The 72,089-nt window shown below is 42.5% G+C and overlaps 1 protein-coding gene across 1 annotated transcript; it reads left to right on the forward strand.

The window, feature by feature from the left end:
- Positions 1 to 3,525: 3,525 nt before the first annotated feature.
- Positions 3,526 to 55,191, forward strand: smad3a (SMAD family member 3a). The gene is made up of 7 exons (XM_055154806.1): positions 3,526 to 4,259; positions 35,409 to 35,602; positions 35,718 to 35,866; positions 48,516 to 48,789; positions 49,265 to 49,402; positions 49,800 to 49,944; positions 53,464 to 55,191. The coding sequence occupies exons 1-7, from the start codon at positions 4,057 to 4,059 to the stop codon at positions 53,585 to 53,587; spliced, it is 1,227 nt and encodes a 408-aa protein (XP_055010781.1). The 5' UTR covers positions 3,526 to 4,056; the 3' UTR covers positions 53,588 to 55,191.
- The last annotated feature ends 16,898 nt before the right edge of the window (positions 55,192 to 72,089 follow it).

Consider the following 72,089-nt stretch of genomic DNA (forward strand, 5'->3'; position numbering starts at 1 on the left):
AGTTATAAGTATTCAGTGTTGGGGAGTAACAGATTACATGTACCAGAGTTACGTAATCAGAGTACAAATTATGAGTAACTGTATTCAGTTACAGTTACTGTTTCAATGAGTGGTAATTGGATTACAGTTACTTTGTTGAAATAAATGGATTACCCAGGTCTAAACCAGGACTAAAACCAGGTCTAAACTAGATCTAAACTAGATCTATACTAGATCTATACTACATCTAAACCAGGTCTGAAACTGGTCTAAAACCAGGTCTAAACCAGGACTACACCAGGACTAAAACCAGGACTAAAACAGGACTAAAACCAGGTCTAAACTAGATCTAAACTAGATCTATACTAGATCTAAACCATGTCTAAAACAGGTCTAAAACCAGGTCTAAACCAGGTCTAAAACCATGTCTAAACCATGTCTAAACCAGGACTAAAACAGGACTAAAACCAGGTCTAAACTAGATCTATACTAGATCTAAACCAGGTCTAAAACCAGGTCTAAACCATGTCAAAACCAGGACTAAAACCAGGTCTAAGCTAGATCTAAACTAGACCTATACTAGATCTATACTACATCTAAACCAGGTCTGAAACTGGTCTAAAACCAGGTCTAAACCAGGACTAAAACCAGGACTAAACCAGGACTAAAACAGGACTAAAACCAGGTCTAAACTAGATCTATACTAGATCTAAACCAGGTCTGAAACAGGTCTAAAACCAGGTCTAAACCAGGTCTAAACTAGGACTAAACCAGGACTAAACCAGGACTAAAACCAGGTCTAAACTAGATCTAAACTAGATCTAAACCATGTCTAAAACTGGTCTAAAACCAGGTCTAAACCAGGTCTAAAACCATGTCTAAACCAGGACAAAACCAGGACTAAAACCAGGTCTAAACTAGATCTAAACTAGATCTAAACCATGTCTAAAACTGGTCTAAAACCAGGTCTAAACCAGGTCTAAAACCATGTCTAAACCAGGACTAAACCAGGACTAAACCAGGACTAAAACCAGGTCTAAACTAGATCAAAATCATGTCTAATACCAGGTTTAAAGCAGGACTAAAACAGGATTTAACAGGACTAAATCATGCTGTGTGGACGTGTTTCCTTGTCTTCTGTCAATAATATTTTTAATTTGGTTCAGTAAAGTCTGGGCTTTTCATTTTCTTGTAGCAAACAAAAGATCTTAAGTGAAGATTTCCGAGTCTTTGCTTCTCTACTGCAAATCAAGTAATCCAAAGTATTCAGATTACGTTACTCACTTTAAATAATTTAATGGATTACGTTACAAACTACATTTTGGTGTGTGTAATATGTAATCTGTAGGGGAATACATTTTAAAAGTAACCTTCCCAACATTGTAAGTATTTAGATCTACATCTCAACCACAGACTGGACTGGTCTGAGAACACAGACCTGTTCTACAGAAAGGCACAGACCAGGCTGTACTTTCTAAGTAAGCCAGGTGCTCCTGCTGATGTTCTACCAGACAGTCATCTCAGTGTCCTCTCCAACACTGTGGTCTGCTGAGGAGGAAGCCTCAAGAAGGACGCCGTGTGGTTGAATGAGCTGGTGAGGAAGACAGGATCTGGAGTGGAGCAGAGCTTGACTCATTCACATGTGTGACTGAGAAGAGGCTCCTAAACAAACTCCTGTCCATCCTGGAGAACCCCCAGCACTGGACTGTTATGTTACTATTATGTTTGTTCTTTGTTACTGCTGCTGAAAATGGAATCTCCTTTGGGATCATTAAAGTATTTATCTGTCTATTCTATCTATATATATTGTCCATTGTCCAGTCCAACAATAAGAAGACTATATAAAAAACAAAACAAAACATAGAATTATGTACTTCATTTAATTTATATTTGTGATATTTGTGGTTTATTTTCATTTATTATTATTACTTTTTCTTTTTACTTCTACATTTTAGTTTAACTTTTTCATTTTTTGTAAATCCCATGGCATTTATTTGTATCATTATTATTATTATTTTTAAGTCCAGTATAAAAAGACATTAAAAGAGGTGCGCTCGGAGGAGTCACTCTGGGCAGTTCTGTGAAGGCCTCACTCCTCCAGCTCACATTCTAAGTGAAACAGTTTGTTCCATTGTCTCGGCTGTGGCGTCGTTACACTAATAGAACCCACAGAGTGTTCCACGGCTTTGTTCAGGGCGGGTCTCCAGAACTTTACGAGTGCTTCAAGTGCGGCCATTAGAGCAGGAGAGCACGGCCATAAAGTTTAGTCTTTTGAAGCCGACAACAAAGGCCTAACCCCACACTCTCTCCTCTGCTCCTGTCAGCCCGGCCCTGCTCCTGTCAGCCTGCTCCTGTCAACCCACTCCTGTCAGCCCGGCCCTGCTCCTGTCAGGTTGGCCCTGCTCCTGTCAGCCAAGCCCTGCTCCTGTCAGTCCGGCCCTGCTCCTGTCAGCCAAGCCCTGCTCCTGTCAGTCCGGCCCTGCTCCTGTCAGCCAAGCCCTGCTCCTGTCAGTCCGGCCCTGCTCCTGTCAGCCTGCTCCTGTCAGCTTGACCATGCTCCTGTCAGCCTGGGCTTGCTCCTGTCAGCGAGCTCCTGTCAGCCATGCTCCTGTCAGCCATGCTCCTGTCAGCCATGCTCCTGGCCTGAGGACTTCTTGACTTTTGAATGGGGCGGCAGACAGGAGCAGACAGGAGCAGCGTGTGGGCGTCTTGTAGTGAGGGAGCGTGCGTGCGTGTGTATATGTGTGTGTGTGTGGGAGCAGGGCAGGTCTGGTCATGTCTGTGCTGTGTGTGAGTGTGTCCTGGGGCTGTGTTGTGTGACAGCTCCCTGCATGTTTTATGGACACAGATATGCAGCTCATCAGAACAGAGCACACAGAGATTTATGTCAGAGAACACACTGACTCCATGTTTCCAAGTGGCTCACAGTCAAAGTATTACGTTTCTTGGCAGCTTCACCCACATATAAATAGGTCTACACATAGTAGGCCTACAAATAAAAGAGATTTAAAAATAAAATCGAAGTGCTATAGTCATGCATTGTTTGAATGCAGAAGCCTCCTAAACTAATGTGCAAGTCCAAATATAACTGTTACTATTACTATACTCTGTTATGACAAGGGAGTATGAGGCCTTTGCAGCTGTAATAAACCTGCTCCTCTTTGGCACGCTGACAGTTGGCTTACACGTGCATCACACTGAGTGAGTTCTTCTCCCTCAGATGAACTATAAAGTAATAAATGTTCCCACCTGACCGGGCAGCCCAGAAGTTGTCTGCAAGATGCTAATAGTGTGAGTGTGTTTATTTCATCAACAATAGCGGCTGTTGCAGTGAAAAATGACCAGGTTGACTCAGTGCGCATATATTTACCATTGCACAATGTGTGCTCGGAGCATGATGGGGTCATGCGTAACCGCAGCAGTCCAGTTTATGAGCGCACTTGGAGCGGGGTGAGGAGAGCGGGGTGTGGAGAGCGAAGAGCGGGGTGTGGGTGTGGAGGGGGTGTTTGGGTGTGGAGGGGGTGTTTGGGCAGCTGCTGCGCCTGGCTCTGGCCTTTCACAGGTCCAGTCCGTCTCCGCTCAAAGGACTCTCAGCGGCAGACCCTCTATTTGCATTTGCTGCAGACTTCTGGCAGACTTCACTTGGCGGACTCGGCGGCGGAGGGCTGAGTGCAACTTTGGGACAACATATAGGTCCAGGCTTTCCGGAGGAAACGAGGATTAGGTCACACAAGTGTGCGCCGTATATATGTATTTTGTGGAGTTTCGTAACTTCGGTGTAACTTGGACGAGGTTCTGTTTATTAAAATCAGGCTTTAACGTTGCAGACGGATCTAGGTTTTCTCGCGGAGTGATACTGCGTCCTCAGCTCCCCAGCCCGTGGCGCACCGCACAGACAGTGCGCTCAAGTTGAGGTTTAACTTCGGGATGTGTCTGCGCCACTTTACGGAGGACTAAAGCATCTTTTGTGCGCGCGCCGTGTTTCTGGACGGAACCGGGACACTGGGACGTTTTCTGCACGGGCTCGGAACTAACTGTCCAACTTTGTGGCATCGGACGGACTTAGTAGAACTCAAGATGTCAATCCTGCCTTTCACTCCCCCCATCGTTAAAAGACTGTTGGGCTGGAAGAAGGGAGAGCAGAACGGTCAAGAGGAGAAGTGGTGTGAAAAGGCGGTCAAAAGTCTGGTCAAGAAACTCAAGAAGACGGGTCAACTGGACGAACTGGAACGAGCCATCACCACCCAAAACATCAACACGAAATGCATCACTATCCCGAGGTAAGAGCGCGGGGGCCGGCTGTGCCCGCGGCGCCCCCCGGACACTGGTCGGTACGGCGCTGCACAGAGCGCGGCCCGGGAGCCTAATACACCGGAGTTACACCGGAGTTACACCGGAGTTACATGACACGTTTAGTGAGTGCACTCTGTGCTGCCGCATGCCTACACTGCAGGACGCGCCGTGCGTGCCATCGGCCGTGGACTCCGGACTGTCAGGTCCCCGCAGCCTGTGTGTCGTGTTTGCGTTGTGTGCACGCCGCTGTGATTCCAGCGGGCTCCCTGCTCTCGTGTACGTGACTGAGTGGCTGGTAGTGGCGCTAGCGCGGGTCTGGAGGAGCGCTAGCCTCGCTCCGCTCTCGGAGTTGCTGACATGCCTGTGGTGTTGTCTTTACTTTGGGTGAACTCGTTGACTGGAACAGGTAGTGCCGTTTACACCCCATCCAAACAGGACGTGTTTATTTGTCAGAGCGCGCATATTACGCGTGGTGGAGTGCACATGCTTCGCAAAAGCTCAAATGGAGACACAGTTATATAAGTTGGCCTTAATCTGGGGCGCTTTGTCGGCGCGGTGTCAGTGCGGAGCGTAGTGCGTAGGCGAGCCGTGGCTCGGAGCTGTGCTGCCACTTTTCATCCACACTGCGTTACGCTGTTTCTGATCGAGACAGTCACAATGAACTGTCAATGTGGAGTTTGTCCTTCCTGTCCGCGGCACCCCGGGGGTCCTGTGTATTTATAGGTGCCTAAAAGCGCTTACATAATGCTCTGTGACCTTCGCTGTGACACGGTAGACCCGCAGTGGCCCGGGAGAGTGGTCAGGTTCGGTCAGCGCTGTGTCAGGTGTGTAATGTATTTACTTACAGCACGGTTCTGTCTGTGCTTAAGTGTGAGTGTTACTGGAGGACCAGAGTCGCTGCTGCTGCTGGCTCTGCTGCTGGGGCACTCCCACATTCTTGATTGCCACAAGTGGTACATCACAGCGGGCACAGCGTGCACGGGCCTGACGGGCAGCAGAGCTAAGCCCTCCGGAAAGTGAAATCATGCTTGTCATGAACCAGGTGTCCTCTTACCCAGAGCCAAGAGAGAGGAGCAGAGGAGAGAGGACAAGAGAGAGAGGAGCAGAGGAGAGAGGACAAGAGAGAGAGGACAAGAGAGAGAGGAGCAGAGGAGAGAGGGGAGAAGGGAGAGGAGGTGAGCAGGTGAGAGGAGAGAGGAGAAGGACAAAGAGAGGACAGAGGAGAGGCAGAGGGATCGGTGTGACCCCTGGTCTCTGGAGGATTGTGCTTCTCTTAATGATCTCAGTGGAGCCACTGTGGGCCCCTGCATGCAGCCACAGAGTCCGGTCCCTTCTCGTCCATAACTGTGATAAACCAGGGGCAGGGGAGGAGCCGGGGCAGAGGACATCATGATACACATGAGGCTCTTCGCTGTTGCACTTCTCTGATGGTTAGTTGTCAGTTTGAATTGTCGGACATGTTGTATTGCATCACACATCTCCATAACTCCATACTGGCTAACTGTGGTGCAAACACTCACTGAAAATAGCTGTCACCAGCGTTTGTGCAGTTGGCTCATGCTTAGCTGCTACAGCTGTCCGGATGGATTCTTATCAGATGTGTATGTGTGTGTGAGACATTTATAGGCCTACGTCCAGAACCATGCACAGGCCTACCGACTCTCACAGTAGTACTTATGTTATAAATGCATTGAAAGCCTGCTCTGTGGGTTTGCAGCTAAAAGAAGAGTCAAGTGTACTACATGCTCTCTCTCTGTGTGTGTGTGTGTGTGTGTGTGTAAAGCTCAGTGTCCCTGCTGCAGTCTGAGGGCTCAGGCCCCTCTGTCATGGAGGAGATGGATTATGTGGTGACCTCCTGCACATTCTCACACCTCCTCTCTCTCTTGCTCTCTGTCGCTCTTTCTTTCTCCCTCTGAGGGCACAAGTAACAGTATATTTGTCTGTAAACGCATGAGTCCTGTTAACAAGCCTAGCAACAGCAGCAGAGTGAGGCTGAACGCTGCTACCTTTAAGTCTAACGCCTGTAAACACATGTGTCAATGAGAAAGAGTTTAAGCTTTAAAGCTACACTGTGTAACTTTCTGGAGGTATCACATCACTTGTATGACTCCATGGAAACAGAAAGTTAAAACCATACTCCAGAACATTCTCCATGGAGAAGATGAGTTTTACACTACACTGTTGAATATTATAGCCAAAACATTTCTATGGAAACAAGCAGCAGAAGGCCCTAAACCAGGCCAAATAGAAGTCAGGTTTGTGGAGATGCAAGTCCACTCACAGTATGGACGCAGTTTTCAGTTCAATAAACACAACCACAAAAAGGAGGATGGAGGGTGGATGGTGGAGGGTGGATAGAGGATAGGATAGAGGAGGCCAGTGTCTGTGGTGTGATGAGGCTGTCCTGATGTCACTGCTCAGAACTGTGGGCTCCATTAGCTCTGACAAAAGCATTAAAGTCCAATAGCCTGAAAACCCCAGTGTTATTAGTGAAGTCCTTTTCCAGAACAAACCACTGAAAGCCCTCTTCCTTCTGCTGGAATGCTCTTCATGCTCAGGGAGATTCAGAGTGTTGCTCGGCTCTGTCCTTGAACCCCGAGCTTCTGGAAAAGTGTCTGTGTGTTCTGTCCTCCGCAGACCTCCACATGATAAGGCGACTGAATGAAAGATGGACTATGTCATTTTTCTGGCTCAAGATCCACCGCCTGCCTGTCACCATGGAGATGTTATTGCTTTGCCTGTAGTGTTTCACAGTGTAGTATCTGTCTCCATGAAGGCATGTTGATCTTGATGTGGACAGACTGATAATGTAGGATGACTCAAACATGTGTGAATGAAAGTAAACACAACTAAAGGTAGGTTTTTGAGGAGGGAACTGTAAGCTCACAAGAATCCATTTTTTATAATATAGGACCTTTAAAGCTTGTGTTGTATCCCTATTTAGAAGTCATCCATGCATGCTTGAGTATTTTAGCAATCTCTCCTGTGCCCTTTTCGAACACGTCTTATGGTTAGCTGTAAGATTCTGTCCAGTTCTCTGCCCACAAACCTACGTCATCCAGGCTCCCACACAACTCTCCATAAATATACAAAACAGGATACAAAACAACATACCACAACTTCACAAACTGATGTTATGTGCAGTAGTTTCATTAGCGGGCTGCTCATTGATGGTGTTGTGATAGCGCTCTGACCGGGGAGTGACTTTGCCGAGAGCAAAGGGAGGGGAGACTCAAAAACAAGTGCATCAAAAACAAAAGAGTAGCATGTGAGCAGATGGTTCCATGTTTATTTTCACTTATGGCCCACATCCTCAGCGTCACAGAGTCACAGTGTTGAGTTTACACACTGTCTCTTTGCTCTTATCTGGCCCTCACTGCGAGCCCTTTGGTGAGGTCGCTCCCAGAATAAGCCTCCTCTACCATTTCCAGGCCCTCGTCACTCACTGCCTTACAATTGTGGCTCTGCGGTCCTGCCTGGTCCCTCCCACTTTCTCTTTTTAAAGTGGCGGTGTCACGCTTAGTCAAACTCCCACTGCTCGGCTGCTCATGACTCAGGCTGCTGGGGCTGTGGGGGCGAGGAACACAACATGTGACTGTTTAGAAAATGTGGACACAGTGAGTTCTGTTCGATGAAAACAACAACAGAAACACTAAATGAAGCTAAATGAACAAGGACACATCCACTTTCTGAAGATCAAGAGTCACAGCTCACTTTTGGAATATAATCATTTACTAAATAGAATCTTAAAGAGTGGCTTTTACACTTCTGTATTAACACATACTTCTGTGTTAACACGTACTTCTACTGGTAACATGTATCATATTTAGAGTAAGTAAGTAAGAAAGTCTTCATTTATATAGCGCTTTTCACAGACATATGTCACAAAGACACTTTTATAGATTCATTATTCTTTTTCTCCACTCCCGGTGATGGTAAGATACTATTGTAGCCACAGCTGTCCTGGGGCAGACTGACAGAAGCACGGCTGCCATGCCAAGTGGCGCCATAGGTCTCTCCTACCACCACCATCACTCACTCACACACCACTTTCATATTATCAGTGCACAATCAGTGTGCATCCCACTAATGAAACTATTGCACATCGCAGGTTTGTCAAGTTTGTCATAGTTTTAATTTATTTATGGAGAACTGAAAATTTGTGTTTTCTTCTAATAAGACAAATTTATATAAAGCTAAGTAGCTTATTTACCTGACATGTTCCAGCTGTATCACTTTGGCCTTCGTGGAAAGCAGCAGAAAGTGCAGTCGCCTTGGAGATGCTGCTTAGATTGTAATATTCCACATTATAGCATTAAACTTGTCTTACATTTATGAAAGTACAGATGTTTTTGCTGCAGAAAAATATTATTCTTACTGTGAATGTACTTACCTATCCACAGATCTGACTTGTAACTTGGTATTACCTGCTTGTCCCCTCTGAGAGATACACTTAAGTGGGAGGACACATGTGCACCTAGTAAAATTCAAATCTTATAGTCTTATATGTGTGTGATCCTCAGTGGTGCAGTAGGTTCATAGTGTCCATGTGTGTATACTAGTCTGTGTGCTCTTATATTTGTTCTGATACAGATGAACATCATCAGAGGTTCATTTCTGTCCTGTGAATGAGACTTGTTTAGTATGAAGACCTGCACAAATGTGTATATAGTTTTGATCGATTACTGTCTATTTTCTGATACTTCTGACAACACTAGTCCTGTGCACGCTGGTGCCTGTAGCAGATATGAACACACTCTTAATAGCAGCCTAAAGTCACAGCTGTGGAACAAAAGTGCCCAGTGCCGCTCTCATGTGGTACACACACACACACACACACACACAGACAGACACACACTGTCACCTACGCAAGGGTTACTTCAACTGTAAACGTTTCACCCAGATTACAACACATGTGAGTAATGCTGTACTCCCACAGGTAACAGCCTGACACATCTGGAGGAAAGGATCAGACTCAATGCAACGAGAGAATCAGAAACATTTACCACGGCCGCCAGTCCAACTCTTTTATATATTTATTGAAAGGGCCAATATGGCGTTATTTTCTGATCTGTGTTCTAATGTCGTTTCCTCATCACAAACAGAGCTGGAGTTGTGTTTTTTTCATTCACACATGTTTAACACACAAGATTGTGATGTCATGTGGTAATGCAGGAAGTGCTCCACTGTGTTTTAAACTCCATACACCTTCACTGGATTCATTTGGATGATTTCAGCCTACGACTTACCGATCTCGACTAATCTCTACTAAAAGGTAGTTGTTAACTTCAAAACTACCACATGACATCACAAGGTGGAACAGAACATTTTTAGCTTTAGAGATGATTAAAGATGAATAATGCAGGATTACTCAACATGTGAATGAAACAAAACACAACACCATGTGTGTTTCTGAGGCGGTAACAATATTATAACATGTAAGAATAGGTAAAATAACAGGTAGGATGAATTAACAAATGAACCATCTCTTTCAAGGGGTCATACCACCATCCCACCTAAAAGTACATACTGTGATTCTGATAGCACACTGCATACCCACTTTTTATTTTTATTTAAAACAGGGGTGCCCAATATGTCAATCACAGTCTACCAGTCGATCGCCAGGGTAGTGTGGGTAGATCGTTTTGGACTCAACCGCGTTTAGACTCAGGTCTTGTCTTGGACTCAAGGTCTGACACTTGATGAGTGTGATCAAATTTCATTACAGCTGCTGCTTGTACTGGTGTGCAGGAGTGCGGGGCTCCTCTACAGCCTGTGCGCTCGTCTGGAGCCCGTGGACACTGCGCAGCAGCAGCATGCGCAACTGCGTGTGCCCTTGCATATCAGCATGTATCACAGTGCAGGTTAAACTTCTTAAAACATCCTACCTGTCCATCTGCCTCACGCCATCGCACTGCCCTGCTCGCCCTTTTGCTGTCTCTCCTGCCCACGTACAGCGCATGCAGGCTCCTGCTGATCAGAAGAGCAAGACAAAATGTGAAGCAAAAACTAATCTAAATTTATGTTACAATGTTGGCACAGAGCAGAGCTACAGTACAGAGCAGACCTACAGCACAGACCTACAGACCTACAGCACAGACCTACAGCACAGACCTACAGCACAGACCTACAGCACAGACCAGGTCTACCCCAACATATTAAGTGCACAATTGCATGTGTATTTGCCATGACATGTGTTTAGTAAATGTGCAGAGGTAAATCCCACTGCAAAACCAGTAAGAAAATGTAACTCCAGTTAGGAACTTGGAAAAAAAAAAACAGGTTTAAAAGTCCTACCCACTTTCTTCACTTTTTTCACAGTTTTGTGTAAAGTGCCAGTGGAAGTTTTTTTAAAGAAAAAATGTGGATGAGGGTCCAAAAAAGGGGTGCAGAGTGTTGAAGTGCAGTGTAATTTGCGTGGCTTATTTTAAGCTTAAATGAACATTTATCAGATAAAATGGGGATAGATTATAAAAACATATTTATGTGAGTCAGCCTTTTCCCACATGGAGATGATTAAGTCCAAGCACTGTTCCACCATGACTGATTCTCATTAGATTTATAAATAAATAAATGATTTGCATTTTTGTAGCGGCTAGATCATATTGACTTGGTCATTTTATAAGTAGCTTGCATGCTGAAAAAGTGTGCACACCCCTGATTTCAAACATTTGACTGTCTATTTAAAGTGTGTTAGGAGTGTGTACAGTCAGACCAAGCCACACCAGGTCAGTGTGAAATAGTGATGGATGGTGTGGCTATGAGCAGAAACACTTTTTTAAGTTGCATGTCTTCCGTAAGTGTGTGTGGTTAATGTATTTGAGCACACAGGCTTGCCTCAGTGCAGATATACTGTATACGCAGCTCTTGTGGTTAGAATAAGAAGTAATTATAGTGTTTTATTGACCGATAATGAGGAAGTGTGACTTAGAATGCTAGTTGTTGTTACATTTACTGTCACAGCTAAACTCCAGTGGCCTCAGAAAGTTGTGGAAAGTACTTCTAAACTCATGGTGGTGAATAATGAGGATGCTCTGAATGTATAAGGCAATAACTCTGGACCACTGCAAATGCTTTCAAAAGAACTGGCTCTGTTTTCCACAAATTTAAAACTGAAAAAAATCAAGTACAGTGCCTAGGTAAAGTACACTGAGCAGAATCTGGACTGGAACGTTTAGACCGACTCAAAGATGTGATTTGAGTCGAAGATGAGTTCATATTGGTCTGTCAGTCACTATCAGCGAGCACACTGGAAGAGTTTCCTTGTGTCTCAGATGAGTGTAAAAACAAAGATTAGAAGAGAGCCGGGATCCCAGTGTTGTGTCTGCTCCCTTGTGTGTGTGTGTGTGTGTGTGTGTGTGTGTGTGTATGCGTGATGTATGTGATAGGAGATGTAAACAGGGCGATATGAAGCCTTTGAAAGAGAAAGCAGCCCAGATACTGAATGTCTAAAGACCCAACATGTGGTAAGAAGAGAGGGCTGTGGTTACCGTGGGAACCAAATAACTGGCACAGAGCAACTGGAACATAAGGGTTACGATGATAGTGAGATCATGTTGTATTTCCATGGTTAGTGATACTAAAAAATATAAATCATGTAACCTTTCTGGTCCATCAGTATGTAATTACCTGGAATGTTACACAGTTTGGCATTACACTCTGCTGCATTCTTACTGCGGGCAAAAGTCACCTGCCCACAGACGAGACCTGGTAGTTTTACTTTTGTGGTTCCAGGGAATAGATTAAAGGTTAAATGCCGTACTATGAAACATTCTAATCAAAGCAAAACAGCTCCATAGACACAAGCAAGTGTAAATGATACACTTTCTTCACTTTTATTCTTACAACGCGAACATTTGTTTTTAAGGTTTTTGAACAAAATGACATTTCACAATTCATTCTGCTTTAAGACTTTACTTCTGTAATGTTTTCACTTCTAACACATAACGTGTTTAGATCAACATGAAAGCTTTGATTGTTTTGAAGCTGCTGTAGTTTCAACAATGTACTTTTATTCTGCTAATGAAATAACTGCACATGTGGGAGCATGGATGATGTAGACTTGTGGGCGGAGCCTTGTACAGGATTGTTCTGCTTACTGTAAGGAGGTTTCAAGGATACGGGTTTGTGTGTTTCAAATTGTGCTTGGGAGAGATAACTAAAAAATTCTAACATGCATGGAGGACTGTAAAACCTCTTCAGGCATGTTTTTGATGAGGGAACAGTGTTATAACATGGGAGAAAGCTCTGAAAAGTACTTTTAGCATTAGGGATGTGCAAAAATATTGAAGTATCAATATATCGTATCATTTATTGTGATGATACAGTATCAATACCGTGGGCTGCTGTATCAATATATCACCAAGAGCATTTTTAGATTTATTTTACAAAATTATTTTGTTACAGTACTACAGTTTTGTTGTGTGTTTAGAGGAAGGAAACTCGTTTATGCAACACATTTGACATTTCACTGATTAAAATGGGTGTCTTTCCTATTCACTTTGCACAAGAAGTGGTTTGACAAAGTTCTTTAGTGTCATAGCCATGATTTTGCCTTTATATTTATTAAACAATATCGAATCAATTTGAAATATATTGAATTGTATGGAATCATAAGCTCACTGTATCGAGATCTGTATCATATTGTGGCCTATGTATCGAGGTATGTATCATATCAGGCTTATTTTCAAAGGACGTTGATAGAATCCTATGGTTGGACACTGGCTGCAGTTACATATGCACTGTGAATGTGACTGTGAGCAGATTAACAGAGTGACATGTGATCAGTGAAATCATCTCATCTTTGTCTGATTGTGTCCCTCTGATTATTCACATCAGATTATGTGGTTTACATGTCTACATGATTTAAATCATAGTAACGGTTCAGAAAGCAGATTATAATCAGATTTTAGTGTGCATGTAAATTTAACCAAAGGGCTCATTCTTCTATTTTACTTTTCATTAAAGGGCCCATGTTTTCAAATCTGTTATAAAGTAGTTTCCTCATCACCAACAGACCTGGAGTTGTGTTTTGTTTCATCCACACATGTTTAACACACAAAGCCTTCAAAACTCCTCATGATCAGGATTGATTGATCCGTCCTTCAGTGCAGGACAGGTGGACTTGGGCTCTTCTCATGTAACATACAGATCTAAACCTTGGACTGACAAACTGTGTAACGAGAAGCCGTGCGTGTGCTGCTTCCTGTTTGTGAGCGCTACGCTGTTTCAAATCGAAAATTATATCTATGAAATCTGAAAAAGGGAAGCGCGTCTCTGCAACCTCTTGTCCCTGTGTGCGCACGCTGTGGTTAACACACCTACTCCAAGTGTGCTAAACAGCCACATTCAAATCTTCAGACCACTATTCTCCCAGTCTACATTAGGGTTGGTAAAAGTATTGAAAATCAGATTCAAGATTGTATTGACATAGAAATTCAACCAAATAATGTTTAGAATATCAATATCATAGTATACCCATATCATACCCATATCCATATATTATTCCATGGTCAGTGAGAATTCCAAAGGCTAACTGCTGTGTGTTAATACTGCAGAACACACACGTGTCCAGCAACAGTTAAATCACATTCTATATATCACTGCTCTGCTGCCATCACCATGATATCACCAGAGCAGAGGGTAAACTAAAGCTTAATCGCTGTGAGGAGAATGTAGAGACTAACTTCACTTCAACACTGAACAGTGAAGAGGCTTTCCACATTCACAGGTGACACTTTTCAGTTTGTGGACATCATCTAAACACATGAAACAAATTGGTTTGTTGTTAATGCTTACAAGTGGCATTCTGTTGTTTAAAGAAAGAGTCTTTTATTATCATTGGGGGGAGTTCATTACCTGATCTAACACAAGTGAGTAAATACACAAATAAATATCTAATGTCTAATACGGGTGGCTGTTTCTTACTTTGTGCAGTTGAATGCCTCTCCTCCTAATGTACATCAGACTGTTCTGTTACATACTGAATGATATAGTATGTAGTTCTTCAAATGTGAGATTCTTTTTTTTTTTTTTTTTTTTTTACAATATTTTATTTTTGCTTTTTTGATGGGTTATACAATACACACACACACACACACAAACAGTTGAAAAGCAATAATAGATGCTCACACAGAGGTCAGTTGCGGTGACATTCACCTAAGTAAGCCTGCCATATTCTACCAAAGGTATTATAAACCTTTCTGAGGCTATATTGATCTTTATCAAAGGAACAGACCTGTTCATTTCTGAGTACCATCTTGTAATGGGAGGAGGGAATCAGACTTCCATGTAACTGCATTGCATTTTCTTGCCACTGCCAATGATATTTCCAGAAATTTCATTTTGTGTTTATTTGATGGTTCAGTTTTCTCAAAATTTCCCAGATGTGAGATTCGTCACAACACCTGAGTCAGTTCCTGGGTTTACTGTATTTTGAGAAGTTGGTTGAAGTTGAACTCGAGCAGTGCTGCAGTGATGGAGGATGTGACATGAGGCTGTTGAAGCTGCTCGTGTTGAGGCAGTAGGAGATAAATGTTTGTTATATTTGTATAGTTATCAGTGGTTTGGGCCTATATTATTGCATGTTTATATTAAGTGCCTTTTCACTGCCCCTGGTCCCCATGTGCACTGGCTGTGGTTAGTGCTGTTAGCACCACGCCTCAGCTCTAGTGCCTTCACACACTCCACGTGTTCTAAACACCCAAGAGCCCTCTGCTCCGGTTTTATTTCATTTGTCTGAGAATGATGCTGTCTTTGAATCTTGTTGCATGTGTATTTTTGAACTGAAGTCGAAGGAGGCTTCTCTTAGTATAATCATAGTTCATAGTGCTGGGTAGCGTTCTTTCTTTCTTTTTTTTTTTACACTCTACACACTACCTCTACTTGAAAGTTTTTATATTACCACATTGTGAGGTACTAGTCATAAGCTACATTTACTTGAGTAACCCTGTGGGTGTTAAACAGTGCCTCTCAGAATCTGTTTAACTCATCTTTTATTTTTCTTGACTAATTTTAACGGTTTGACAGAACTTTACTTTCCACTGTGAGAAAGGTAGAACAGCATGAAAGACTCCATATTTCGTAGCCAACATTACTTAAATATTCATAGTATTTGCAATTTCCTCAAGGCGATGTTAATTCAATGTATCCTGTGACCTTACACATGTTACATGCACAACCCCATGCACAGTATCCACACACTACACAGAACACACACTTTTACTGTGTCTCTCCTCTTTCACCCCCTCTCGTCTGGTCCCACCTGGTCCCTGGAGCAGGTGTCTGGGCCGGGCAGGTTTCCATGCCCCCAGACGGCTCTCGTGTCGGGGCTACATTGAGTCATCTGAGACGCTATTGTTGGAAGTGTGCGGTTTACAGTACGTCTGCTCCAGTGACCTGCTCAGACAGGGTCACGCCGCTGAGAGAGAGAATACCTGTGTATGTGAACGCAACGCAACAGTGAGACAGAGAGAGAATACCGGTGTGTGTGTGTGTGTGTGTGTGTGTGCGTGCGCGTGCGTGTGTGTGTGTGAACTCAACACAACAGAGAGACAGAGAATACTTGTGTGTGAATGCAACCGGAGAGCAGCGCTCAGAGGTAAACAAGTGCTGCGGTCTGGCTGGGCTTTTGCGGGGCTGCACATGACTCTTCACTAGTGTGACAGGAGGAGATAATTCATGATCAGGTTTCTATAGAGGAGGAGCAGGGGGGTGAGGGGTTGGCAGAGCGGGCACAGAGCGGGCAGAGTCTCCCTCAGGCGTGTGGGTTCATCTCGTGTGTGTGACATGTAGAACATCCAGATCTGTCACAGACAAGACTAATCTATCATGCTGATACAGAGAATTTTACCTCCTTTTTTGGCTGCTCCTGTTTGTGCCCTTGGTCATGATTTGGATGATGTTTATGTGTAACCTGGCTCTCACCAGACTGAGATGTTTATCATTTTGAAGTGACTTCTACACATCCACAATCTGTACATCTCTCATGTCTTTTTACATCCAGTTGTGAGACATCGTCAAAGTGCTGAAATGCACACAGAGTTTACCTACTGCCCATTTCTCACAAAAATAAATAGACAGTATTTAGGTTAAAACAGGCACACATATGTCTGTTTATATTTATTTTTCTTCTTTTGGACTCTCGCCTTAAGCTTCCACACAGACCTCAGTGCTGCTCTGTGATTAGTGCACAAAACAGTGGGTGGGCCCTGTCGCACCAGGGGGCACATGCCAAGATGGATTCTCATGAGTTTGTGAACACACAAACATCACAAACCCATCTTGCTGTCCAAGGTTAGTTTTGGACAGGGGTGGGCATGTCTTTAGGATTCAAACCAGCAACCCACAGGTTTAGAGACTGTTAACATACTGCACCACTACAACCACTGTTATTATGCACATTACACACTTTACACTTAGAGGTGTACAACAATGTGAATGGAATGCCTTGTCATTTTTGGCCTGCTTTGTCAGCAATAAGAAAAGACCGACAGTGACATTTCAAACATTCTTTTCTTTAACATGGTTTACAAACGTTCTCCTTCACATATTGCTGGGATCTGCTGCAGGTGTCACTTTACTTTGATTTACAGTTCCTCTTTCTTCACATAATCCCATAGTCGTGAGTGAGTGTTCAGTATCAGGAGTTTACCTGAACAGGAGCTGAGGATCCCCGGGGCGCGCTGGTGTTGCGGTGCATTACTCAGCCCAGTGGAATGCTGCGGCAGCCTGGAGCAGCAGAGGGCGTGGGCGCGTGTTTGCTTTGGCGCAGGGGTGAGACAGACCTACCAACCATCTGACAACAAGCCAGCCTTTGTGTGTCTCTGCCCCAGCAGAGCCAGCAGGCTACCAGACCCACCAAACCCACCAGACCCACCAGACCCACCAGACCCACCAGACCCACTAGACCCACTAGACCCACCAGACCCACCACATCCACTAGACCCACCAGACCACCACCCAGACCAGACCCACCAGTCCCACCAAACCCACCAGACCCACCAAACCCACCAAACCCACCAGACCCACCAGACCCACCAACCCACCAGACCCACCAGACCCACCAGACCCACCAGAACCAGACCCACCAGACCCACCAAACCACCAGACCCACCAGACCCACTAGACTCAGCAGAATCAGCAGCTCCACGGCCAGGTGTGGGCTGGAGGGGGGCTGGTGGGGGCTTGTGGGGGGCTCTGCACTTCTAGTTGTTGTGACTGTGATTCGATTTGTGATTTGGGTTTTAATAATGCTTCATATGTGTAACTGAACTGGCAAACTAATACAAGAATCACATTTGAGATCATGCTTGTATAGAGCTAAACCACAGGGTCACTGGTTTACGACAGGTGATTTGGTTTGTGAATTGCAGCTTTTGTGATTTGCTAATTACATCTATTCAAATGATAGATCTGGAGGTGGTGTTTTGTTTCTATGGGGTTTGAACTGTTACACATGACATATTTAGATCATCATGCCACAATCAGCATACATGCTGCTAATGAAACTACTGCATCAAATTTGTGAAGTTGTACTTTATTTTTTTTGTATCATGTTTTTGTATATTTATGGAGAATAGTCTTGTGGGATCGTGGGGGACATGGGCTTGTATAGAATCTTACAGCTCGCTGTAAGGAGGGTTCGAATAGGGCCCAGGATGTTAAATTACTTAAACATGACATCTAATACCTCTTCAGGCATGTTTTTGATGAGGGAACAATGTTAGCACATGGTAGAAAGCTCTAAAAAGTTGATTTAGCATAATCCCCCGACCTAATACCCGGTGGTGAGGCACGGTAGTGTTCAAAGGGCAGACACAGACAGGAATGTAATAGAAGACATTACCGTGCGCAGACCTGTGAGTCACCGTGGCACGTCATCAGGTGTAAAGCACTTCTGTGGCTCAGGTCAATAGTGTCATTGTTGTGGCCTTGTACACAGACCACACACGCTTTGTTCACTGATCAAAACAGGCACGCACTTCTGTTTGGGAAGGCTATTGTTGTGGACTGAGCTGTACCTGGAACCTGCGGCTCTGTGAAATGAACTCAATATGTATCTGTTCCACAATCGATACGGACAGATATCGACACAGATTCTTAATACCATCATTTTTTTGTCACTTCCTCAGTCTGTGTGTGTCCTTTTTAAACAGACTAATAAGGCAAATGAAGAAGAGTTGTACAGGTAACACATTATTTGATATTCCAGTAAAATACATTTTGTTATGATTTTTAGAAAAGTTAAAAGTTAAAGTGACACAAATTAACTTGAGATAAATTTGTGGGCCTTCCTATGGATTTAAAAGGCTAAATGACAACTACTGGTTTCGACAAACAACAACAACCACCAAACCATAAAACTATTAAAATGTTTGGTTTTCAAAGAATCTGGATTTTTGAGCTAGAAGCAGGGCGAGAACTGTAGTCAGACTGTTTGTCTTAAAACACAACTCAGGAACTTTTCTTTGGTATTTATTTCTTCATTTCATGATTTGGAGCATCATAAACGCTGCTACTGTTTGATAATTTGTTCAGTGTTAAAGGAGGGGCCTTCTCTCCTGCTGCTCTCACACTGTACTACAAACTCATAGTACAGAGCTGGGCTTATGATCAGAAGTGAATGAGATATGGCTTTTGGCTTTTAAGATTCATTTCCTAAACATTAACATTGCAGACTTTTAATGAACCCCATTTAAGTCAAATATATTCCTCCAAAAAGTCTGAACCTCCTGCTCCCACTGACAGGGTTTAGCGGTGGATGTGTGAGTGAAGCAGGCTCAGTGTGGCCTGTGCTCTGTGAGCTCACACTCAAAGCATGTGTCTGAGGTCACTGCTGGACTTATCTGCTCCAATCTTCACTTAGTTTGGCTTTAACGGGAGTGCTGGGCTTTCCTGGAGGTCAGGCCATTGGGACCATTATAGGTGCTTATGTATTTAACCTGCAGATTTGATCTCCCCGCCTCAATGTGCTCGGCCCTACGACATGTTGTTTTTAGGTAACAAAAACTTTACTCTTCCGTGAATACAGTGTACTTACCTCATTAAATAGAATGTATTCAAATGTAATAGTGTCTAATAACTTCATCTTACCTATCACCTGTGCCCCTCACCTGTCCCACCCCTCACCTGTCCCTTCACCTCACCTGTCTCACCCTTCACCTGTCCCTTCACCTCACCTGTCTCACCCTTCACCTCACCTGTCTCACCCCTCACCTCACCTGTCCCTTCACCTCACCTGTCTTCACGCCTCGCCTCACCTATCCCACCCCTCACCTCACCTGTCACCCTCACCTCACCTGTCCCACCCCACACCTCACCTGTCTCACCCCTCACCTCATCTGGCCCACCCCTCACCTCACCTGTCTCAAACCTCACCTGTCACACCCCTCACCTCACCTGTCTCACCCCTCACTGCACCTGTCTCATCCCTCACCTCACCTGTCCCCCTCACCTCACCTGTCTCACCCCTCACCTCACCTGTCCCCCTCACCTCACCTGTCTCACCCCTCACCTCACCTGTCCCCTCACCTCACCTGTCTCACCCTCACCTCACCTGTCCCCCTCACCGCACCTGTCCCACCCCTCACCTCACCTGTCCCCCTCACTGCACCTGTTTCACCCCTCACCTCACCTGTCTCACCGCTCACCTCACCTGTCCCCTCACCTCACCTGTCCCTTCACCTCACCTCACCTGTCCCTTCACCTCACCTGTCCCACCCCTCATGAGCCAATATGACCCCCCAATATGACCCCCCCTCACCCCACAATCTGCATCTTCTGCTGGTATGTGGCTTGTTTTGCTGTTGGACTTTGACCTGCTTGTCATCTTTCGTATCTGTTTGCCTGATAAACTCTTCAGCAGGTACAGTAAACCCTCTGAGGTCACTGCTGGAGATATGGGCCAGTTCACAATGACTTCTGGCACTGGTTCTGTCCCAGAGCCAAAGCCTCAGTCTGTCTTCTCCATCTGGAACATCTGACAGCTCTGCTCCTGTGCAGTGGGTGGTGCTCCTCTCCTCCTCTGCACTTCTCCTCTCCTCCTCTCTTCCACTCGCTTCTCCTCTCCGCCCTGTTGAGTGCAGTTCGGTGGGTCTGGACAGGCTTTGATGGGGCCGGCGCTGGTCGTTTGTTTGCAGTCTCTCATTTCACTTCATGCAGGTCCTGTGAGATCTCCACGGAAACAAGGGAGAAGTCAACTCTGATGTGTGCTCCATGTGCAGACTGAGAGACGGAGGAAGAAGGAGAGGGGGAGAAAGAAAGAGGTCTGCTCCATTTTTAATCCAGCCCAGAGAGAGAGAGGGAGAGGGGGCAGGAGAGAGAGAGAGAGAGGTCTGCTCCAAGTGCAGACCTGCACAGAGAGAGAAGGAACAGAGAGAAAGAGGGAGAAAGTCATGAGAGAGTGAGAGGGAAAAGAGGGGGAGAAAGGGAGAGAGAGGTCTGCTCCATTTGCTGCCCAGTCATGAGAGAGATAGAGTGTGGAGAGGGAGGGTGAAAGTGTGGAAAGAAAGAGAGGAGAGAGATATTAGAGAGAGAACAGAGTGAGTGAGGAGGCATAGAAAAGAAAGATAGAGAGGAGGGAGAGACACACACACACAGAGACAATATTACAGTGGAAAAAGGCAGAGAGAATCGGATGTGAAAAGAGAGAAGACACATAAAGAGGGACAGAAGTGGGAGAAAAGATAAAGAGGAGAGGTCTGCTGTGTGTGCACCACAGCCCTGAGAGAGAGGGAGAGGGAGAGAGAAAGAAAGAGGGGGACAGGAGGGAGAGGTGTGATGACTTTTCCAGAACTGGGAGGAGGCCTCAGTCGATGTGTTCCATGTGAGAGCAGCTCCACCAGAGGAATGTCCACACACGCCAAGAGCTGAAAGACAGCCTCAGGAGAAGTCTGTCAGGAATAGTACAATGCAGTACAATGCACATCAGTATAGTACAATGTAGTACAATGTGCAAAGTACTGCAAACACAGTCACTGTAGGAATATTGGGACTATAGTTTTAATAGTACAATAGATGAAAGTGTGCTCCAGGTCTGTAGTGCAGGCACAAGTCCATCTGATGTACACCACAAGTCAACCTTCTTTTTCCTTTCAGTTTAACTCTTGCTGCAGTTTAGATACAGAAAAAACCCTCCAGCTCTGTGTGCTCGCCGTCTCCATAGAGGTGGTTGGGATAGTTGTATGAAGTTGCTCACAAATGTGTGTGGAGTTGTATTGCAGATAATAGCTCTGATTTGCTACAGTGTATGGAATTCTAAAACAAAATTATAGATGTTTAATAATACACTTTAGTTATACATGTTTGATAGTAAACTTTAGTACGTGTTTGATAGTACACTTTACTTATAGATGTTTAATAGTACACTTTATTTATAGATGTTTAATAGTATACTTTAGTTATACATGTTTGATAATACACTTTAGTTATAGATGTTTGATAGTACACTTTAGTTATACATGTTTGATAATACACTTTAGTTATAGATGTTTGATAGTACACTTTAGTTATAGATGTTTGATAGTACACTTTAGTTATAGATGTTTGATAATACACTTTAGTTATAGATGTTTAATAGTACACTTTAGTTATACATGTTTGATAGTACACTTTAGTACGTGTTTGATAGTACACTTTAGTTATAGATATTTAATAGTACACTTTAGTTATACATGTTTGATAGTAAACTTTAGTACGTGTTTGATAGTACACTTTATTTATAGATGTTTGATAGTACACTTTAGTTATAGATGTTTGATAGTACACTTTAGTTATAGATGTTTGATAATACACTTTAGTTATAGATGTTTGATAGTACACTTTAGTTATAGATGTTTGATAGTACACTTTAGTTATAGATGTTTGATAGTACACTTTAGTTATAGATGTTTGATAGTACACTTTAGTTATAGATGTTTGATAGTACACTTTAGTTATAGATGTTTGATAGTACACTTTAGTTATAGATGTTTGATAGTACACTTTAGTTATAGATGTTTGATAATACACTTTAGTTATAGATGTTTGATAATACACTTTAGTAGTTTCTTTAGTGTCTCTGTTCAAGTTGAAGCATGTCTATTGTGTATCACCTCTACAGAACATGGCTTTTAAGTATACTTGATCTTCTTGGTAGACTTATAGCTCTATTAACATGCCGTACCTGATTTTCACTGTCTTCATTCATTTAAAATGGTTTGCAGTAGTCTAAAGTTATTCCTCACTTACTTTATTTACTTTATTTAGTTCAGGAGGAGGCGCAGAGGGGAGTTTGCCATCACGGTAATACTCGAAACAACTAGCATGCTTACAGTGCACTTCCCAATTTCCGATACTTTTGACAGCTCAACTAGATGTCTTGCCTACTTTAATTTTATTGGTGTTCTTTTTCCATTTAATCGTGCCAAGTGCACCTCGCTTTCTCAACACAAACACGTCCACTGTTTGAATGAAAGTGCTTTCAGTTCTGATTAAAGTCATTATGATTTTCCATTTTTGGAGCAGTCCCAGTGTGATGTGTTTTTGCTCAGATACCGGAGCACCGTGTCCCCAGAGCGAGCCCGGTCCAGTCTGGAACAGCGCGCAGCCCTCTGTCTGCAGGCCCCGTGCTTCTTCATTGTGCTGTTCAATAACCACACTCTGCTCTCGTCTGCATCATTATAGTGTCCAGACGCCCAGACCGGCCACGGCCCTCCTCCCCTTCCTCCACCCCCATCCTCCTCCTCCCTCCTCCCGGGACAGACGGAGCGCGGGGCAGGGGCAGGGGGAGGGGGGGGCTCGCAGACACCCTGAGCCCCTCTGAGCTGCTGAGACAGTCTGCTCCAGCCTATTGTCCCACTGTGCCCCCCCCCCCTCCACAGACCCCCTCCCACCCCCCTTTAGCCCCGAAGTGCACTTGCTTCTTCAGACGAGGACTCTGCACACTTGTTGTTTACACAAAAGCCGAACTCGTAGCGTTCAGAGTAATGTTGTCACGATACTAAAACATCCAACTCGATTTTCATACTAAAGAAGAGACTCGATACTCATTACCAATTCCGATACCACGGTGATAATAAGAAAAACACTCTTTATTTAGACAATAGAATATGATTTTCAACATTAAAGCATTAAAGTGGTCCAGTAGGCTCCATAGTGGTCCATGTGTGTATACGAGTCTATGTGCTCTTATACGTGTTCTGATGCATTAAATTCTTAGGTTCTTTTTAAAGACAATGCAGTAAAGTGTTGACATGTTTCGGCTGCTAGCTGCAAGCCATCTCCTAAAGGATGTAACAACAGCTGATACAGTATACGACACGTCACCACCAACACCGGTGACAGTTCTGAAGATGGCTTGCAGCTAGCAGCCGAAACATGACAACAAGGTAAATACACTTTACTGCATTGTCTTTAAAAGAACCTAAGAATTTAAAGTATATAAGAAGACAAAATGAACATCATTGGCTTGTTCTGATGCAGCTCAACATCATTCTAAAGACATTCAGGAAAGGCTCATTTCTGTCCTGTGAATGGTGCTTTTTTAAATATACCTGCCCAAATGAGGATCCAGTTTCGATACTAGTTTTGGCATTGATTAGTATCTGATTTTCAATACCTTTGACAAGCCTAGCCCAGAATAGAGTAAAGGTTGAGTGTAGTTTTGAGGACTTGTTGAAGTCTGAGGCAGGCGCTTGTAAAAAGTCAAAGGTCTGAACTCAAAATGGAGATGTTTGAGTTTGTTTTGCCCCCTCCTCCTCCTCCCTCTGTCCTCCTCCTCCTCCCTCTGTCCTCCTCCTCCCTCTCTGAGCTCAGTCTGCTCCATCTGAGTCAGGCTGCATACTTTCAATGACACATGCATTCACATTCACTGCCATTGTCACAACAAGTGCCCACTCACTGTGTTTACAAGAAGAGATGTGAACACTGTGGATCTGTGTTTTCTAATATCTGATGATGCACAGTTTTGTTGTGGCTGCAGATGGATGAGGTTAACAATGTTTCCTCAAAGCTGGAATCCATGTAAACCACCTGTGGCTGAACGACAGGGCAGTAGTTGTGCTCTGTCTTACACCTGACATAACAAGAGCAATATTAAAAACTAGGACTGAGAGATTTCAGATTTTGTAAATATGATTTAATCTGTGATCATCTGTTGTTGATTGTGTACCATTTTAAACTGTCCCTTTTATACACTGGAGCATTACCGTTTGAGAGAAGACTGAAATCTGAACTGCTTCACCAAGACCAGAATTCCATGCATTTCTGAACATGTTTGTAGAAGTCCAAACTACAGGGGGGCAGCTTTTATACGCAGTAATGTTGTCACTAAAATCTCAAACTCAAACAATCTGACTGAATAGAAGAAATGCTTTTTTAATATCAATACCTGTTCAAATGAGTATCTTGTTTTGACACTAGTTTTAGTAGGAATGCACTGATGCTGGTACAGATCCTGGAAAATTAGCTGGATCAGGTATCGTTTTCCTCAGCCAGTGTCCTGATTGGGTTGTAATGAGACCATTTACTGATGTATGCTCAGGACGTCTCATAATATTTGAACTGTAGTTCATAAACACTCTATGTTATTTGTAGGATAAGCCACAGGTATAACACAGCTGGATCAGCTTTGTAATAAATTGAAGTTGACTGTGTTTTCAGGGGGGGGAAATTTAATCCCTACACTGGTATCGGTTTTCTGGTATCGGATATTGGCAGATATTTAGCCAGCTGAAAAATCTAGATGGAAGCATCCCTAAGTTTCAGTATCAGTTAATATTTGGTTTTCCTATCCTTTTGACCGTAAAACAGAACAACATGGACTGTGTCATTTTCCTGCCTCAACACTGCAGCCTTTTGATTTGTGTGAATGTTTTAAATGTGAAACTGTGATTATCCTGCTCTGTCCTCTGCAGGCTGAAGCTGAGCTGCGTGTCAGAGCTGTGTGTGTGAGGACACCTCGTGACAGACACATTCAGGGCACACACTGCTCCTCACTCACAACAAGGGCCCCTGAGAAACCTGCTGTGTGTGTGATTGTGTGTGACACTGTGGGACTAAAGCATGAACACACTTGTGTTGTCAAAATAGGTCAAACTAAAGTGATCAAAAATCAGATACTAATCAATACTTAAACTAATATAGAAACTAGTGTTGTCAGGACAAAAGTGAATGTTTCCTGAATAGTTTTATAATGATGTTGAGTTGTACCAGTATCAAGTAACTAGTAGAAGACACATAGACTAGTACACACATGAACCAACATGAACCTACTGCACACTGATGATCACACACATATAACACACATGAAAGTCACATTCTGCTGTCTAAATAAAAAGTGTTTTTTATTATCATCTTGTGAAAACACTAGTGCATAGTTCAGGCAGTTATAAGTCAGTGTAGCTCCAGGTGTAAATTGTGTGTGTGTGAGGGGGGGTGACTCATTAGTTTTTATGGAGCAGATTTACGACACAGACACTCACCACAACGTGAGAAAGTGACTGCCTCAGCCTGCGTGGTACTGTGTGTACTGTGTGTACTGTGGGGCTGTGGTACTGTGGTACTGTGGGGCTGTGGTACTGTGGGGCTGTGGGGCTGTGGCAGTGCTAGTACTGTTAGTACTGTAGTACTGTGATGCTGTGGTACTGTTAGTACTGTAGTACTGTGGTGCTGTGGTACTGTTAGTACTGTAGTACTGTGATGCTGTGGTACTGTCAGTACTGTAGTACTGTGGTACTGTGGTACTGTGGTAGTGTTATTACTGTTAGTACTGTGGTACTAACAGTACTGTGGTACTGTTAGTACTGTTGTACTGTTAGTACTGTTAGTACTGTAGTACTGTGGTACTGTTAGTACTGTGGTAGTGCTAGTACTGTGATACTGTGGTAGTGTTATTACTGTTAGTACTGTGGTGCTGTTAGTACTGTGGTGCTGTTAGTACTGTAGTACTGTGATGCTGTGGTACTGTTAGTACTGTAGTACTGTGGTACTGTTAGTACTGTAGTACTGTGGGGCTGTGGTACTGTTAGTACTGTGGTACTGTGATGCTGTGGTACTGTTAGTACTGTAGTACTGTGGTGCTGTGGTACTGTTAGTACTGTGGTACTGTTAGTACTGTAGTACTGTGGGGCTGTGGTACTGTTAGTACTGTAGTACTGTGATGCTGTGGTACTGTTAGTACTGTAGTACTGTGGTGCTGTGGTACTGTTAGTACTGTGGTACTGTGGTACTGTTAGTACTGTAGTACTGTGGGGCTGTGGTACTGTTAGTACTGTAGTACTGTGATGCTGTGGTACTGTTAGTACTGTAGTACTGTGGCGCTGTGGTACTGTTAGTACTGTGGTACTGTGGTGCTGTGGTACTGTTAGTACTGTGGTACTGTGGTACTGTTAGTACTGTAGTACTGTGGTACTGTGGTACTGTTAGTACTGTGGTAGTGCTAGTACTGTGATACTGTGGTAGTGTTATTACTGTTAGTACTGTGGTGCTGTTAGTACTGTGGTACTGTTAGTACTGTAGTACTGTGATGCTGTGGTACTGTTAGTACTGTAGTACTGTGGTACTGTTAGTACTGTAGTACTGTGGGGCTGTGGTACTGTTAGTACTGTAGTACTGTGATGCTGTGGTACTGTTAGTACTGTGGTACTGTGGTGCTGTGGTATTATTAGTACTGTAGTACTGTGGCGCTGTGGTACTGTTAGTACTGTGGTACTGTGGGGCTGTGGTACTGTTAGTACTGTAGTACTGTGGGGCTGTGGTACTGTTAGTACTGTGGTACTGTGGTGCTGTGGTATTATTAGTACTGTAGTACTGTGGTGCTGTGGTACTGTTAGTACTGTAGTACTGTGGTGCTGTGGTACTGTTAGTACTGTAGTACTGTGGTACTGTGGTGCTGTTAGTACTGTGGTACTGTGGTGCTGTGGTATTATTAGTACTGTAGTACTGTGGTGCTGTGGTACTGTTAGTACTGTAGTACTGTGGTGCTGTGGTATTATTAGTACTGTAGTACTGTGGTGCTATGGTACTGTTAGTACTGTAGTACTGTGGTACTGTGGTGCTGTTAGTACTGTGGTACTGTGGTGCTGTGGTATTATTAGTACTGTGGTACTGTGGTACAGAGCAGACAGCTGAGGGTCGGGCATCTGTGTCAATGTCCCATGACATAACCTCCTCTCAGGGGCCGTGTTCTGGGCCCCGGGGAAGTCCTCAGGTCCATATGGGTCAAATATCTAATAATGATTTTTCAGACAAACATTGTTATTGCAGCTTCTTGTTCATAGTTTGATTCTGTTCAAAGTGCACATTTGAAACACATCCAGAATCACATCTGACCTGATCCTCTACAAGAAGAGGTCGAAACTACAGCTACAAGATGTTTCTGTGAAGACATTCTGTTTAGTTCTGTGCAGAGGACTTTCTGTCATTTACATACGTGAAAACTTTGCGCTTTGAGAATTGCCCCAACTCAAAATGTGATTTGGATTCAGCTCCAGTGCACATTCTGTCCCACTGATGATCAGAGATGAACCCAGAGAGGTTCTGTTCTTTAAGCACAACACTCGTCTGTGTGAAAATGAAAGAGCCACATTATTATTATTATTATTATTATTATTATTATTATTATTATTATTATTATTACCTGGGAACGTCACTGTCAGTGATTGTGCTGTGACTTGAGACAGGGCTGAGTCTGACCTGGGGGGGCCCTCCCTCCTCTAACTCTCTCTCTCACACACACACACACACACACACACACATGCATGCATACACACACGCGCACACACGTACACACTGTCAGGTGCAGTTTGCTCATCCCACACACACTCTGTCAGAGTTGGTAACATCAGTGGTCAGATTTCATAGATCTGATTGGCTGTATTTATTTAAACTATATTTTTATGTCATGTTTTCAACAGCACCAAATAATGGCGTCATTATTCAGTTATGTCAAGTGAACAGCGCTGTACCTGATTTTGTCTTAAAAACGTGAAAAACAGAACTAGTTCATCTGAAACACTTTGCAGTGCTCTATAATGATTTGTCAAGAGCTGTTTATATAATCCATGGAAAACTGTAATGGGGTGCAGGCTCTTTAAGGACGAACGGTGAAGACTCCGCTTTCACAACCTGGGAGTGAAGCTCTGGACTGCAGGCTGAGCAGAACCTCGTTTAAATACTGGTTTAAGTATCAATGAGCACGTACTGTCCCACAGACGTCTCCTCCACTGTGGACTGGAGTCTCTCTGCACTTCTGTGATTCCCATGAGGCCTCTGCTGTTGTGCTTTTGGGCTCTACAAAAATACATTGATTTGAACTTTTGCCCTGAGGTCTGTGACTCACACTTTTACAGTAAAACCCTCTCTCTCTCCTCTTTCTCTTTTCTCTCTCTCTGTACTCTGTGTTCTGATTCCCTTTTCTCTCCTCTTTCTCTCTTTCGTCTTCCTCCTCTCTCTCTGTCTATACTCGCTGTCGTGTCTCTTCTCTCTCTTTCCACCTTTTATCTTCCCCTTATCTCTTATTGTCATGCCCCCATCTTCTCTCTCTCCTCTCTACCTCTCCCCTTTACTCTCTTTCTCTCTCTCTCTCATTGTCTTATCTCTTCCCTCTCTTGCTTTTCTCTCTCCTCTCTCTCTAGTCTCTGTATTGTCTTTCCTTGTTTTCTCTCTCCCCCCGTCCTATCTCTCTCATTGGCTTCTCTCTCCTCTCCTGCTCTCACTCTTTTGCTCTCTTCTCTCTCTCTTTCTCCTGTCTTTCCTGTCTTTCTCTCCCCCTCTTTGCACACAGTATGAGATGGACACTGGATTTCTCTCCTCTTCTCTCTGTGTCCTCTCTTCACTCACTCTTCTCCGTCTTTTCCCTTCTCTCGCCTCTCTCTCAGTGTCATAAGCAGTGTCACAGTAGCGTAGGTATGCACACACACGCGCGCACACACACCACACACACATGAGGAGCACACAAAATCGCACGCAAAGACAAAAAGTCGGGTCACGCCTCCCCAAACTCAGGGAGAAGAAAATCGCAGGCAGAATCGGGCCAATTCTCCTGTAGTGTGTGACGGCCTTTAGTCAGCAAAAAAAAAAAAACGTTTACATAAAGATTTCCGTGGGACACCAGCAGAAAGGAGAAGTGAGGGAGGGAGCTGAAGACTTGGTATTTTGGGTATTTGTAAAAACACAGATAAACTGATGATTCATAAGTTGAATCTGTCTTTATTTAAATACACTATCACTTTTTTTCCTGCATAGTGAACTCCCCCTGCAGGTGTAATCCTGTGAGTGCAGTTTGGGTCAGATACACACAGATATGTAACAGTCTTTTATTTTAGAATTAAAATTAGAATACAGTTTGAGATGTTGTCCTTGTATCACACCTTAGTGTGTGATCCAAAGCCTGGTCCACAAGGCTTCACACCATGAGGGAGTGAACATCTGAGAAGATAATCACCACAGCTCTTATTCAGACCCAAGTCATTCAGTTAGAGTCCTGCACGAGGAACACGAGGAACAGTTACATAAAATAAAGTCAAGAAAACTCTAAAATGTTCCCTGTCACTATTACAACACCTGTCACTATCACAGCAGCCCCTGTCACTATTACAACACCTGTCACTATCACAGCAGCCCCTGTCACTATCACAGCACCTGTCACCATCACAGCACCTGTCACTATCACATCAGCCCCTGTCACTATCACAGCACCTGTCACTATCACAGCCCCTGTCACTATCACAGCAGCCCCTGTCACTATTACAACACCTGTCACTATCACAGCACCGGTCACTATCACAGCACCTGTCGCTATCACAGCACCTGTCACCATCACAGCACCTGTCACTATCACATCAGCCCCTGTCACTATTACAGCACCTGTCACTATCACATCAGCCCCTGTCACTATCACAGCACCTGTCACTATCACAACACCTGTCACTGTCACAGCAGCACCTGTCGCTATCACAGCACCTGTCACTATCACAGCACCTGTCACTATCACAGCAGCACCTGTCGCTATCACAGCACCTGTCACCATCACAGCACCTGTCACTATCACATCAGCCCCTGTCACTATTACAGCACCTGTCACTATCACAGCAGCCCCTGTCACTATCACAGCACCTGTCACTATCACAACACCTGTCACTATCACAGCAGCACCTGTCGCTATCACAGCACCTGTCACTATCACAGCAGCACCTGTCGCTATCACAGCACCTGTCACTATCACAGCACCTGTCGCTATCACAGCACCTGTCACTATCACAGCAGCCCCTGTCACTATCACAGCCCCTGTCACTATCACATCAGCCCCTGTCACTATCACAGCACCTGTCACTATCACATCAGCCCCTGTCACTATCACAGCAGCCCCATGTCACTATCACAGCACCTGTCACTATCACATCAGCCCCTGTCACTAACACAGCACCTGTCACTATCACAGCAGCCCCTGTCACTATCACAGCACCTGTCACTATCACATCAGCCCATGTCACTATCACAACACCTGTCACTATCACAGCACCTGTCACTATCACAACACCTGTCACTATCACAACACCTGTCACTATCACAGCCCCTGTCGCTATTACAGCACCTGTCACTATCACAACACCTGCCACTATCACAACACCTGTCACTATCACAGCACCTGTCACTATCACATCAGCCCCTGTCACTATCACAGCACATGTCACGATCACAACACATGTCACTATCACAGCACCTGTCACTATCACAACACCTGTCACTAACACAGCACCTGTCACTATCACAGCCCCTGTCACTATTGTCACTAGCACCCTGCACTATCACAACACCTGCCACTATCACAACACCTGTCACTATCACAGCAGCCCCTGTCACTATCACAGCACCTGTCACTATGAACTTCTTTCACATCTTTATCTTTTTTTTTTTAAATCAAATTAATCCCAATTGAACATAAACTAAATGTACATTATAACTTACATTATGTAAACAGGGAGTATTTGACTTCTGTGGGGCAGCAGATTTAGATCATCATGTTCCCTTTCAGTGTTGTAAAAATGCTATATTCACACAAAAAAAAGCAACAATGTATTAACATATTAAAGAGGTTTCACTTTCATGTTTAATGTGGTAAGTCTCCCTCCCTTTTGCTCTCCGTTCATTCCTTCTTCTGAGCAAATCATTGTGCATCCTGCTAATGAAACTACTGCATATGCACTGTTTTTTTATCATGTATGTGTGTGGAGAGTTGTCGTGAGCATGTAAGCTTGTGAGCGGAGCACTGCAAATAATCTGTAAAGAGGGTTTGAATAAACATCTAATGACATCTAAACCCTCTTCGGCATGTTTTGGGTGAGGAAACAGGGTTAGAACATGATAGAAAGCTCCAAAAAGGTGATTTTGCATAATATCCCCTCTTGAAAAAATGTCCATTCACAACATCTTTACATATTTATGAACATTTTAAGAGGTTTGATTGTGGTTAATGTAAAGATAAGGCATGTGATGAATGTTCGTGTAGTTGGGAGCATCTAAACTAGATTTCAATATGAAAAAAAAAGTTCCAGCACATAGACTAGTATACACACATGGACACTGTGGAACACGTGGTATAAAGTACTAATTATTTAAAGATGAAAACGATGAGTTTTGTTTTTTTAATCATTGCAGTATTGCTATTGTCCCTCTATATAAGTATATTTCTGAGTGTAAAAGTTGAAATGTGAGAGTTCTGTGCTTCTGTCAGACTTCTGTAGTTTTCACATCCTCAGCAAAATCAGTAAACGCCGCTGTTTTGTGTCATGTGAAATCTTAAAGGGGAAGTGTTCATATTTGCCACGTGACCTCGTGAGTCAGAACTTCATCTGAGGCCTGTGAGTCAGTTCCTTTACAGAAGGAGTTTCCGCTCTTCTGTTAAGCTCAAAAGCTCAAAACAAAACTCCAGAGTCTCACATGAAATCAGCTCACACAGGAAACATGCATGAGCTAACAGGAAGTGCCATCACGCCCAGAGCAGAGCGCCCAGAGCAGAGCGCCCAGAGCAGAGCGCCCAGAGAGAACACCCAGAGAAGAGTGCGGCCAGAGAAAAGCACCCAAAGAGAGCTCTCAGGGAAGAGTGCCCAGAGTGGGTGTTTGAGTAATTTTTACACAATAAAAGGGAACATGGTGATCATGTGTTATCAATTAATATTCCACAGAAGTGTAATAATGCCTCTTTAAAGCTTTTCTATCTGCAGATTGTATATTATAAAATCAGAACTTTATGACAAAAATCAAACCAAACACTTTGTCACTTCATCCAGCTAGAAAACATTTTTTACAAACTTAAAAGGCAGAGCCGTGTAAGTCATGATATGGTGTTTTGGGGTGAGTTGTTCTTGTAGCAGAGCAGTGTGGCCTCCATCACTGAACACTTCTGTGAAATAGAGCTGAAGCATCCTCCCCTTTCACTCTTTCACCACCACAGTAAACAAGAGTCAAAAACAGAGGCCTGTTGTGCTGTGTTCAATGACTGTCCCAGATGGAGCTGCCCTCAGGGACTTGACCCCTGCGTGACCTGGATGTGTTTGGACAGGGGCGCACTCATTGGTTCATCAGGAGGGATTTAGTGTAGCCTCTGACCTCCAACTATAGACACATAGAAAACACATATGTCCCACTGTCTCCTGCAGAGTGTGATGAGTCTGTCTGGAGTATTACAGTACATGACTGCACAAGGACCAGGCCAGAGTCAATACACAGTGTCAAATGTCACTACTGTATATCAGACGCTTCTTCTAAAAAGATGCAGCACATCATTTTTTTGGAGCTTTTCTCATGAAAATTTTATATTTATGTTTAGAATCCAGAACAGCTGATGGCAGTGACCTCTGCCCCATGTTTTGGGCCCATTTTGTTCATTTTGGTCTTTGGACTGAGGCTTTATACACATGTTCTTCATGCAGAATATCGGCCCGATATATATCAGCCAACCAATATATCGGTTTGTGTCTATTAAAAAAACTTTTCAGTATCAGTGATCTGACCAAGTATCTGACCCATACGTCAGTCAAAAACTGTACAACAAAATGATTTCAACAGAAAGTACTAGGGAACTGTGTACTTATAGGCTATGGGAAAAACTAAGACTAAACTCCCAAATTTCAGCTTATTCACTCCATGCTTTCCTCTTTCTACTCTTATACATATAAATCCTTAAAACCTAAATAAAATCCAGTGACTAAAGACTACAGCCCCGGTCATAATGATGTTATATTTATTCAGTTCCAGGCGTTTTTATTGCCAAAATCACTTACTGGTCTCCATGAAGATAGCTCAGTTTCCTGCCATTTTGTGGAACATCATCTCCAGAGAACAGAAGGTTTTGGACTCTCCACCAGAAAAGTTACACAGGGCCCTTTTAATACTTCATTATTATAGCTAATAGTACTTTAGTAATTCTCCTCCTTGTGAACACTGTAAGCACTGTGACTGTGATTGAGCTGTGAGAAGAGCTGTGCTGACATGTTCATCATTTGGTATTAGGGATGTAACGATATTAAACCTCTCGGTATGATACTTTCGTGATATGCATCTTACGGTTCGATATTTATTGTGATATTTTGAGGAGGCTAACAGAATTTTGAATATGCTGCATTTCCTTTTAAAATGCCTTGACAATACTTTGGTTGTGTCATTTAAAAGTGCTTGTAATAGTTATTTCTTCATGTACTAATAGTCGGCACTGAAACGGAGAAAAGGCTCTATGTAGGTCTATGTAGTTCCCTGTGTGAGTTTTTAGCTATGTTGCTGCACTTTAATAATTTAAAAAGGAAGACTTCGATATATTGTGATGGCCCACAGTATTATTGTGATCCTTGTAACGATATGATATTTCACGATGTTTGGGTTGTTACATCCCTGTTATCTCTACAGTGATCCTGTGTGAGTCTGTATCTGTGTCAGTGATGCTTAAACTTAAAGGGCCCATATCACTCTGTTTTCTGACCCACGCTATAATATATAATGTAGTTTCCTCATCACAAACGGACCTGGAGTCATGTTTTGTTTCATTCACACATGTTTAACACACAAACCTGCACATTTAGGCTGAGTTCCTCTCTCAAACAGAAAACACTCACTTCCACCTTGTGCTGTCGTGGGAATACAGGAAGTGCTACACAGTCATAGAGCTTCACTAGAATCATTTGGATGATTTCAGCATTCTAACATGACTTAAAGAGTCAGACTACGTTTACACTGAAACGAATCTGGGTATCACCATATCAACGTATCGGAAATTATCTGCATCTAGACATGTTGTTTCTGTGTTTGCAAGCCTTCCCTATCCACACAGCTTTGAGCAGATTTGTTTACATTTTACAGAAACAAAACTTAAAACTGCTTGGCTAATTTGCATAAACGAAGCACTCAAAAAACAGCTGCTATTGTGCTCTGATGCGGTTCAGCTTCTGTCGGAGTAAAGGACACAATTCAGTGGAATATGAGTGTTCTTTCTGTGACAGAGGGATGTTGATGCTGATGGTGAGTCTGTTCTGTGCTTCTATCACGTTGGAGATGGTTCATGTTAAACTTTTTAGAGATTATACATCTGCAAGTTGTACGCATAGGCCGTGTATATGAATGGACATATATTCTAACCTCGTACCGTTTTGGTTCTGAATTAGTTACTTCACAGCGCATAGAACTACATCAGTGTATCAGCGTTTTCAGGCGTCCACACACTGCTGGATTAGATCTGTACTCAAATGAATTTGTGGGAGCTGGAGGCACCAGATCGTTCTGTCTCTGGAGCCGTTTTCAGTCGGATTAGTGTGGACAAACACTGCATCCACAACGAAAATGACTCGAATACGTACTAGTGTGGACAGGGCCTCAGTTTGCTTAATATCAGAAGTGATGTTGTTGTTGGCCTTGTATTGTGTATCACATGGAGTTATGTGCCCTGCCTTTCCAAGACTTATTTGTTGACTGAAATATTTTATATTATATAATACTTTACAAACTAATGCACGAATCATATTTCAGAAGTTTATACAGATCTAAAGAGGAAGACAGGAGATGTTGTTATTTGTGGAGGAAATTATGGTAGTCTTTCTGATTTGCTAATTCTGTTTATTCAAGTGTGATTTGGAGTGGATTGTGATGAACGTTGTCCCTGTGCTGTGCAGGTCTCTGGATGGGCGTCTCCAGGTGTCCCACAGAAAAGGCCTGCCGCACGTCATCTACTGCCGGCTGTGGCGCTGGCCCGACCTCCAGTCCCACCATGAGCTCCGGGCCGTGGAGCTGTGTGAGTACGCCTTCCACACCAAGAAGGATGAGGTGTGCGTCAACCCCTACCACTACCAGCGCGTCGAGACCCCAGGTACACCCAGACACACCCAGACACACCCAGACACACACCCAGACACACCCAGACACACCCAGACACACACCCAGACACACCCATAAACCACTACCAGACAGACCCATACACACAGCAACCGACTCCTACCACTACCAGCCCGTCGAGACCCCAGATACGCCCAGACACACACCCAGACACACACCCACACCCATAAACCACTACCAGACAGACCCATACACACAGCAACCGACCCCTACCACTACCAGTGTATCGAGACCCCAGGTACACCCAGACACACACTCAGACACACACCTGGACACACACCCATAAACCATTACCAGACCCACATCCATACACACATCCATACACACACCCAGACACACCTCAAAACACTACCAGGCAGACCCAGACACACAACCAACCCCCTACCACTACCAACATGTCGAGAACCCAGGAACACCCAGACACACACTCAGACACACACCCAGACACACATCCAGACACACACCCATATACACACCCGGAAAGCACCCCTAGTGTATCTATATGAAGAGACGCCCAACCGACTGCAGTAACCTATGCTTGGACTGAGTACTCGCACACAGTCTGGAGTTAATATTGAGTACATTATGATCATGTGTAGACTGCGGATGATGTGAGCCTACCACTGCACTCGAAGGGGCAGTGGCTGTCACGAGATATATGAGAACTCGACCAATCAGATCACTGATACGACACTACCAACATTACTCTCATCTCATTGATGATCAATTGTGGCGCTCACCTATACATCACACTCCATCTTCGCTCATCTTATTTGCTGCCTATAGTCCCATAACAGACACACCGACCCGCCTTGCTAACCACCATCACTATTGAGACTTATGGTACAGCCACTTACAACTACCCACCTCTCACTACGACCCTCGCAAGATGCATGGTGGCCCCACTATATACACCGCGATTGGCTTCAAGCGACTGATATTGCAGTGGGAAGTGCTCGCACGATTGCAGATTAACATCATCTCATCTACCTTGTACACAACCCACATCTTAGATAGTACTATAGTCACGCAATCAAGTAGTGTCCATCAGGTTCCTACTCAACTCTAGCTGTATCGTAGACGAGCCCGTGTAACTACGCACACACCATCAGCCGCAGCTCACGATGAAAAGACATGGCCTGTTCACCTAACCACCTCATTGCACCTTCTGAGTGGGCATGTCACCACTAGTAAATGGGGAACTGGAAGGACACCACTCACTCTATACTACTGCTCTCTATTTGCCACTTTTCCGTTGTCATCTACCATATATTCTTTCCTAGGTAAAATATCTCTCAAGACGACTATGCTCTTAATAATATTATGTGGGTTACAGAAACGAGGTTATTAGGTGGTGATGAATGAAAATTAGCACCCACACTATGATTTAACGAACTGCGTGTACATGACACAGCCACTAGGTCGCATAGGAGCACGCTAAGTGCTGATGAGATGTCGTCTCGCAGACGTGTATTTCATCGGTGCAATGCACTATACTCCTGTAATCATCCCTGCTCTAATATAATATCTGCATCAGATAAACTTTCAGTATTAAGATTAGCAACGTTTGTCTTGTTGCCTACCGTCTCCTACACACTACAGACTAGGATTTTATCATTATTGCCGACTCCTGCATCACATTTATTATAGCTCACACAGTTTCCAGACAACACGGTTCTTGTTTATAGATCATACCCTAGCTGTGACTAATTGGGGAGCGTGTTTTATTGCATAGCAGTTCTTCTCGCAGCATTTGTCCATTATTATGCTTTGTGCTATATTTCTACTTCATAGCTGCCTCAAGTTGAGCATGTTGAGTGGTCACCGGTTGTCAGTATGTGCTGCTGGCAATCACCCAGGTGTTAAGGTGCCTCCGGCTAACTCTACTGTCACACCTTAGATTGACTCACCTCACAAGTTCTATTCCCTACTATTCTTGAACCTGCAACTCAAGTGTCAGCCACTCGCGAATTCGCCGGAAGTGTATGAACACCGGTATGCAACTGCCCAGCGTGGCAATCGATCACGCATTTCAGTGCATATCTGACACCCTCACAGGCTTTATATCCACGCTGACACTAGTTTAGATTTGACAAACATATTGCACATACATTCTGTTGCCCTCCGTCGCTCGCCAGTCATCTTTGCTGCCCTGTCTGTCTTGTTCCCCTGCTGCTTCTACAACCCCGCAGCATGGTTAAGCTACGTAAGGTTTGTAACGCTCAGGAAATTGCAAGTCTGAGATCACCGATAATCATTGATGTACCGAGACCTCGTGGTGGTCATCTGTACTAGTGGGTCATTGGCTAGGTACATTAGAGCATGAGCACGATGGGACACTAGCGTTGTTTGTTGGGGTTTTAATATCTCCAGCCACTCAGAACAGCAGTCGGTTTTTATGGATAAGTGTACTAATCACATTCCCTGAAGTGTTGGGGTCTGTGACTATCACTATACTGTTAGTATAATGAATAGCTACGCTCTCACTCACAGGACACAATGTATAACAAGTCGCACAGAACCACAATGATGAGCAGGACACATATAGGGATAAACTGTTAACTCAATAAATTGACCAAGCTCGTGTGTTATGCACCATATCAGAAAAAACTAAAATGTTGCTTAGCATCTTAATAATACTGAAAATAGCTGGTAAGATATGAACTTATTTTGCTTCTCTTTGTTGAAGCGGATTGTGTCTGAATGAATGTCTATTAAGATTTGAAATTGATTTATGATCGGTTAGAACGAAGTGCTTAGTCTAATTATGACCGATATTATATAAATAACTCTGATAAAATTCTCAGTTTAGATGGACTTCAATTGTCAAGATATTCTTAAATGTAAATGGTCTATTTTTTGAAGTTATACGCTATTTGTAGCAACTTGTTTTACTTATCTCATACTACAGAATAGCATCTAGAAGAATTGCTCAGCGCATACCACTTGAGATCACGCGGCTACGCACTCATAAGCCGCCTAAAAACAGATGCATGAATGACAATCTTAGAGAACCTCTTTTAAAGTGTGTGGTGATATACCACTTGATTGAGCACAGTTATGGCGCTACAACATTTCAAGTGCAAGAACTATAATGAAGAAATATACAGTTTTTAACAGCTTTTTTAAGGTACTTAGTTCTTTGAATTAAGTTCTTGTCAAGGTATTTTAAAAGAAGGAAAAAGATAGAATATTAACAATGTTTGTTCACAGATAATATAGGTTATATTTATCTAAAAATGAGTCTGTTGCAGCTCTTGTTAGCCGTTTGTGAGCCACTATGAATATTGAATCGTGAATAATATTTTATTTAATACGTAGCTGGTGAGAAATCTAGTTGCTACCGGTAAGGTAATTGCGACGTAAAACAGCTAAGTATGCGATCTTAGTCATTTGCACATACACTTGACACTCTCCTGTGCTCACTACATACTCTGTGTTGCAACGCAACCATGCTTCCTTAAGAGAGCTATAAGTATATATATCACATAAATAAACTGATGAAAGTGGTCCTCTCTGAGTGACACGTGATCACGCTCAAGGCCTGTATAATTTATTTTGGATTAGGCGCTTCGAAGAAATCGCATGGACTGCGATATTACACTGGATGCTTGACGAGCCCATAGGTTGTTCCGCTGGAGTTTTGGAGTTTTATGACATGTCTAAGTGTCAATCAGTACTGGGGGACATCGATACTTGAATAGACATCTATATATCTACGGTCCTCAATTACACTGATCTTTAGATGGTTCACTGTTAGAAAGTCATCTTATCTCATACCAGACAGCTATCTCGTATAAAGCATCGCCCATGGTCACAGTTTGTCCTCGATGGCATGGTAGAGTGAGAGCGCGAGCCGCGCGCTAAGGTAGCTTGAGTCGAGGTCATGGAGAACGCAAAGAGAGGAGCATGAAAGGAGAAGCGCCGAGAGAGTAGCATGGAAGAAAGAAGAACACAACGCCACGCAAAGGAAGAAGGTATAACTCACAGAACATCGTGTCTTTCATGGTCCAGCACACCATTCGTCCGCACGCGCAAGAACGCGTACTGAATTTACAGAACTTGCGGATCTATCTGGTGATGCGCAGGGACTGTCAGCGCAGAGACCTCGCATCACAAGACCCGCGCCACCGCAGATGCACGAAAGATCCAGAAAATTGTGTACCGGGACAGCTATTCGAACAAATGGACATGAGAGAGAATGAGCAGTAAGGACCTGCTTCACTAACAATTTTGTGCAGACACTATCTTATATATCTTTAATTTATTTTGTCTCATGTGTTGCAGAGACATTTGAGGTACTCTTAGACCCACCACGCTTTCGTGAGTATCTGAGAATTACTTATCAGCTTAATATATGTATATCACGATGCCACTATCATAGAGATATTGAGTTAGCTTGTATAAGGTTGCTACATTAGGAGTATGACACAGGATATAGAAGTATTTCACTCAATACTGCAGCTGTTCACCACACCTTCCTTCAGATCGACTACATGTGTACACAGATGTACAGATTCTCATTAGCATGTTGAGAAACTTCAGGCACAGTATACCTGAGCAATCAAACATTGTGACAATCATCCTCAAAGTAATACTCACTAACTTTAAAGATATGACATATAGCAGCACATCTACTCTAGACAGCTGGGCCACTCTTCTCTCTCTCTGTCTCGCCACACATATCTCCACTTACAATCTTGCGCGAGTGCTGGAGATGAAGATGGCGATGGATGCTGATAGACACTCTCTCAGAAAAATGTCAGCATCACTCAGATCGACTTCTCGGTTCTGAAGAGACGGGAAGCGGAGCTAGATCCACATAGGATGAGAGGACAAATGACTTCTAAGTGTAAAGTGTCTTGCCAGACATTTTACACTATGATCTCTTTTTCGCCATCATATATTTGAGTTGGTGTGTGTAGCTTGTTTAGAACTTTATAGGAGACATTACTTAGAAGTAGTATAAAAGTTCATATCTTTTTCTGACCCGTACTCCTGTTGCTCTATATTGAAAACGCTTCGACTCAATCGACAATGACGGTTTTTTATTATTATAGATATAATAACCTGAGGATGATCAGGTATGGAGAAGACCAGTTGAACGGTCATCATGCTACTGATCACTCATCTACGAACATTGCGGCATCGCAGTAAAGCACAGCCGCTCCAACATCCTTGGCTCTCTTACAGCATACTCTCCCAATTCACAAAGAGTCACGTAAACACAGCTGTCTCGCTGAACCTGCAACTCAACTTAGGTGTCGGCAGAGCTCACAGCGAGTAGAGCTCCTCACACAGTTACTTTGCACGCGGTATATTGCTAGATGAGGCCAACCTCGCTCAAAGTCAGTAGCTTGAGATGCTTGAGCTGCTATACAATGTTAGATTTTAAGATGTCGAATATTATATAAGATCTTAAGGGAGAGTCCAGATAACAATTCATCCAATTATACTATATCACGATTACCATCAGAGTGCAACTTATTCTGGACTGTGATAATAGGAGAGTCTCGATGAAAAGACGGCCTTATATTCAGATTGTATTCTGGCCATGTATTATGTAACTCGTCTGCATGTGTATTAATCGGTGGATCAAGTTAATTTTTTAACTCATCTGTATTAGGCACAAAAGATTCGTCTATGATGACTGCTTTTCTCACGACAGCTAATTTTGCAAGGTTATTGTAGAAGTATGGTATCAGAACATAGAAACACTCCAGTAGCACCAGAAGACGTTCACACGCGCTATACATGTGCAGTGAATGACATAAGCAGGTTCATCGTTGATAGTAAGAAGATTATTGTCTGGGTTCTATTCTCCGCACACTCTGCTAGTACACGAGACTTTTAAGTTTATTCTCAATCTATCGCACGCAAATAAGATCTCTGAGCGTGCGTTATTCACCTTATATATGCAGTAGCGAACATTACTTGGAAGTGAGAAACGCATGCTTTGTCGATGTCTTCTGTGAGGTGATACTTAGTAGACTTTAGTGGAACCAGGACTCTGCATCCTAGACTAATGAGCTCGTGTCACGCTCACATTGAAATGTCAAGTATGAGCGTCCCACGTTAGGTCAGGCAGCTATCTGGAGATTAAATTACTTCGTGTTGTGATCGACTGTAATTGTGTAAAGTAACTTATGAAGTCGAACCACCTATCGCTCAAAGACTAAAGAATCGCACTGACTACACCACACGCGTCCGACCATTTAACTCGCGCATGACTTATAACTCATAAGCTATCAGAGTAGTGTGCGGAGCTGTCCGTGGTGTAGCATTTGAAAGAGATATTGGGTACGGGAGAAGGACAGAATGTAACTACAGAATCTATAGGACTGACTCTCAAAGTATCGATAGTCTATATGAAATGTGAGCACTCATACGCCTTCTGTCGTGTGAATCCGATCTTTTGTTAGTGTAGCTTGCCATAGATTGGACGATGTGGAACTCACTTCTCAGATACCCTCAGATGTATTTTAATTAGTCCAGGTTGAATACACCAGTAGATTATCAGTGGTGATGGGTATGGTAGTGTAAGAACGCAACTCTCCAAAAGGGTGACGCTGAGATAGTTATTTGAAAAGTTTCACTCGGTAGGCGGTATAACTATAAGAGACGCTCGATAACATCGAGCTACTCGATAATGGTACTTGCTGTATGGATTTGTCACGAAGGACATCATCATAAACACAAGAGTGACCAGCGAATCTCGCCGATGGAAAACATGCTAGATAGAAATCATGAATCTTATGTGGTAGAACAATACTATAGGAACTGGTTCACTCTTGTTTTTTGTGTGACCGAACAAATTCAGTTTGGTATCAATTGTTTCTGTAAGAATTGTGATTGCCACAAAGCAAAGAATCACGAAAACATAGTACCACGATAGGGTTATATATATATCACCAACTACACTCAAAATATAGAGCTAAAGGGAGCAGCTAGGTGTTCATCTGTATGCAACATATAGAATCTCCAAGTAATGTTCCAGTTAAATGTATATTAAAGACAAAGACCTCAATATTTACAACACTCAGAACTTGGTATTACATGCTAGAGATATTTTAAGTTCGATCAGTATGCAAGTATCGTTGGGACGCGTAGGTCACTCAATCGACACGAAACCTCGGTAGTGTTGCTGTGTTTAAGATACTCTATCATTTCACTCAGACCATTGTTTTGGATGTTAGATGACTCCCTCGATTTTCTACGTACGATATTGCATCTACGCCGTCAAAATTAGATCAGACAATAGTGACTTTCTATTTTCCTACCTTTTGATCTGAATACTTTTAAACCACAGAACTTGCTAATTAATCTTTAGTGTTGTCAGAGTTATAATGAGTTGAACGGGCGTTTGTAATATCAAGGGCGCTTTGGAGACAATGGTAAATTCTACAATCAATGATATCCTCGGTTAAGGGTTTTGCTGATTTGACCGTTTTAATAAAAGACACACTGTGCAGTGATTCTAATGATCGAGTCGCCTATACATGGTTTACGATAATGTCAAACGAACACTGAGCATGTCATCAAGGTGTGTAACAGATACGCTTTCGCTGTCGACATGGAGAGAATCTCACTAGCCTAAACCATCGGCAAGGGCCCTTTGTGTGATTTTAATTCGGTAGTCGAGCAAGAGAATAGCAGATATAACAAATTGTATCAGAAAATACAGCTAACATTGGGATCATAGTTATAATCACGTCGCTCACTGTCTATGATATTGTTTTGTCTTGCTTTTATTGCTGATAAGTTGTTTTTTAGATAGTTCAAGGAACAACTTTGTTTATTAGTACTCCTTCTATACAAAGACATGAGAAGGTGTTAGGTTTGACTACGCGACGCTCAGATAAGAGAATTATTTACAAAAACCTAGAAAGATATGCCTGTCTAACTGAACAGCTGTTGGGTTCAGATCACACTCTAATCTGCGCCCGGGCTCAGGCGAAACGTGGATCTTGTCACATCTCTCTGTGCTTCGTTGTATTTGTGAGCTTGGTGCTCGCTCTCTGTATATGATGACCAAGTCTGCTCTGAAATTCGCTAACATGAGTCTGTGTTCTCACTCATTAATTTCACATCATACTGAACACTGTTGCACCTAAGCATATGTTAGCACACATCCACGAGAATGGTGATGTGGTCTTGGATTTGTAAGGAACGCATATCAAGTTCAAACTAGACTTGCTTTAATACTGTGTGTATATAATCGTAGTCATTCGTGCTTCTTATGTGGTTTGCATGTAATAGTGACTGCTTACACTTTGTAAATGGTGTGGCAGTATGTTGTTAAACTCTTTATGCATGAGGTCGTGAATACAATGTGTATGTATGAGGATGGTGTCGAGTTTTGGAGTATGAAAAGTGCAATAGAATGGTATGCTATTTATGGGAAGCACTGGGCTATGCTCGGATTATGATGCACTAACTTATATAACTATAAATCGATGTAACACCAGTGGATTCATTATTTTATATATTCGGCACATATGTTTTAGAACAAGTATGAAATCAATCCACAATTCACAGAAGTGACGGTGATCTATAGAATGAAGTAAGTCTCCTCATATTGCATAGAATAACACCTGGTGGACATCGCCCAATTAGGAGTCTGAATGTATGCCTATCGAACCAAGGCATAAACACATACGTAGCCTTTTGTATGTATGCTCGTGAGCCACTCGACGGGGTGCGGACAGGACATGACAAACATGACTGTCCAGTGCTGTCCCGGGAAGGTACGCACTGCTACCAGATACGTACATCGACATCTCGACCCCTGAAGTCAAGAGAAATAACATAAACAAACTCAGAGAATATTAAGCATAGCTAGAAGGCGACTACTCAGGCGAGGGTGTAGGGTGAGGACGCTGAAAAGCACGGGAGCGTATACTTGTCGAGAATGAAAGGAAGCGGTGTGAAGAAATGAAGAGGAGAAGAAGAGGTTAATCCAGGAAAGCAATGTAAGAGATCACAGGTAGAGCTAAGGAGTATCCAATCTTTTGCAGAGAGTAGAGGAAGAGAGGGTAGGAGAAAGGAAGGGGACTGGAACTATTGAACGATGAGACAGGTAGGAGAATAAAGGATAAGGAGAGAGGAGATTGTGATTGCGAGAGGAATGTAAGAGGTCGAGTAGCTTGTTAACCAGAGAGGTAGCGAAACGCTAAAGAAGTGGTACTCTGATATTGAAAGTAAGGTGGTAGGTTGTGAAGGGGAAAGAAAGTGAGTTATCGAATATGTAGACTAGGTCTGATCAGAATTTGGTTTGGGTAGATAGAATAGGTCTGGAGGAAGGATTTATAGAGATGAGGAGAGAGGAGAGGGACCCAATAGAGATGGGAAGAGTAGAGCTGATAGGAGGCGATCACTAAGCTCAGAGGGATGTAATATGGAGATAGGAGAGTAAGAAGGAGGGCAAGTATTAGGGAACTTAGTAAGAGAGGGAGGGGGAGTATGTGTTATCAGAGAGATCAACAGACTAGAGTCGAAGTGTCTCGAATGAAATGGTGTAACGAGAGAAGAGGAACGCGATACGCAGTGTAGAGCGGGTGGTGAGTCAGACGGGACGCAACGGGATGTATAGAATGGGAGAATAATGAAGATGGAGCGGAGATACATGAGTATATTTGTGAGTGGATAAGGTGTAGTGGTGTAGAAATATGTTAATTAACTCCTCTGTATTCACTCTCTTCTTTTTCTTCTTTTGAATGGCTTGGTTCTCCCAGTCCCCTTCTCTATTAGTCCAAGCATGTGTGACTGTGGAGGTTGAATTTTAGGCTAAGAATAGAGAGTCAGGGGCCCAGTGCCTCTACCCACGAGGTGGTGCAGTTCTATTACTGGAATTCAGCAACTCTGGCTCAAACAGAAGGTTTTTTATAATCGTTCTGTTGACATAGGCACGCTGAGCTAAAGGGAACAATCGATCGACGAAATAGGTCACTTTTACACCTATATGCGCTAGCGCATCATAGTAAAGGAGAATGCGGAGCAACGTATGGAGGCGCATCGTAAAAGGTAGGGAGATGGCAGGACGCAGACGGAGAGATAGAGAGTAGGGTAAGGATGTGAGCTATGGAGAGTAAGGAGAAGTAGTGAAGAAGAACGATGGGAGGGCAGGGCGACTGTGTACGCGAGAGTATGTTGCGCACTCGAGAGAAGACGCAGATGAAAAGTGGTGATTGTATCGAGTTATATGAATGGTACAGGTAGAGAGTATAAGGGAAGTATCGGAGGAGGGGGGCGAGAGTATGTGAATGAGGAAGTGGTACGCAGGAACACTGAGAGAAATCGAAGCATAGAGTAGGCAGATGTGTTAGCAGAACTGTATATGTATGTAGATGGGTAATGTAGAGTTGGAAGTGGAACACATTTATAAGTATGTGATGGAGTATCTTGATAGTATTTTATGTGAGAGGAAGGGTAGAATGGTGGATGAAGTGTGTTGGGAGTAGGTGCAAGAGTAGATAGTAGATGCGTGGTTGGGAGGTAGAGATATGTATAAGAGAGGAGTTGTGAGACGTAGGAGAGAGCAGAGATTGGTGAGAGAAGGGGGAGGCGAAAGTAGTGGGAAGAGTTATCGGAGTAGTCGCATATTTGTATACAATGTTTTAGACTGTGTGACAGCTACCTCTCAAATGAATTCCAAGAGAACACGGAGACTCGGATCCTCCCTGAAAGTGGGTCCACTTGAATGTCGCAAGGACTTCTAGGTCATTCCGCAAGATATAATACTTTCACAAACATATATCTCGCGCAGTCTGTATACGGGTCCACTCGTAACCATGGAGCTGTGAAGGCTGCAGGGCTGGTGTGAGGTTGCAGTAATTAATAGGAATTAAGGCGGGAGACAAGATGCAACTCGCTGCTTGTGTGGTGTACACTATCGTTACAGACTGGTGCGACCGATGTCAGTCACCGCGCGCCAATGAATACTCTGTCATGAATATAACTCCTCTCTCATATCAGATGCTGTGCACTTAAGCCAATTGTTTTCACTAAGGCTGAAGATGCATGGGAACTTAAGAAGTGTTATGACTCTTAACATCACTCGACACGTTGTATCATACCAGCGCTGAGAGAACTGATCGATCAGCGCGTATATGGGACTTTATCGGGCTCTACGAAAACACAAAATCACTCAAGTCATGTCTCTATGGATGGATGGTGACTTTACTAAGAGGAGTTGTAGAGTTGTTTTTGTCCTGCATAGATAGGTATGAATGAATTGGCATGTAATTCACTTCCTCGTGAGATCCATCCTTGTAGGAATAAATTCCTGTTGTTAGATGTTGCAGATTTTTACAAGCATTATTACAGCGATCGTGTAGATTTGGCCTGGAACTTGTGTAAAACGATAGGAGGGGATGAATGGCTCAACCATGCTCACGCCTCATGTAGCAACACGTTCCAAAGTACGGGAGAGGTTTATAGAGGAGTCAGTGATCGGGCGCAATTGCTACCTAGTTTCTCGAATGATAGACTCACAGCATGCCTAAGTTGATCTTCTACATACACTTGGAGGATTCTGCTCGTCCTCTCTCTCAAACTATCTTAAAGCGCTTAGCTGTGAGAAGTGATGTCTGCTGCATCAGCATTATGTATTAGAGTCTTTAGTGTTCTATAGTTTATAAATACACTATTCTCTTAACTCGCATTATACCTGGCTTGCCTTTTCTGATCTCCATGGCTCCCAGTGACTTCCATTGAGATACTGTCGTCCCTCTCTCTGTAACTGCTCATGTGGGCCATTTTGGTTTGCATTAATCCGCTCTACATGATCCTATTTTATTTTACTTATTATTAGTATTATTATTATTTTTTGTTAAATTTTTTCACAATTTTGTTCATCAAAAAAGTCCTATTTATAATGTTGAGCCTGAGTCCAAAATAGTTCCTGTAACATCGCGAAAATTCATTTGAGTGGAGCTGAACGCTGTGGTTGACGTCATGCTCGCTTAGTCCACTTTTTTGTAGTCTATGGTGCAAAACTGTGCCCACAATCCTACATCACCCCCGCTCCCTTCTTACTCCCATGTTGTTAGGTTGTTTTCGATGAATATCACATTTTCCAAACAATAAAAGGTGACATGGTGATATTTCATGTGTTATGTGTTAGTCCCATAGAAGTAAAATACTTTAAACAATGCTGTCGTGGTTACTGGAAGAATAAGCACTAGTTATACAATCGAGTCAGAACAGATTTGTCATGAACTATTGGTGTGAGAAGAGAGACATGCTAAGGCCAAAGTGGGGGATATGAGCTGACAAAAAAACTAAATGAAACAAAACAAAATGCCCCGGATCAGTCCTTGACACGCTGGAGCGCTGCTGGTGACTTATATAACGCACTGTAGTGTCAGAATACATTTGAGTGAAGGCCAGTCCAGTGCCAGTAGTACATCTTACTATTATTACTACAACTATTATTAGTCAAATATGTAATCAACTGCTGTTAGTGGAGATGAGACAACACAAGCTCTAGAGCGAAAGTGCAATATGAGAAGTCTAGATTTGTGTGTTTGTGTTTTTTACAATATTAAATGTATTAATATTGTTTCCTTAAAAAACAGACCTGGACTTGTGTTTTGTTTCATTTACACAAATTTAACACACAAACCCTGCACATTTAGGCTGAGTTTTTCTCTCAAACATCAAACTCTCCTTGTGATGTCATGTGATAGTACAGGAAGTGCACCCCTTAGCTTTTAAACTCCATACACCTTCACTAGAATCATTTGGATCATTTCAGCTCTGCAAAGCATTCTGAACTTTGAAGATGAAGACAGACTAAAAATAAAGGGTTCAGTCAAACATGTGAATGAAAGAAAACACAACTCCATGTGTTTGATAAGAATTCTAACATGGCTTAAAGCTCACAAGAGTCAGTTGTCCGTACTATAGGACCTTTAAACGTGAAGAGTAAAATTGTGTGTTTTTCAGACCTCCAGCCGGTGACGTACTGCGAGCCGGCCTTCTGGTGCTCCATCTCGTACTATGAGCTGAACCAGCGCGTGGGTGAGACCTTCCACGCCTCCCAGCCTTCCCTCACCGTGGATGGCTTCACTGACCCCTCCAACTCCGAGCGCTTCTGTCTGGGGCTATTGTCCAACGTCAACCGCAACGCCGCCGTGGAGCTCACACGCAGACACATCGGTACTGGACAACACACAACACAACACAAGTGTCCACTGTACTTCAGGCTCAAGATAACTGTATTATTAAACATGGCACAATACGCACACACTTATTATTGCACATTTGTGACAGCAGCACATTTGTGGATTTTCAGTTTTGGGTATGTCCAGTGTCTTCTTTCCTTGTTTAGTTTATATTCATATATTAATATTTTATCATGCTACAGTACATTTGGTTAGTACTTGGATGGGAGACAACTGAGAATATCAGAGAGATACAAAAGTAGAAAACAAGTGTGGTGTGAATGAATGATGCATGAATGATGAATGACAAGTTTTGTCTTGGCACTATATGAATCTCAGGCATTGTTCATGTTACGCTCACTATTTGAAGAGTGTGTGTGTGCTACATACTTCCTGAATGTTCATTTATCTGCCCTATGTGCTACACACTTCCTGATGACCATATATGTCCTGTGGTGTGCTGTGTACAGGCCGAGGGGTCCGGCTCTACTACATCGGAGGAGAAGTGTTCGCAGAGTGCCTCAGTGACAGCGCCATCTTTGTTCAAAGCCCAAACTGCAACCAGCGCTACGGCTGGCACCCAGCCACGGTCTGCAAAATACCCCCAGGTCAGTGCCCACAGTCCTGCCAGTCTCACCATATTAAAGGAATTTAGAGAGGCCAGCGGCACCTGGTACGGAACAGCTCACCAGCCACACAGCCACTGTTCACTGTGAAAGAGAAAGATGCACTGAAAATTTCTTATTTTTAATTGTCAGTTTACATAGCTTTATGTAGCAAATACAATGTACATTTTTTATGTTTGGTATTTTAGTCATGATGCAGATATTCACTGATGCAGATTTCAAACAAAGCATTTGAAGTGGATTTTGTTGATGGTAACTGCCTCATATCAGGAGTTTGTATCCTCCAGGCTGTAACCTGAAGATCTTTAATAACCAGGAGTTTGTGTCCTCCAGGCTGTAACCTGAAGATCTTTAATAACCAGGAGTTTGTGTCCTCCAGGTTGTAACCTGAAGATCTTTAATAACCAGGAGTTTGCCGCCCTGTTGGCTCAGTCGGTGAACCAGGGCTTTGAGGCCGTGTACCAGCTCACCCGAATGTGCACCATCCGCATGAGCTTCGTCAAGGGCTGGGGAGCCGAGTACAGGTCAGAAATTACTACACACACCCCTAGCCACAACACACAACCCTAATCCTAGCCTTAACCATAACCATAACCATAACCATAACCATAGTCCCCACCCTATAGCCCTGGGCCTAACCCTTGACAAAAGGAAACAAAAACATTCAAAAAACAAAAGCAACAAGTGAAGGTTATTCTAAAGTACTGAAGAGCAAAACAAGAAAATAACAAAAAATTGCTGTTAACCTTAAAACTACTGCTTCATGACATTCATCACAAGGTGAAACATTTGGAGCTTTGGAGATGTAGATAGACTATTAATAAAGGATTACTCATGTTTTATTTGTATTACAGAATCTGTATGACTAAAAGCTCACAACAGTCAGTTCCACATTATATGGGACATTTAAAAACGGTTTCATTATAAATGAGTAAACATTAGGACTATCTTCACAGCTGAGATAAAACTAGTCTTATATTAGGCAGCTTAAGGCAGTGTTTACCAAACTTTTTTTCTGGGGACCCATATTTTAAAAGTCACAAACTTTCATGATCCAAGTCAATAGACATTATTCGTAAATCACAAAATAAAGTTGGATTTGATCATTATTGAACATTATTGAAGATACTTCATTGTTCACTGAGTGATTGTGTCTCTGAACAATTCGTATTACTCAAGTTTTAAACAAAGAAAAACAGTCACTGAAGCAGCAATATAAGGATTCATAAGTCGTCTATGTGGACATTAAATGTAGAACATTTCTCTTTCTGTTTAACATTCAGTTGAACCAGCAATATTGGAACAAATACAATAATTACTAAAAAGACAGATAGGAGGGCCTGTCTTGTTTTTGTAGTGTGTTCAGTCTGGGTGCAGGAGAAGAGCGCAGCAACAGATCAGGTGTAACATTTAGTCTGTTTCTGAGCTTTGTCTTCATTTTTGTGAGCACAGAAAATCCCACTTCACACATATATGTAGTAGTGAAAGGAATACGTAGAGAAATACTGGCCCTACTGAGGACAGGAGATTCTGATGAAATGCTCATCCAGAATGACGATAAGGTCACAGATCCATGTATACAACTGTATATTGCACAGCTACATGCAGAGTGTGACAAGGCCCCAAAAAAATCTCTTGCGACCCACTTGATGGTCGCAACCCAGTCTTTGGGAAACACTGGCTTAAGGCGTTGTGTTTTTCCTGTGTTCTGAGTTTAGAACTATTACACAGACTCCTATATAACAAACAAGCTCTCAATTTGTCATCCGCTGCTGAAAAACTACACAAACCACATGTATTTGAGGCGTCTAAACTACAGGGTTTGCAGGTTTTATATAGAATACGTGAGTTCTCTGCAGTAGACATTATATGACCTAAATAAAGACAGTGGCAGTGTCAGAAGTGCAGCCAGTTGTGCAGTTCTTGTCTTAAGCCATCCCTGCCTGTGTAAACACAGACCATAGACACAAACAGAGAGTGACTCAGAGCCCACAGCCCCGCCCACGCACTTCCTCCCCTCGCCCTCTTTAGCCCCTCCCACTTACCCACGCACACAAGCTCACTCTTCTCAGGCCCCACACACTCTCCCCTCAGACCCCGCCCCTTTAGCTCCAGCCACACTATCTACTGTTTCTTGTTATCTTTTGTCGAATTGAGTGCAAACAAGCTAAAGGTGTGCCGCTTTCAGTGGCCTCTGCAATTTCCAGTAGTTGGTGACATCACACAGCACTGCTCTGATTACAGCCATGTGTTTCTGATGACAAACATCTGGCTAAAGGGGCAGAGTTTGAAGTGTGGATGCCTGTTGGACCAATCTGACTGTTCCTTACACGTTCAGCTCTCTTGCTCACCTCACTCTCGCTCTCACTCTCAGCCGCCACTCTCCCTCACAGGCCACGCCCCTTAAGCCCCGCTCATTCTTTCCTTCTCCCCTCTGACCCCACCCACATCAGCTGAGCACCATCATCACCACAACCTATGGAGTATTTCTAAACAAACTGTCCCTCAGCCATCCCGCCTGCTCTTCCGCTCTGTGGCTTTGGCTCACTAATAGTAAAGGGTGGGGGGTGTGGGCCCGGAGCGAGGCCAGCAGCACATGTGGAAGTACTTAGAAGGATTCGGGTTACTGTCAAGGACTCTCCCCCACACTCTCCCTCTATGTGTGTCCTCCGGAGTGCACTGGAAAATAGACACATGTGTTAGACTTCTAGGAAATGTGGAAGTTTTCAAATGGTGGAAAAGAGACCAAATAGCAGCAAAAGGAGCCTGGGAGCAATGGCTTAAAGGGCCCATATGACACTTTATTCAGATCCATATTATGATATCGTTTCCTCTTCAAAAACAGACCTGGAGTTGTCTTCAGTTACATTCACACATACATTCACGCAGACCCTGCATATTTAGGCTCTTCTCAAATGAAAAACACTCTGTTCCATCTTGTGATGTAGTAATACAGGAAGTTCTCCATACATACATACATATACTTGCCCGGTGATGTAAATGCAGCAGACTGACCACTTCTTGGTTGTCAGCATTGCAGTCGCTCTGCTCTGTAGAGGTGAAAAGCACTTGTGTAGGATTGGGTCAGGGTTAAAGTGCACATTAACCCAAACCATTTGGCATGTGGATTGTCGTGCATACTCCTCTTAACCTTCACTTGTTCTGCTGTAAGTTAAGTTAAAGGTCCTATTCACCTTACTGCAGAAGTGGGCACTGCCAGCGTCATCGGGGTTGTTCTTATTGAGCTGCTCATCTCCACAGTAAATAAATTCTATCTGGACCACAAAGCTGTTTCCATAGAATGAGTGCAGTGTTGACTTGTTGGACACGTGAACATTTTACAGAAATAAACCTCATTTATTTCATATGTAAGCAAATTCTCAATTGAAATAAATGGGATTCTCACTTAAAAGGGAACTGCAAACAAAGAAACAAACAAAGCACAACAAAGAAAGAGCTGTTTATTCACATGTATTTGCTGTTTATAGTATTCACATTTACAGCCGAAGTGGGCATGGTGAAATAAGGTCAACAATACACAATACTGACTCTTGTGAGTTTTAAGCCATTTTATAATGTTGCTACTTCACCAAAAACAGACCTGGAGTTGTGTTTTGTTTCATTCAGACATGTTTGAGGAGCTTTTTATCATTAGTCTGTCTACATCTCCAAAACTCAGAAGGCGCTGTTCCACCTTGTGATGTCATTTTAATTTTTTCAAATTAACACCTACCTTTTACCCTTTGTTCAGCAGAGACTGGCAAATCCAGGTCTGAAATTATTCAAATGTTCTGGTGAAGTTTAAAATGGAGAACTTTCTTTGTTACTACATGACATCACAAGTTGGAACACAGTGTTTCCAGCTTGAGAGAAGAACTCAGCCTAAATATTCAGGGTTTGCGTGTTAAACAAAACACAGCTTCAGATATGTTTGTGATGAGAAAACATTATAACGTAGATCAGAAAAGTAGTCGTATGAAACAAATGTAATAACCAATACTTACACAGTTCATATTTGAATGCATTTTGTGTTTGGTCCCCAGGCGGCAGACAGTGACTAGCACCCCCTGCTGGATCGAGCTGCACCTGAACGGGCCTCTGCAGTGGCTGGACAAAGTGCTCACTCAGATGGGCTCCCCCAGTATCCGGTGCTCCAGTGTGTCCTAGGGAACCTGCTGTCCCTCCACACACTTGAGCCAGTCCTGATGTGTCCTCAGCACTTTGACTCTTGGACAAACTGTTGTCCTTTCACCAGCAGACGTCTCACCCGTCCCCTCAGTCCCCTCTGTCTCTTTGTCCCCTCTGTCACCTCTCTGTCCTCTCTGGCCCCCTCTGTCCTCTCTCTGTCACCTCTCTGCCCCCTCTGTCCCATCTGTCCCCTTCTGTCCCATCTGTCCCCGTCTGTCTTCTCTGTCCCCCTCTGTCCTCTCTGTCCCTGACATAACTCATACTCAAACATAGGACTTTGCCTTTGCCTTTTGTACACCAGCTTCCTGTTGTATTCATTTCTCTAAACTGTCTTGGGCATTCAAAGAGTGTATCAGTCGTCATGTACAGTGTGTCCTCACACGCACCAGCAGACCACAGCACTGGTTCATCTACAGCATCTACATTTATCGTAATAACTTGTGTTGAGGTAACTTTGTTGTGTTGAGGTAACTCTGTTCTGTTAAACTGGATGGGTCTACATTAGATTATGAGTGAAAATGCCATAGTCATGTGTGTGTTTTTAAACCAGCATCATCTCTTGACTGACTCCAGTGCAGTGTACTAGTATGTCACAGCACAACAGAGCTCCTGTCCTCCTGTCAGACAGGTGAGCTCAGCTCTGGTACATGTCAGACTTCCTGCCAGTACAGCACCAGTATTATCTCAGATCATTATTAGATAAATCGATCTTTCTCAGATCCCTTTATTCAGCACCAGCACAGACACAATTAGTCCCTCACATGTGAGCCTCAGGACAGACCCAGATGTTCTCAGGAGGTCCAGTCCAGACCCAGGCATTCTCAATAGGTCCAGTCCTGTGTGCTGGACGTATCCTCTGGTGGATGGGGTCTGTCTTCTGTGTGCTGGTCTTATGGTGTATGTCGTTGATTGAACAAAATGCTGCGCTCATGGAGACTTTGAACTTGTATTTTTGTATCTGCCTGGATGTGGCAGTGAAACTAAGCACAGTTTTTACAAAGGGAATTATGACATAATGATAATTGTACCAAATGTAAATATATTTGTCTCCAGACTGACGCCCTTGTTTGTGTACATAGTTTTTATTGTGACTGTGATCTGACAGATGTCTGCAGCACAGTGCATTTTGACACACGGGGAGAAGAGCCTTTGTGGAGGTTTCCTGGTCCCTCCGGAGCTTCCTCTTCTGCAGGTGCATCACATGAGCATGTTTTTACAGTGAAGCCTCATGTTAGTATTAGCCCAGTGGTGCTATTTTTACAGTGTACACTCACAGCTGGTTCGACAATGCTGAAAACTGGTGTATGTTTCAGAAAGAGTAGCATCTACCCTCTGAGACCACTGCTCTGAGGAGCCAGTGCCCTGTACTCACCCTGTAGGGAACATGTCTAAGCACGTCTGTGTGTAGCTCTTGTGTTTGTCCATTGTACTTGCCGTAGTTGTGATTCGTGCTTCACTTTTCTGAATTAGACATTTGTATAAACTCTATTCTTTCAATTTGCCGCCTTGAAAATGTGTTTTGTCAATGCTTTATTTTTGTTTGTTATGGTTGGTTCATAAATAAATATATATCTTGTGGTGAACCTGTGTGTCCTGTGTCTATTCTCATCAATGGTGCTTTTCAAAGCAGTACAGCTCGTAGTAAGACTTATTTATATCATTGTACTTTGTTATGGTAGAAACTATCCATCCGTCCATTTTCTTCCGATTATCCCGGGCCGAGTTGCAGGGGCAACAGTCTAGACTTCCTTCACCCTGGACACTTCCTCCAGTTCCTCTGGGGAGACACCGAGATGTTCCAAGTCCAGCCCAGAGACACAGTCTCACACAGGAGACATCCACAACAGATGCCCGTAAAAAGTACAACTGGTTGACTCGGTTTGTAACTATAGAAGTAGATGTAGTATGTAGAAGTGGTAAAAGATGAAGTAGTAGTAATAGTAGTAGTAGTAGTAGTAGGAGGGATTTTAACCAACTAAGAAGTGCTGCATGTACAGTTCAAAAGACACAAATAAGGGACTGTTGGATTGTGTGACTGAAAAGTTAGTTTTTCTCGTTTCCATGGAGATCGTGTCAGAGACCAGCTAATGAGTTTGCTATGGACATTTGAAGCTTTTTACACCATATGTAACAACAAATGTGTCAGAAGACCTTCACTGGCATCCATGGAGACCGTGCACGAGGCTAGTGAAGGAGCCAGCCATGGACCTGTGAGATGATACTGGCTTTTGTTAGTTACTTTACTTTATTTGTCACATAACAAATACACACAGTACAGTATGCAGTGATAGCCTTATGTACCATCCAGCAACATAAACACAGAGAGTAATATGTTAAATACATAGAGGAGGAGAGAGTTCACTCCTGGTTTAACAGTCTTTATGGCCTTACTTGGAGTAGAAGCTTCTCATTCTCTCACTTTTAGCCCTGAGAAGATGATAACTCCCCCTGATAGCAACGAGAACAGTCCTGTCTGCCCAAGTCTCCTGCTTCATTGTGTGGAGCAGACAGAGATTTATCATTATTGAACAAAGAGGTGGCTCAGGTTTCGTCTGTACTGTACAGACAGACACAAGCAATTACAGCTGTCAAAGTGTCACCAGGCAGTCTGCCATGTCTGCTGCAGCTCTGTCTGCTGCAGCTCTGTCTGCTGCAGCTCTGTCTGCTGCAGCTCTGTCTGCTGCAGCTCTGTCTGCTGCAGCTCTGTCTGCTGCAGCTCTGTCTGCTGCAGCTCTGTCTGCGATAGGCAGGTGATAGAGGTGGGTAGAGTAGCCAAAAAAAATTACTTTTGTGAGAGTAATATTACTTACCAAGTAATGTTACTATTAGTACTAGTATTTGAGAAAACTACTACTCAATTAAGAGTAACTTAAAGAGTAACTGAAACATCTGATCTGATTAAAAATTTCAAGTTAAAGTATTTTGAAGGACAAACATTAAATAATTCACAGAATCTGGTATTTTGGTATTTTCAAAGGACAGACACAAAAACGAATGTTCAAATTATTTCATATCATCACAAAAAGCTTTTGTCACTTGTAAGAAGAATAATCATAACTTTTACTCAAGAGAACTGTTACCTAAAAAAAGTAACCTCTGCTTCCTGCTCAAAATATGTATTCATGCATGGAGTACAAAGCAGTACTAGGAAATCATTAAATTCTGCATATTTGTGGAAATTGCAAAGATACAGTTACAGTTAAAAAGTTACTCAAGTAAATTTACAAAAGAACTATCCACCTCTGGAAGTAGTTTTTTAATTTTTTTTTTCCTAGAGGCACATAGTTGGATAGTAGATTAGTAGTAGTAGTAGTAGAAGTAGTAGAAGTAGTAGTAGTAGTAGATGTAGTAGTAGTAGTAGTAGTAGTAGTAGTAGTAGTAGTAGTAGTAGTAGTGGTGGTAGTAGTAGTAGTAGTAGTAGTAGTAGTAGAAGTAGTTTTAGTAGTAGTAGAAGGAGTAGTGGTGGTAGTAGTAGTAGCAGTAATAGTAGAAGTAGTAGAAGTAGTAGTAGAAGTAGTAGTAGTAGTAGTAGTAGAAGTAGTAGTGGTGGTAGTAGTAGTAGTAGTAGTAGAAGTAGTAGTAGTAGTAGTAGTAGTAGTAGTAGTAGTAGTAGTAGTAGTAGTAGTAGTAGAAGTAGTAGTAGTAGTAGAAGTAGTAGTGGTGGTAGTAGTAGTAGTAGTAGTAGTAGTAGAAGTAGTAGTAGAAGTAGTAGCAGTAGTAGTGGTGGTGGTTTTAGTAGTAGTAGTAGTAGAAGTAGTTTTAGTAGTAGTAGAAGGAGTAGTGGTGGTAGTAGTAGTAGCAGTAATAGTAGAAGTAGTGGCAGTAGTAGTGGCAATAGTAGTAGTACTGAAAGTTTACTGTGTATAATGTGTATTATTGGAAGCTCGTGGGTGAAGCATTAGCAGCTCAATGCTGCCCTCTGCTGGCTACATGACTGGAATAAGAAAGAAAGAAAGAAAGAAAAGACAGGTAGATACTTTATTGTCTCCTTAAACCAGGAGAGTCAAACTCAAATTCACAGAGGCCAAAATTAAAAAGTGGGACTAAGTCGTGGGCCAAACTAAATATTTATTGAAAAATGTCAACAACATCAGCATGTTTTCTCTTTAGAGATCTGTAATGTTAAACCTTTTCTTAAAATAAATGTTTAATAACAGTTTTGCTTAAACACTGAATCCAGAACAAACTGAATATAAAACAGTAACAATGTCTCTATAGCCTATTTGCCAGCGGACCAGCTCTAATACATACATACAACTCTAATACATACATACAACTCTAATACATACATACAACTCTAATACATACATACAACTCTAATACATACATACATACAACTCTAATACATACATACAACTAATACATACATACTACAACTCTAATACATACATACATACATACATACATACATACATAATACATACATACATACAACTCTAATACATACATACATACAACTCTAATACATACATACAACTCTAATACATACATACATACAACTCTAATACATACATACATACAACTCTAATACATACATACATACAACTCTAATACATACATACAACTCTAATACATACATACATACATCTAATACATACATACATCTACATACAACTCTAATACATACATACATACAACTCTAATACATACATACATACATACATACATAATACATACATACATACATACATCTAATACATACATAATACAACTCTAATACATACATACATAATACATACATACAACTCTAATACATACATACAACTCTAATACATACATACATACAACTCTAATACATACATACAACTCTAATACATACATACAACTCTAATACATACATACATACAACTCTAATACATACATACATACAACTCTAATACATACATACAACTCTAATACATACATACATACAACTCTAATACATACATACATACAACTCTAATACATACATACAACTCTAATACATACATACATACTCAATACATACATACATACATACAACTCTAATACATACATACAACTCTAATACATACATACATACAACTCTAATACATACATACAACTCTAATACATACATACAACTCTACATACATACTAATACATACATACAACTCTAATACATACATACATACATACATACTAATACATACATACATACATAATACATACATACATACAACTCTAATACATACATACAACTCTAATACATACATACAACTCTAATACATACATACATACAACTCTAATACATACATACAACTCTAATACATACATACATACAACTCTAATACATACATACAACTCTAATACATACATACATACAACTCTAATACATACATACATACATACATAATACATACATACATACATACATACTAATACATACATACATACAACTCTAATACATACATACAACTCTAATACATACATACATACATACAACATACAATACATACATACATACATACAACTTTAATACATACATACATACAACTCTAATACATACATACAACTCTAATACATGAGTTTGACACATCTGCCTTAAACAAAGTCCACATTTGATCCACTGGGGCATCTCCTCAGGAGCAGTGAGCAGAACGTCTGGGGACCCGGCTCCATTATCTTCCTGCTAGACTTGGTCAGAACTGCCTTAGATAGAGGACTGGACAGACACAGGGATAATATGTAAACTCCACACAGACACAAGGAGAACATGTAAACTCCACACGGACACAGGGAGAACATGTAAACTCCACACAGACGCAGAGAGAACATGTAAACTCCACACAGACACAGAGAGAACATGTAAACTCCACACAGACACAGGGAGAACATGTAAACTCCACAGAGACACAGGGAGAACATGTAAACTCCACAGAGACACAGAGAGAACATGTAAACTCCACAGAGACACAGAGAGAACATGTAAACTCCACACGGACACAGGGAGAGAACATGTAAACTCCACACGGACACAGGGAGAACATGTAAACTCCACACAGACACAGAGAGAACATGTAAACTCCACAGAGACACAGAGAGAACATGTAAACTCCACACAGACACAGAGAGAACATGTAAACTCCACACAGACACAGGGAGAACATGTAAACTCCACACAGACACAGACAGAACATGTAAACTCCACACAGACACAGGCAGAACATGTAAACTCCACACAGACACAGGGAGAACATGTAAACTCCACACAGACACAGGGAGAACATGTAAACTCCACACAGACACAGAGAGAACATGTAAACTCCACACAGACACAGGCAGAACATGTAAACTCCACACAGACACAGGGAGAACATGTAAACTCCACACGGACACAGGGAGAACATGTAAAACTCCACACAGACACAGAGGAGAACATGTAAACTCCACACGGACACAGACACAGAGAACATGTAAACTCCACACAGACACAGAGAGAACATGTAAACTCCACACAGACACAGGGAGAACATGTAAACTCCACACAGACACAGGGAGAACATGTAAACTCCACACAGACACAGAGAGAACATGTAAACTCCACACAGACACAGAGAGAACATGTAAACTCCACACGGACACAGAGAGAACATGTAAACTCCACACAGACACAGAGGAAACATGTAAACTCCACACAGACACAGAGGAGAACATGTAAACTCCACACAGACACAGAGAGAACATGTAAACTCCACACAGACACAGAGAGAACATGTAAACTCCACACAGACACAGAGAGAACATGTAAACTCCACACGGACACAGAGAGAACATGTAAACTCCACACAGACACAGAGAGAACATGTAAACTCCACACAGACACAGAGAGAACATGTAAACTCCACACAGACACAGAGAGAACATGTAAACTCCACACAGACACAGAGAGAACATGTAAACTCCACACAGACACAGGGAGAACATGTAAACTCCACACAGACACAGAGAGAACATGTAAACTCACACACACACAGAGAGAAACATGTAAACTCCACACAGGACACAGAGAGAACATGTAAACTCCACACAGACACAGAGAGAACATGTAAACTCCACACAGACACAGAGAGAACATGTAAACTCCACACAGACACAGAGAGAACATGTAAACTCCACACAGACACAGAGAGAACATGTAAACTCCACACAGACACAGAGAGAACATGTAAACTCCACACAGACACAGAGAGAACATGCACACGTCTGGATTCAGGTGTGGTCAGTATCAGAGGTGGGTAGGACTTCGTTGTATATACTCACATTATTTACATTTATTTGAATAACTTTTTGAATCAGTTGTACTTTTCAGACACCACACATACTTTTACTCCTACATGAGTACATTTTTATTAAAGTAATAGCACGCTTACTCGAGTAAAAGATGCGGTTCCTCTTCCCACTGTGAGCAAGTCTACAAGTGTCAGAAGCTTTATTTGACAGTATATGAAATGATTTGAACATTTGTGTTTCTTCAGCTCCTTCAGAAGAGTTTTGTCTCATTTTTGTGTCTGTCCTTTGAAAAGAGCAGATTTTGTGCTTTATTTTATGTTTTGTCCTTTAAATTATATTCACTTCAAATTATAAATCAGATGTTACGCCCTGATAGTTACTCTTTCTTGAGTAATAGTAGTAGTACATTTTTATTTTCATTTGAGTCATCTCTTGGACTGCTACTGTATACTTTTACTTGAGTAACATTACTTTAAAGTAGCATTACTCTTTGTACCAAAGTACTTTCAAGAGAGAGAGATACTTGATTGATCGTGAGGGAAAGTTTTGCTGCATCATTTCCACTGTGCATCTCCGTGTCCTTTGTGTGTCAGTCAGAGGTGTCAGTGCAGTGACAGGACAACTGGTCAGGGAGGGTCAGCAGATCCTGTCAGGGAAGTTTGAGGAGAGGAAGAACCTTCAGGACAAAAGTGTCCCTCCTCTGTGTCCTGCAGCATCACAGCAGAGTCCCGTGGGAGCCAGGTGAACTTCATACCCACAACAGGAAAGCATCTTCTAAAGCTCACTCTCTCTGCTTTCTTGTTGCAGTTGGTGATGAATGGACCTTTCCCTCAAAGTATTTGGTGTAAAAAACATCAACTCCATGACCTTCCTCAGCTAGCTTCTACACAATCCAACAGTCTCTTAATTGTCTTTTGAACTGCAGATGCTGCACTTCTTTCTTGGTTAAAATCCCATGATATGATGATATAATGAGTAAAAAAAAAACTAAAAGCTTCAAAAGCTTCAAAAGCTTGTGAGGCAGTTAGCCCCAAGAGCAGCCAGTCATGACACGGTGGTTCCACAACATGACAGGAATCTTACCTATAAAACACGCTTCTAGTTGAAACTCGTGACTTCTTTTGAGTGGGCTCGCCTTTCCATAGTGCTGACCTATAAGTTGGTGGTGTGACCTGTTTGTTTACAGAGATATTAAGGTTAATGCCACATGGTTGAGATTTACAGACACAGCAATTACATCTCATGAAGTTGACGAACCTTGCACAGAAAAGTGATCAGACATGACACTGTTGTTCTAGCAGTTCACTGTTCAAAAGAACACAGATATCTTTAGGGAAAAGTCCTCAACATGGAGTCCATAAGGAAGCTGAAAACCATCAACAAAGACATTAAATCATAATGTCAGAACATTATTAGTAACCTACAGAAATCAGCCCAGTGTCACTAGAGACTCCTCCAGCTCAGAGCACAAAGCGACGGCTCACAGTTCAAACTCAGGTGAAGTGTGTGACCAGGAGAGGGCACCCTTCTCTGACAACACACGCAGTGTTTGGTATGTGAGGGGCTCTGCTCTGGCACAGTAGAAAAGGCAGACTTTATTTACCTCTTAAAGGAAAAATACAAAGTTTATAACCGTGTGGATCATTATGCTGCACATTATGTACATTTGAAATTGCAATATTTATTTAAAATGATTGAATAACAGAAACACGGCCGCTGACTTCTGTGTTAGAAAACTGTGATGCCCAATGCGAGCTGAAGTTGCTGTAAAGATCATAACAAAGCGCCTCATGCTGTGGGCCCCTCATATGGATAATAATACATTTTATTCATACAGAGCTTTTCTAAACAAAGACGCTGGACGCTCCCATGAATAACTGCACCTCACACTAGAGATCAACTGTACCAAAATGACTGCACAATGTGTATCCCATGTGTATCAGAGATTCATAAAATAGGAGAATGAAGTGCATACATTACAAAGAGATGATCATCAAAATACTGTCTTGAAAATAAGCAATTCAATGACTCAAACATGCCCAAATCAGTCCAAATACATCTCCAGAAGTTAAAGTGAGAAAGGAAACAACTACTTGGTTAAAATCTCTGACAAGTGGATTTTGCAGAATAGGTCTGTTTTAATGAACACAGTCTGAGGCTGTTGTCCAAGCTGATGTCCAGAGCACATGCTACTTCATTTCAAAAGTCTTACTTTAAACAGCCAAGTACTTTACACTGTGAAACTTACACAGAGAAACATGGATGAGGAGAGTAGGCCACAAACTCATGATCACACAAGGTCTGATTTGCTCGTTTTGTTTCAGAGGGACAGATGTCCAGACCCCCCTGTCTGCACACTCCCACAGTTCCTCCACAGGGGACAGAGCCTCGACCCTCCAGTGTGTGCTCTAGGCTCTTTGCTTCTCTGTTGCTCCTCTCCATGAGGAGGAGCAGAAGCTTTAAAGCTCATTTCCAATAAAAACTGGTCTGACACTGTCCAGCATTATGGTCAGTGTTAACAGACACACATAATCTGGTTTGATGAGACGAAGCCCTTCCTCACGTCTGAGCAATAATCTTCATTAAGACTCAGAATAGCTGCTTTAGTTGATGTGGAGAAACTCAGAGGGAGAACTTGTCAACTGTAAAAATAATAATGCATTATTTATGTTTGCAGTTATTGTAAAATATATTATAGGAAGACACACAAATCTGCTGTACGTTCCATTTACCTCTGGTGTCCTGGTAGTGATGGAAGTGAGTGTGCCAGTCCCTCTGAAGACCCGAACACTCCACACTGAAAAAACGGTCCGAGAGGGGTTGCTCAAATTGCAAAAACAAATTTGACAACAATAACATCACTTTTTTACATTTCTCTGTCAAGCATGTTTAAATCTTACAAACATCGCTTGATTGTGGCCGATGTGAGACCTGCATGTTTTAATCAGGTTGAGGAAACATGACTTTATTATAATCTCTGGTGAGGCTCCTCCCTCTGGAATTCTCCTCCCCAAAACTTTTGGAGGGAAAATTCAAATGTTGCAGGACACAGGACAGATCCAGGAGCAGAGGACACACAGTGTGGAGCAGGAGGATTATGAGAGCTGATCTGGAGGTAAGACTTTTCAAAGATTTTATTATGTGCTTCTCCGGCCTAGAATGTCGTCATTGTTAAAACATGTTTGTGTTGTTTTATTTGAAATTAGAGTTAATGTAAGGACAGCTTGACACAAATTGTTTTTGACTGTCCATCTACAGGAGTGTGACAGTTGTACTAAGATTTGAATGTGTTGCTTCCAGAGTCGTCTACAAAGAGTGACATCCAGAGCTCTGCTGGAGCTGTGGGGAAGTTCATGAATGTTATAGTTGATGTTTCAGAAAAAAGGAAGATGTTTGAGAACCAACAAACCACAGACCACAGATGAACAAAGTAAGTAAACCAACTAAAATTATTTAAAATTTTTCAAAATGAACTTCCTATTGAAACTGTTATCGTACTTGTACAAGGTGATGTGGCACTAGGAGGACTTTATACCAGATGCCCTCCCTGTTACTGTGTTTAGAGGAAGAAAAACAGCACATGGTGAGTTTTGTTTCTGCAGATACACTTCTAATGTTCTTGTGATTCTGTTCTGGTCCATTATTGTAGTAATAAGTACTTTAAATGTATTTAAACATGTAGAACAGAGTAGATCATCAGAATGTGATCATCATGTGTTATTCCTGTGTCCACAGAGACCAGAGCTTCTTCACTGGAATAAATCTTCACACTGTCCAGCTCCAAACTGTGTATCTCTGTCCCTGTGCTCTCTTTGTGTTTGATTCTGTTTAAGACAATACAGAACTGTGGAAAACTAAAGACTGTTTTTGTATTCTTTTACAGAATTAGATCAATTAAATTAAATTATACATACTTATACATTTCATGATAAGGTATCATAAGATAAATATGAATATTCAGCATGATTTGATCAAATTTTATCAACATGAAAAAGTGATGTTCATGTTCTGAGAAAAATATGTGTAGAGGGGATCGAAAAAAGTTTCAAAGCCTAAACATAATTTTATTGCGTGCAACCGCTGTCCATAACATTTTTACGCAAATCCAGCAACTTTTTTTTTTCAGTGCACATCCAAACTAGACAAACTTAATCATACAAAAGATCCAACATCCAAAGTACTAAATGACTAAAGCAAAAAGCAGCTCCACACACTGAGCTAATGTAGATGGAGCATATGACAGGAGGATTGTCTGTAGTGAGAGTCTGAGTGAAACAGACTGAAGCTGACAGCAGAGAACAGGACAGATGAGTGTGTCACATGGACCTGTCTGAGGAAAGGTCAGAGACAAGAAAACACATCCATGTTTAGAAAGGTCTGTCCTGTCCGTACCTCTGTTTACTCCTCCAAACGGCCGGGGAGAGAGCTGTCAGCGGCGGGCATCATCTCCGCGTGCCAGACCCCAGTACAGCCGCATCAGCAGCGGGTGAAGCCAGCAGACTGCTCACGGCTCCGGGTGGGTGCGCTACAGCTGCCCACCTGACGGGCACCAGCTCTCCTCCGGCTGCCAGAGCCTGGACCAGTGCCCAGTCTGCCAGCGTCTTCCCCCCAAAACACACGGAGAGGGAGAGGGGGGCAGTGCCAACGTCTTACCCCAGCATGCATCGGAGAGTAGTGTTGTCAGGATACTAACATTTCATTCTTTCTTTAGACAGTAGAATGTGACTTTTAACAGAAAAATAAAACTCATAAACTCATAAAACTTTCTTTCATATTAGAATGTGTCTTAGGTTACGTTCAGACTGCAGGGCTTAATGCTCAATTTGGATTTTTTTGTGTGTGAAATCTGATGTTTTTGCGACACACATTTCACATTTCCAATTACTTGTATGTGACTCCAGTGTGAACATTAAACGGCCCAAAAGTGTCCCACATGTGACACTGGAGACACAATGACGTCAACCGCAGCGAGCGTGCTCTGTGTTTACAGAAGTTGTCCAAACATGGACGCAGCATCGAGCACCTGGAGATTTTAAAGTTCCTCTCGTACCGGAGCCAGAACATGAACAACTTACTTGTTTTAAGGAGGAGATTGAGAAGGAGAAGGACGAGGTTTTTGGCCGTGGTGTTTTGAGGGTCAGTCCATTGAAAGGAACATGTGGATGTGGAGACGTAGCCAAGAGTGGAGGGATAGTGATGTGCTTCGCTTCATTAACAGTTTTCTTATGACGAGAAGAACATTTGTGTACATTTGTCACTTGTTGATAACGTGTAGATGGATGACGCGCCTTGGCCGTTCAGACTGTAGTCACATGTCAAAAGATCAGATATGTATCAGTTTCAGGAGCACATATCCAAGTGTCCTGGGTCGTATTTGAAATAATCGGATCTGTGTAGTTCAGACTGTCATTGAAAGATCAGATACAGGTCACATAGGGGCCAAGAAAATCAGATTTGGGTCACTTCAGGCTGCAGTGTGAATGGAGCCATAGCGGTCTTTGTGTGTATACTAGTCTATGTGTCTTATACAGAACAACATCATTCTAAAGACATTCAGGAAAGGTTCATTTCTGTCCTGTCAGTGGGACTAGTTTTCATACTAATATTATACTTGATTATCTGATTTTCAATAATTTTACGATCCTAAAGAAGAGGGGGGAGCAGTGCCAGCAGAGTTTGGTAGTGTAAGACAAAAATTCAAATCAAAATAATATTACTGTATTTTTTGACAATAAGTCACACTGTTTGGGTGTTTCCTGCGGCTTATATTCCAGTGTGACTTATATATTAAAATGTTCACACTGACAGAGGTGAGAGGCTCGCACCATTACTTCTGCCACACTGAACAATTGAACATTTAAACAAACTTATAAAGACGACTGAAACCGTCCTGTCGAGATTCAGAAAGGCCCGAATAATTCTAACTGGAACTGATGCTGAGTCTGACGACAGCGACACAGGAGAGGAAGTGGCGCTCTGTTTACCTCCGGAGGTCGAGTTGTTCAGACACCGAGGATGAAGAATTGAATGGATTTAGTGATTTGGAGTGAGATGGAGAGTTTGGTAAACTTGTTCTGTTCTGTTGTTTATGTTATATTTATCTGAAGAACTGTTCATATGTGACGTTAACAGTCTGATGTTCTCTCTTCTATTGTTTTTACTACAACTTGAATTTACACAGGAAATGTCACTTCCTGGTCTCTGATTTTTGTACTCCAAAAAATACAGCACTCAAGTAGAAGGACAAAGTAGTGGTCCAAGAAATGACATGATGATATGATGAACAATATGATGATGAACATTTGATATGATTTAGTTTCACTTTGGGTTCTGTTGTTTGAAAACACCAGATTTTGTGCATTATTGAATATTTTGTGAAATGTTAACATTCATGTCCGTCTGAGCGTGTGTGGGCTGGACTTGTAGAGGAGCTCATGTGAGAAGAAGTCAGTGCATAACATAATGTACTATAATACCTGTCAGGGTCCAGTACTGCAGCAGCCCGAGGTACACAACAGCTCATTTGAAGTTCGAATGAAGAAATCATTACTGTGTGTGTTCACTTTAAGTTTTAGTTTGAAGGAATGACATTACTCTTGTTTAAAGACCTTGCAGCAAAGTTGAGCTACAGTTTCTTATTTAATATAAACTTGTTTTGACCATTTAGGAATAAGCATGAGCTGTAGGATACATTTACTCAAACCTTTACAGGCCCACATTTAAATTTTTAGTTAAATTGCAATATTTGAATGACAGGTGTAACAGTATGTACACTTGTGTAGTATCTTTGATCCTCTTCCACCTGTAAGTCTACAAGAGGCAAAAGCTTTATGTTGACAGTATTCCACATATCATCATGTTGACATTATTCCATGTATTGTCCTTCCAAATCAAATGTCATGTCCATGTTACTCTCTTACTTTACCAAAATCCTCTTAGATGAGTAATTCCTTGGACCTCTACTACATACTATTCATACTTATATACATACTTAAATATTATGCTGAAGTAACAGTACTCTTATTTAAGTTGATGTTGTCTCCTTTACCCAGCTCCAGTGAAAGGAGACACACACACGCACACAAACACACACGCACACACACACGCACACACTACAGCTGTATCAGAACCAGCATAAGAGCACACAGACTAATACTGCATACGCCCATGACTATGGAACCTCACTGGATCACCACATGTTATAAGAAAGTACTTTTTTTGTTTTTTAATTAGTTAATTAATATTTTAATGATCATAATGGTATCAGAACAGGTTTTGAGTATCTAAGTCTGTATGGAAATTGAGTTATAAATGTATCATATTGACACTAGTTTCTTGTCAGGTTATTAAACAGGAAGTTTAACAAAACAGTTTAATGATTATATTGTTTGAGCACGTCACTGCTCTATCGTTGTATTATACTGTTGTTTTGAATATTTGTACTTTAATGTACTTTAATTTAGCCATACCTCAGGAAACAAGCATCTGTGTTTGAGTTTTGTTTGTAGAAGAATGATTCATGTTGTACAAAACACACCAGGCAATTTTCTGCAGCATTTCCCTGTCAATATGTTTCACTTCCTCTTCATAGACCTGCCCCACACACACACACGCACGCACACACACACGCAAACACACACACACACACACGTGTGCACACACGCACACGTGCACACACACACACACGCACGTGCACACACACACACAAGCACGTGTGCACACACACGTGCAGAGATACATGCACACACACACACACATATACATACACATGCACACACACATGTGTACACACACACATGCACACACACAGGCGCCTTTTCAACAATTCACTGTTGAATTTCTGATAATAATAAAGAACAGTGCATGAAGCAGAACCGAACAAACCCGCGGAGGATTGGAGAAAGTCTGCTGTCCGCGCTGTGCCTGGGCAGAGGGAGGAAGTGGAGTGCTGGAGAAAGAGGAAACATATTTACTGACATCCATGGGCTGTCAGCGCTCTGATTAATGGAGCCGGAGTAGTGCCTGGTGAGAGGCTGTTGTTGGGCTGGAGAGAGAGTCCACGCACTGACCCACAACTAATAGCATTTGACTTGAACAAGCTGTCCACCTCTGCAGGCCGAGGGGACAGGGCCACGCCAGCAGCAAAACTTCACAGAGTTCTACATGTGTGCACAAAGCACTCTACATATACTCCAGCAGCTCTGGTGCTTAATGGTGGAGGGCTGTGTTTAGATTAAAGCTCTCATATTATGCAAAAAACTGACTTGTGAGCTTTAAGTCATGTTAGAATATTATCACAACAAAAGCACTCCTGGAATTTAGTTTTGTTTCATTCACAAATGTTTGAGTTATACTGCATTATGTCTGTCTACATCTCCAAAGCTCAAAATGCTCTGTTCCACCTTGTGATGTCATGAAGTTAACAGCTCCTTTTACTTTTAGTTCAAGAGAATGAGTCTAGTGAAAATGTATAGAGTTTAAAAACACAGTGGAGTGTTTCCTGTTTTACATCACCTCATCACAAGATGAAACAGTTTTTTCTGTTTGTGAGAAAAAAACTCACTAAATGTGTTGGGTTTGTGTGTTAAATATGTGTGAATGAAACAAAACACAACTCCAGGTGTGTTTGTGATGAGGAAACTACATTAGAACAGAGATCTGAAAACAGTGTGACATGGGCCTTTAATGTGAAGACCTGTGTTTAAATGAATGTTCAAATGTAAAGGTGCAGAAGGACCAGCTCTAATATCACCTGATACTATACTGCTGTTGAAACACACACACACACACACACACACACACACACGGCGAGTGTGTCAGGCTGCACTTAGATGTTCCCCCTGTGGCTAAAAACATAACACAAGGAATACACAAAATACAAACTCATATTATTACTCTTATTATGTCCTGTCCATACAGACGGGGCCCTCAACACGGGTTCCTCAACACTGGGCCCTCAGAACGGAGCCTCTATGTCCCCTTGTCTCTGTAACACTGCAGAGTTGTGCCAGGACATGATGCTAACCCGTTAGCTGTGCCAGGACATGATGCTAACGCGGTATGTGCCAGGACATGATGCTATCTGTGTAGTTTCGCTGAGGGCCAGAGCCTCCTAACAGCTGGGACATAATGAAGCTTTCAGGCCCTTCTCTGTGAGGAGCAGTGCCAGCTCCTGTCTGCCTCCAACAGCTGTTCCCTGTTCGTGGTGTGGCTGATGCCAAACGGCACAGTGCGCTGGTGCCATGCTGCGCTGGACTCTCTCAGGTGAGCGGGTTAATGCATGTCTCTGCTGCTCTCATGTTTATCATGTGGACAATTGTCTAAATTAAAGCAACACTGTGGAACTTTCTGGAGATGGTACATCACCTGCATGACTCCGTGGAAACAGAAACACTCTCTATGGAGATAGATCTGTTCTGTGCCATACTGTGGGAGACTGTAGCAAAAACAACATTTCCATGGAAACAAGCAGGAGGTCTTCCCCCACGCCAAGTTAGGTTTGTGGAGATGCAAGCCCACTCACAGTAAGAAGCAAGCTATGTTATGTTTTCAGTGCAATAACCAAATACAAACTGAAAATAAATCAATAAATAAAATAAATTATTTTTTGTCTAAAATGTTACGTAGTGGTGCTAAATATCCCAGTATGTACTTTATTTGTACTTTTGTAACAGCTATTTGAGAATAAATGACTACTATCCTATACTCTAAATTATGAGAAGTTTGTCTAAGATGAGATGTAACATTTGAAGGAGCTGCTGTTTTAGGACCAATCCTCCAAAAGACATGAGCTCAAACACCACAGAGGGAGGCCTTCAAGATGGATGAGTCTGTGAAATCACATCTCAAAGTTCAGCTTACTGCACACGGTGAGTATCAGCATCAGGTGACATAGACAAACAAGACTGACCCACATGTCTGTGACTGACTGTGACTTGGTGCTTTATGATGCATCGATTCAATCAGATCAACCATATTAGGCCAAACACATAAAGCTCATTCATATTCATTGTGTCAACTCCACAAAAACAATGAGCCTTCTGTATCTGTACCGAGGAGTGCTGAGACTCTCCACAGGAGACACTCTTCATCTGTTCACTTTAGTTTACCAGTGGTATTTGTGTCTGTGCTGTACTGTACTCTACTTTACTGTTTTAAAGTCTTAAAAATGTGGAAAAACTCAACTCGTTCATTTGAAATGGTTTGCAGTAGTCCAATGGTACACTTACCTTCTGCATTCTGAGTCTCCTCATTACTCACCATGATGAGTTTGTAAACACTTTTCACAACAGTTAGAAATGAGAGCGTAAAGTTAGCAACAATTATCATGCTAACTGCGCACTTTCTCATTCTCTGGACAAGAAAATTATTTATAATTAGATGCACAAAGAGCATAGACTTATTTAATCTTAAGGGCTGCATGTACACTATATATGCACTGGGACAAGATGGATTTTACTCAAATACATGGGAAACTGTAACCTGCCCTGGTCTGAGGAGCACTGTGGAGCACTTTGAGAGGAGACGGGTTAATTGACTGTTTCACGTTCATGTTTTGCTCCAGAGAAACAGGCAGCTCAACCGCTCAGGTTAGACTAGTCTGTAGATATGAAAGAGATCTCTATTTGGCCTTAACCAAATCTCAAAACTTCACTGTGCTTATTTGCTTGTCTGTGTCTCCCACAAAGACATTGGAGAGATTTAATCTTCTGCTCAAACTAAACTCAGACTAGGCTCCGTGTCATACTTCTCATCTGCTGCTCAACTTGAAATAGGACAAACTTTAAGCCCATTGGTCAATGTGGGTTTGGCGCCCGATTTTCAAATTCAGTATGTTCTGTGATTGGCTGAGAGCAGTCTCTCTGAACAAACACATCTGTTACCCAGAATTTACACCAGGAGTGTCAGACGGCCATTGGACGAGCATGTGACACTGCTGGTGTAAATTGTTCGACTGGTTAAAATGGAAAGTGATACCTGTGTGTGCTGCTCATGAGCTGCTGCACTTACGCACTGTTACACTTTGATGTAAATTGGGGGTTAATAACTCTGCTCCCAGCAGGAAAACATGTCCTACAATCAATAGTAGGCTCATTTAGAGCACATTCACACTATGACTTTTGAACCGTGCCGTGCTGTACTTCGCTGCTAAAGTAAAATACATGGTGATGACATCTCAACTAATCTGTGACCGCTGTAGTATTTAAAAGTGCTGCCGGTGTGGGCAGTGTCTGTAATCTTTGCCTCATTA

Source organism: Boleophthalmus pectinirostris, unplaced genomic scaffold (genome assembly GCF_026225935.1).
Source record: "Boleophthalmus pectinirostris isolate CB_2022bp ecotype Guang Dong unplaced genomic scaffold, ASM2622593v1 HiC_scaffold_19, whole genome shotgun sequence".
NCBI classification, from domain to species: domain Eukaryota; kingdom Metazoa; phylum Chordata; class Actinopteri; order Gobiiformes; family Gobiidae; genus Boleophthalmus; species Boleophthalmus pectinirostris.

Excerpts from the sequence above, each read along its gene's own strand:
- smad3a (XM_055154806.1), top strand. The coding sequence starts at position 4,057 with ATGTCAATCCTGCCTTTCACTCCCCCCATCGTTAAAAGACTGTTGGGC. Across the intron at positions 4,260-35,408 it reads AAATGCATCACTATCCCGAG|GTCTCTGGATGGGCGTCTCC; the intron begins GTAAGAGCGCGG and ends TGTGCTGTGCAG. Across the intron at positions 49,945-53,463 it reads GGCTGGGGAGCCGAGTACAG|GCGGCAGACAGTGACTAGCA; the intron begins GTCAGAAATTAC and ends TTTGGTCCCCAG.